Source organism: Oncorhynchus clarkii, chromosome 10, assembly GCF_045791955.1.
Source record: "Oncorhynchus clarkii lewisi isolate Uvic-CL-2024 chromosome 10, UVic_Ocla_1.0, whole genome shotgun sequence".
Classification (NCBI taxonomy): domain Eukaryota; kingdom Metazoa; phylum Chordata; class Actinopteri; order Salmoniformes; family Salmonidae; genus Oncorhynchus; species Oncorhynchus clarkii.
The window spans coordinates 62,316,496-62,374,737 of record NC_092156.1 but is presented as its reverse complement, the minus strand read 5'-3'; the positions used below and the strand labels follow the sequence as shown (position 1 = coordinate 62,374,737).

General features: G+C 42.5%; 5 protein-coding genes across 7 annotated transcripts; all 5 read left to right on the top strand.

Moving 5' to 3' along the window:
- The first annotated feature begins 3,025 nt into the window (after positions 1–3,025).
- On the top strand, positions 3,026–5,711 carry LOC139419705 (uncharacterized). Its single transcript, XM_071169691.1, has 3 exons — positions 3,026–3,504; positions 3,841–3,971; positions 4,192–5,711. Exons 1-3 carry the CDS (start codon positions 3,246–3,248, stop codon positions 5,332–5,334), a joined length of 1,533 nt encoding a protein of 510 aa, XP_071025792.1. The 5' UTR covers positions 3,026–3,245; the 3' UTR covers positions 5,335–5,711.
- A 4,259-nt stretch (positions 5,712–9,970) lies between these two features.
- On the top strand, positions 9,971–21,462 carry LOC139419704 (uncharacterized). Of its 3 annotated transcripts, XR_011635434.1 has the most exons (7): positions 10,032–10,458; positions 11,090–11,220; positions 13,022–13,192; positions 19,560–19,711; positions 20,099–20,208; positions 20,444–20,544; positions 21,368–21,462. XR_011635434.1 is itself a non-coding variant. In XM_071169690.1 (3 exons), exons 1-3 carry the CDS (start codon positions 10,170–10,172, stop codon positions 14,012–14,014), a joined length of 1,413 nt encoding a protein of 470 aa, XP_071025791.1. In that variant the 5' UTR covers positions 9,971–10,169; the 3' UTR covers positions 14,015–15,484. The 3 variants fall into 3 exon arrangements, 1 of the variants encoding a protein (XP_071025791.1); XR_011635433.1 differs by lacking the exon at positions 21,368–21,462 and having other exon boundaries at positions 20,444–20,669; XM_071169690.1 differs by lacking the exons at positions 19,560–19,711; positions 20,099–20,208; positions 20,444–20,544; positions 21,368–21,462 and having other exon boundaries at positions 9,971–10,458; positions 13,022–15,484.
- Positions 21,463–32,657: 11,195 nt separating this feature from the next.
- LOC139418956 (uncharacterized) lies at positions 32,658–41,171 on the top strand. The gene is made up of 6 exons (XM_071168751.1): positions 32,658–33,145; positions 33,536–33,660; positions 33,807–33,977; positions 38,479–38,643; positions 39,023–39,134; positions 39,344–41,171. The coding sequence occupies exons 1-6, from the start codon at positions 32,887–32,889 to the stop codon at positions 40,225–40,227; spliced, it is 1,716 nt and encodes a 571-aa protein (XP_071024852.1). The 5' UTR covers positions 32,658–32,886; the 3' UTR covers positions 40,228–41,171.
- Positions 41,172–47,968: 6,797 nt separating this feature from the next.
- LOC139418955 (uncharacterized) lies at positions 47,969–49,541 on the top strand. The gene is made up of 2 exons (XM_071168750.1): positions 47,969–48,076; positions 48,306–49,541. Exons 1-2 carry the CDS (start codon positions 47,974–47,976, stop codon positions 49,199–49,201), a joined length of 999 nt encoding a protein of 332 aa, XP_071024851.1. The 5' UTR covers positions 47,969–47,973; the 3' UTR covers positions 49,202–49,541.
- A 1,400-nt stretch (positions 49,542–50,941) lies between these two features.
- Positions 50,942–54,552, top strand: LOC139419703 (uncharacterized). The gene is made up of 3 exons (XM_071169689.1): positions 50,942–51,416; positions 52,787–52,917; positions 53,104–54,552. Exons 1-3 carry the CDS (start codon positions 51,140–51,142, stop codon positions 54,190–54,192), a joined length of 1,497 nt encoding a protein of 498 aa, XP_071025790.1. The 5' UTR covers positions 50,942–51,139; the 3' UTR covers positions 54,193–54,552.
- The last annotated feature ends 3,690 nt before the right edge of the window (positions 54,553–58,242 follow it).

Here is a 58,242-nt window from a genome sequence, read left to right as displayed (position 1 = left end):
ATTCGTATTCATTCCTTTAGACTTGTGTGTATAAGGTAGTTGTTGGAAAATTGTTAGACTACTTGTTAGATATTACTGTATGGTCGGAACTAGAAGCACAAGCATTTCGCTACATTCACATTAACATCTGCTAACCAGGTGTATGGGACAAATAACATTTGATTTGAGCATGTCATCCTGGGAACCTTGGGAGCCTTCAGAGAGAATATATAGATTGATTTTAATGTTTTTGTGAATGGATGCTTATTCTTTAACACTATTTGATGCTGTCTATCTGCCATATCTATGTGTTTGACCAAAACGACGCTCTGTTTTAGCCATGGAGTGTGCATGTATTATGGTCACTGTCCTTTCAGCACCACGAGCCTGTCACCTTTGATGTGTCACTATTGTTGTCGCTGTTGGTGATGGTGTGATAGTGGTGTTGGGCTACCGTAGGTTGTGTAAACAGTGGTTTTTGTTTTGCTGGTCGCATTATTTTCTGCTGTGTGTTACATTTCTGTCTGCTGGTTCTGTCTCTGTGTAAGCGCAGCCCGAAGCTTGGCCAGGGCTGTCTGATTCATTCATAATGTCACCAAAATGCATTGCTCTTCCTTCGCTATAACTTGAATGGTCCGACTACAGGGGATACAATGTAGGCTATTGGAAGATTTTTGGTCCCTCTGAAGACTTAGGTCCTACAGTAACAGTTTGCTAGAAATAGACCCTCCTGTTCCTATGATACGAACAAACAATCACCACAGTATCCATCATGAACAGAGCAGGTCACCCTGGGCTTCAGACTTCACACAGAGTGATGGGAGACCCCCCCTGGTGGGAGTCTTTCAACAAGTCTGTCTTCTCCTTCAGGGTCTCGTCTAATGCCTGGTGACTGGGTTCATAAAAAGCCTGGGCCTGGATCTAGCCTTCCTCAGTTACCTCAGGGTTATCCCACCAATACAGATGGGTCAGGATGGGTGTTCACCACGAGAGGTACCTAGCCTATAACACAGAACACAATCCCAACAACACCCAAACAATGGCAAGAGGGAGCTAAAAGACTAACCACCTTAGTCTGGTGGCTCCTGTTTCTACCTCCTCTGGTTAGGACGGACGCAGACAAGCCATACACCTGCGCCACGTGTGGGAAGCCCTTTTCCAAGGTGAACTGTGACAAAGCACCAGACCGTTCACATCAAGTAGAGGCCCTTCAAGTGTAAGCTGTGTTACAAGAGCTTCTCCTTTTTGAGTTACCTTATCAGACATAGGAGTGTCCACAACAGGGAGAAATTGTGACTTGAGATCTATGCAGGGGAACGATTCTTTAGCTGATTATTTTATCATCCTCTGAAGTGTCCTGGGGTAAGAGTTTTTTAAATGTATTTCTAAGTCGAGCAAGTTGAGCATCTAGGTATGCGGTATTCTCACATGACACAGACTTGTTTTTTGGTTCCTGGGTCTGGAAGACCTCTCAGCGGAAGAGTTGTATGGAGTATTGTCACGAACCGTTCCACCCGCTCAGGCCCCAGAGCCTAAGAAGGGAGATTTGGAGCTTTGAAGGACAGAATAATTGGGAGTATTGTAAATTTAATATTTTGAGTTGTGTGGATTAAGTTTGTCTACACCACGTATGAATTTACTATTTACATATATATTTTTTTAACCTCATCCAGTTGTTGGTGTCAATACACCTTTTTGGGATGTAATCCACCATTAAAACCACAGAAGAAGAAGTTAAGATGGATGATGAGGAGGAAACCTGACAACTGTGGCAAGTTTTGGGAGCATGGAGAGGCCAGATATAGATTGGTCTAAGGAACAGAAGGTGGGTATTGAACAAAGGCCATCAGTGTGTGTGCTGCAAGCAATTCAGCGGATGATGGTGCTGCATGAGCGTGGTAAACGTACAGACGTGGTTATGAACCGCAAGGGATAAGTAGAAGAAGGAAGTGCAATGGGAAGATGTGTGTTGAAGAAGAGTAGTGCCAAGTACAAACCGTATTCTGCTGTCTGATGGCTCAGGAAGTTTACCTGATGAGAGTGAGGATGAATTACCTGCGGTGGCAGGTGTGGTGAAGACCTCAGACTCCAAACCTCTCCCCGATGGTCATGTAAATGATGGTTCTGTCCCAGTGGGAGTGACATTTTTGTAGAAAGTGGATCCCTGCCTTTTGGCTGACCCAGGCTGGGTAAAAATAAGTTGGGAACTGTTAAATTGGTGATGTTAGTCGAAATGGACGTTTTCTGTGTTCTGTCTGTGTTTCTTTGTGTTACGTGCCTAGGGACAAGACATGTGACTTGCCTTTGAAAGGAGTGATTACTGGGGTGGTGCAACTAAAATTGAAGATTCCCTCTGGCGAGCGTTGTGAAACTGAGAAGAAACTGTCTGTCCTTTTCGAGTTTTGAAGCAGTCTTTTCCTGATAGTCATGATGGGATATGTCAGTTATCCCGTGAGAGCTTTTGTGCCGAACCTACTAAGGTGTTTCAGATGCCAAGCTTATGGTCATGTTGCAGCAGTGTTTAGGGGTGAGATTCCAAAATGTGAAAAGTGTGCAGGAGGGCAAGGGACAAAGGAATGTGTAGTGTAGGTTGAAAAGTGGGGGTGCCCATGTTGTTGGGGATCATAAGTGCCCGGTGCAAGAGACAGGTTGAGGTTGCCAGGGAGAGCAGAGGATGATGGGTCAAGGGCCTTGACCAATACAGAGTGATACGAATTTGTGCTTCAGTAAGGTTGGCTTCCTAGCATTCATTGCCATGTTTATCAACTGTACCGCAGAAATGGAACATAAATCACAGAATATATATGTTGTGGTGGAAGCTGCTAAGTACTTGGGTTTACCAGGTTTTACTGGAGAAGAGTTACAAGGTCTGTTGAACAAAAGAGTCCCATTCTCCCAAACCATTAAAGTAGGGGAATTGTGAGGTGACTTAGTGGTATATAGGTGTAGGGTTAGTTGGTGTTTTTTCCCCCGATTTTATTTTTGTATCACAAAATGTAACGTGATCGATCACACGGTAGGTGGCGGCATGCAAAAACACCATGATACCAAAGAAGTGGAAAACGGAAGTGAACAGTAATTTGGCATTTTTTCCAATTTCCACGTTAGCGTTTTTGTTGTTATTTAGACGTTTATTAACATCATGGAACTCAAAATATGACTATTTTAACTGCACAGCATCACATAATTATCGCAGGTGGTCTTTAATTCGCGCTGGAAACAGGACTTGGTTGATAGAGCTACGTAACGCTAGCTAGCTGCTAACAATGGCTAACTGTATGGTTTTTCACACTCAAATATCCTCCATTATGGAGGTGCTAGCGAATGCAGCCGTGGCAGAGATCTGTAAACTCGTAGACGACGACTATAAAGTGTTTCGTTTGGAAATGTCTCAAAGCCAGAAAGAAAACAGGGGGTTGCGGAGGAAACTACAACTAATGGACTGGAAGGTGGCACGGGAGCGCGTCCCCGCCAGTCGTCCCAGTAGTGTCAAGATCCTCGACCGATACAGAGGAATGGCAAGAGGTACATTTTCCAGAAGGTTGAGTCTGCACGACCTGTCGCCGTTCATTTAATAGCTCCGTTACCGTCTGCAGATGTGTTAACAAAAATTGGGTCTTGGTCCGTTTTTGGATAGCAAGCACTTGTGCAAACACTATCATATTCTAACCAGATTATTGATTTACTGAATTTCCTATTATTTACTCAATTAAAATAATGTGATGCATGGAACACAATACATTGATCAATAAGTGTTACCTTACATCCTTGCCAATTGTATAGTGCCAATGTTGTAAAATATACATTGAGCATTGACAGTACCTAACTTAACTACCACTTTTCCCCTAATCACTCTCTTAGTTGAAGGACATCTCACTGTAGGCCACAAGAGCTTTGTGAAGCCAGCGGGACACAATGCGTGGAGAGATGACCAACCCATAGCTATAGATGAGGGGACTGGAACCTCAACCCAACATGTTATTGTGATAGAGGTCAGTGTCATAGTGTAACATTCAAAATGAAAGTACATCAAATGTGGCTAATTTATTTCAGAAAGGCTCCCCTTAGCCATTCATTTGCTTACATGGTCATCCTTATTTATCTGCCATATGGGAACTCGTGTGACTTCCTGACAACATTGTTATTAACTTCCTTGATTGTTATCCAATTAAACTCATGTACCGATAATAACCTAATCTCTTCTTTTGTCAGGCTGCAGGTCCTGGAGGATCGTCTCTGGTCAAGCAGGAGAGGCCTGAAGGAGACGACCCACAACACAGCAGAGACATCCAGACTGGAGCAGCGGCTGGAGTGGCACCCCCTGTAGCTACGGACGACCTCGCCACCACCCCCCAGCCCAGGACCCGACGTAGCATTACGGAGGTCAGTGGAACACCGAAGGCTGTCCTCAAGTCAGAGACAGACACCGAGACTTTAACTTTATCACAAAGGCTCTTACACACAGGATCAAACCCAGAGAGACTGGGCTGTCCTCCTGCTCCCGGCTCAGAGTATTTTCTTTATGGTAGCCCGAGGACCGTTCATACCCATCAGGACTCAGTTGACACGTTAGAGACGGTCAATTATCCGTCTTGTTCTTACACTACAGAGATGGACCCTGGCAAAATTACCTTGGGTTTAGAGACACAGACTGATCTGTCTAGAGGGGACTGGAACCAGTACAGTAGTAGGCTATACTCTGAAGGGAGCCTAGATAAGAAAGAGGAGGTTATTGCCGTAGATGAGGTGACTGTGAAAGTGGAGGGCGATGTTCCTCTGATATGGAATGAGACTCACTTAGGAGAAGGACATTCACAAGGCAGAGATTTCTTAGATTACAGGGAAAGTTTAGAGACAAATCCAGATGTCACGACCCACTCCCCTTCACACGTACTCAGGGATCATGAACCAGTGTCCACGTCTATGGGGCCTTCCGATCAGGTATTGAACTCAAAGGTACAAAAGGCCAAGGCTCAGGGAGGGGGACCAACATCAGGTGGTAGTAAAGTGAAACGCTTCCTCTGCATGTTCTGTAACAAAGGCTTCAGCTGCCTCCAGAAGGTGGAGATCCACCAGAGGGTCCACACAGGGGAGAAACCCTTCAGCTGTACCCAGTGTCACATGCGATTTGCTGAGGCTGGCAACTTGAAGCGGCATCAGAGGGTCCACACAGGGGAGAAACCCTACAGCTGCCCCCAGTGTCACATGCGTTTCGCTCAGTCTGGAAACCTGAAGATGCACCTGAAGGTCCACACGGGAGAGAGGCCATTCGCCTGTACACACTGCAGGAAGAGGTTCTCAGAAAGGAGCTACCTCAGGATACACCAGCAGAAAAATCATTCCACTATAACATAGAAAGTAAACATTCCACTCAATCGCTTTTGACGTTTAGACAAACCCTGCATTAAAAACAAAGATTAATTTTCGTTGGTTGTTAGTAGAAAAGATCCACAGATGCATTTGGAATAATGAGTAACAGATTTCAGTGTTGAATATTCCTGAATAAAATTTTGCATCCAGACATTCTGTGATTTATAAGGCGTAAAAAGTCTGTTACATATTTTGTTTGTACTGTGTAGGCTATATGATGTTCACAAATGCTTATTTCATTACTTTCATTCCACTACTGAATTTTTGCCAAGACACTTTTAATGAGAAGTTAGTTTGTGTAGTTTTCATATGGTGTATTTAAAACTTGTTCATGTTTAATAAACACAAAATTGAACTTTTAATTTTAAGACTTTCATTGACTCTTTAATATACATCACATCTGATCTCATGCTTTATAACCAATATACACCTAATAAATATAACTACACATACCCACACTAACAAACACCTACTGTACATGTCAATATAGTTAGTCAGATTTGTGGGAAGTCTGATCTGTTGCTGGTCAAAGAGGAGACAATAGAAGATGGACAAGAGAGCATTGATCTACTGAGTGGACTAAAGATGGGGGAGAAAGTTAAGGGAGAAATACATATAGCCTACAGCAACTTACACTGAGGGGACCATGGTCATGGAGGACAACCAGACTACACCTCCTGAATGGTATTCAGACAGTAGTTCAGTGGGCTCACCTCAGTGAGACTGTGTGTGGTCCTGTGCTGCTCAGCTGGTTTCTCTGTGGGTTCAGGAGGAGGTGTAGTCTGGTTGTCCTCCATGACCATGGTCCCCTCAGTGTAAGTTGCTGTAGGCTATATGTATTTCTCCCTTAACTTGCTCCCCCATCTTTAGTCCACTCAGTAGATCAATGCTCTCTTGTCCATCTTCTATTGTCTCCTCTTTGACCAACAACAGATCAGACTTCCCATCCTCCATGGCTACTGACTGTAAGAGATACAGAGTGAGAGGATGTTGGATCACGAAATCTGATATGAGCATCTTCTGATTGGGCAATGAGGGATCGCTGTGAGTACTATACACCATTTAATTGTTTGATAATTCAAAGGCATTGTCCCACACTTAAGACAAAATTAATCCAAGACCTGGGCTCATATCCACACAGTCTCAAGTCCCCACCTGTTTACATGGTCTTATTTATTGTTATCTGAAAGGGAAAACTGATCCTAGATCAGCACTCCTACTTTGGAGAGACTTTGTGAACACGGGCCCTGACACGAGAGTATTGATCTACTGAGTGGACTAAAGATGGGAGAGCAAGTTAAGGGAGAAATACATATAGCCTACAGCAACTTATGTTTGCTTACAAAAACACAATGTATGGACTTGAGCAGTTCATTTACAAAAAAAACATGTAGTTTTCTCTGCAATACTTTCAAAGTCTAAAGTCTTCCTGCAGGGGGTGGCTGGAGGCTAACAGAGGAGACTGGGTGGCCATCTTGGATACCCAAACCCAGACCGGTGCAGCCAAGGGCCCATGGGACAACATCAATGAGCAGGCCTGGACCAGAGATAAAATAGTGGAGGTCAGTGGATGGGACAGCGTCTTCAACTCTGGCCTGGGGAAGAACACTGTTAACCAGAAACAGACAGTGGAACACAAAACAACAACCAAATTTAGTCTCCATGACAAGAGAATGGATGAGACCAGTGCGAGGTGTAGATTTGGTCTGCGGGGACGGGGAGGCCAGGTTCGTATGCAGCAAGAACGATCCACCAGAGGATGCACACGGAGGAGAAACCGTTCGGCTGCCACCTGTGCTGGGCTAGTTTCTCCCACTCGTCCAAGCTGAAGAGGCACCAGAGGATCCACACAGGGGAGAAATCCTACAACTGCCCCCAGTGTGAGAAGAGGTTCTCTCACAAGCACCAACTGAAGATGCACACGGGAGAGAGGCCGTTCGCCTGTACACACTGTGGGAAGAGGTTCTCAGAAAGGAGCTATCTCAGGATACATCAGCAGAAAATGCACATGGCCCATGTATAGAGTATAGTGACATGTAACATAGTGCTAGTTAGTTTGTTTGTAATTAATTATGTTGGTTTTGAATGTTTAGGGAACTGAGAAAAGAATGAGTATGATGAGGCAGAGTAGATGATATGGTGATGGTTGGTGTGATGGTATCTGTAAAAATGCTTCACTGATGAAGAGTGGACTAATTCCCTTTAGGTTGATGCTGGTGTTTTATAGTAAGATAAGATAGTGCCTTAATTCATGTTTACTTGACATAAAATAGTGAAGCCTTTTTAATGTTATGAACCTTTTCCAAAGTATTCTAAAATATTTTTTTAAATCAAAGCAAGGGTGGCAGATTTACAGAAAAGGTAGTGTGTTACCATAGTGAGAAAAGTTATCCTACTTGTCACTTATCGTTTTGTGCAGTAAACATTCTGTACTTCACTATGTGATGGTATGACCATTTTAATTAAATTAAATACAAAATTGACTCTGTGCTAACTGACTTGGTTATTTTTGTATCATTGCAGGGACTGAGTTTCCTTTATCTCAGTCTAACCAAAACATTATACTTATTTATTGAATCAACACACATGGATATTTTTAAATAATAAACTCCAATGGCTCCACATTGTTAGGTACCTGGATCACAGTGTTAGAGATGGGCTTGACTGGTTAACATTTTATAAAGTAATGTTTCTGTGTGTACAGCAAGGAGTCACCTCTATAAACCTGTATGCTTTTCTGTACAATATTTGTTTGAAGTCTGCAGTTCATGAAGACCTGCTGGTATCTAGTGTTACTGGTGGGAGAGACAGGACCTCTGAGTTGGCTGGTCACAAACCCTGGCCCCGGATCAGAACCATGGATCAGTAGCAATCGCTTTTCTTTCCCGAGTCATAACCAGGACCCAACCGCGTGGGACAGAGACACCACCACAACCTGTGGACTGAACAACCTCAATCCTGGTGGTCAGACAGAGTCACCAGCCCAGACCCTAATCTTCACAGTCTCAGTGCAGGGATGAACCGGTCCTGGGGCAGATAGAGAGCAGGTCACCCTGGTCTTCAGCCTTCACAGAGTGAGGTGGGAGACCCCCCTGTTGGGAGTCTAACAGGAAGTCTGTCTTCTCCCTCTCGATATCATCTAATGCCTGGTGACTGGATTCATAGAAAGCAGTGTCCTGGGTCTAGCATACAGATGGGCCAGGATGGGCATTCACCACAAGAGTTACCTAGCCTATAAAACAGCACACAATCCCAACAACACCCAAACAATGGCTTGAGGTCAAAAACGAATCACCTGAGGGTGGTGGCACGTGCTACTACCTCCTCCACTGTCATTGGGTCACAACATGGGAGGACGAGCATTAGGACGAATGGCGACAAGTCGTACTCTTGCCCTACGTGTGGGAACCGATTCGCTTGCGCAAACTATTTGACCAAGCTTTTTCTTCCTGAGTAGCCTTATCAGACATGGGAGTGTCCACAACGGGGAAATAGACAAGTTGTCGGTTTCTCTCTTTTATTAAAAGGTTTTTATTCAGGTCACTTTTCCGCCAATCAGGTTCGGTGGCGCTTCCGAAAGCGTTCTGACAGGTTGGTGCAGGCACTCATCTAGGCTTCAAGAAAGGCTGCTGGGGGTCCGGCAGCGCTTTTGGGGCAACTGGGGCTTCCACAGGGGGGCTAGGAGTTTCTTGGAGCCGCTCGCCAAGCTTTTGGCCACGAGCTGCTGCTCCCGGGCATGAAGAAGGCGGAGGTCGGCTGTTTGGGAGCCGACGCACCACAGGAAAGAGGCAGCTGCTTCTTTTCCTACCCTAACTTCACGAGACGCCCCGTTGTCTTTCTCATGGTTTCTCCGAAGAGGCCCTTTTCAGAGATGGGTGCATTGAGCAAAGGGGTCTTTTCTGTTTCCTGGATGGAAGTCATGGAGAGCCAGAGGTGGGTCTGCATCATGACCAATGCAGCCATCACTTGGCCAGCGCAGACTGCCAACACTTGAGTGATGTGGAGAGCAGAGATGTTGAAATGTGCCACCTCTGCAATGCCAGCCTCTATTGTGGATCATCATTCTCCCAAGTCATCCTATAATAATGTGACCACATATGCTCCAAGCAGGCCCAGTTATTCAAGCTTAATGGGCACTCTGCCTACTTTCTGGCTGCTAATCGTTGCTCACCTAGAACCCATAACACTTCAATAGCCCAAGGGCGAGGGATTCGACTAGGAGCCACCCAGTGAATAGGCCTGAAGAGAGAAATCCAGAGAGGAGTTTTACTAAGGTTGGATTTCTTGCTTTTATAGCCATGGTAATCAACTGCACTGATGGAGCAGAAATAATAGAAGATAGACGTGATAGTTGCAGCAGCAGAGAAATATTAGGGTGAGAGATTTTAGTGCAGAAGATCTACAGGGAGTTTTGAGAGGAGGAGTTCCATCTTCCCAGGACTGATGTAGGATCTCTTGGGGCCAAAGTAGTGGGATGGGTGGTGGTTTTCGGGGATAGTGTATAGGTACAGGGTTGGTCCATTACTATTGAACTTTTTTGTGACCAAAATGCGCAATCCGCATTCCCGACCTGTGAAAGGCAGCAATGGGCAACACATCGTCTTGTCTGCCGGAAATTCACACAAAGAAGTAGTAAACGGAAGTGAATCGTGCCCAGTAACAGTTTCGACGTTAACGTTTTGTTGTTATTTAGACGTTTATTAACACCCTGGAACTGAAAATATCACACACTTACCCCAGGGTAGTGTTTAATTCGCGTTGAAGACAGGACTTGGTTGATAGATGTTATCTAGGTAATGCTAACTATCTAGCCGCTAAGAATGGCTAACTGTAACGTAATGGTTTTTCACACTCAAATAGCCTCCGTTATGGAGGTGCTAGCGAATGCAGCCGTGGCAGAGATCTGTAAACTCATAGACGACGACTATGCAGTGTTTCGTTTGGAAATAACTCAAAGCCAGAAAGAAAACAGGGTATTGCGGAGGAAACTACAGCTACTGGAACTGAAGGTGGCACGGGAGCGCGCAGAGAGGACAATACGAGAGCGCGTCCTCGCCAGTCGTCCCAGTAATGTCAAGATCCTCGACCGATACAGAGGAATGGCAAGAGGTACATTTTGCAGAAGGCCCGTTCCCTTCTGCGCATGTGTTAAGCAGAGTTGGGTCTAGGTCAGTTTTTGGATTGTATATTTGTTTTTGTTTTTTTTTGAGGGTGGATCAGCTTAATATTGCGGATAGAATGTTGCTTCCATTGTAATTGTCTGCATCATTTCCAATCCCCCATATTTTTTGGGTAAATATATATCCATACACGCATGCATACATATACACATATATACATACACATACCTATATAGACATACATACTTTTTTAAAGAATATACCTTTATTATTAAACCCTTCCGCCGATCCCCCAATTGGAGTAAACTAATAAACACTTCTGCTTCTACCTTCAATCCATACATGGATTGTATTCAATAATTCCACTGATTACTTCACAATCTTGCACAAAGACACAATATAATATTTTTGACTTAGTGCATTTACGATCACTTACTCATTAAAAACAAAATGATGAATGGAACATAATCAGTCGATCTATGAATAGTTTTGTGACTTGTTACCTTACATGTGACTTGTTATGTGACGTGTTACCTTATATACTTGCCAATTGTAGACCGTGTCAAATACTTTACAATATAGTGTTGAGCATTGATATTTTCCCCCAACCACTCTCTCAGGTGAAGGACATCTCACTGGAGGCCACAGGAGCTTTGTGAAGCCAGCGAGAGACAATACATGGAGAGATGACCAACCAATCACTGTTGATGAGGGGAGTGGAACCTCAACCCAGCACGTTATGGTGATAGAGGTTAGTGTCATAGTGTAACATATAAATTACAGTACATCTAATGTGGCCCGTTTTATTTCAGGAAGTCTCCCCTCAGCTATTTATTTGCTTACTTGTACATCTTCATGTACAGTGGGGCAAAAAAGTATTTAGTCAGCCACCAATTGTGCAAGTTCTCCCACTTAAAAAGATGAGAGGCCTGTAATTTTCATCATAGGTACACTTCAACTATGACAGACGAAATGAGAGAAAAAAATCCAGAAAATCACATTGTAGTATTTTTTATGAATTTATTTGCAAATTATGGTGGAAAATAAACTTTTGTTATTGACCAAATACTCAATAACTTTGTTATATACCCTTTGTTAGCAATGACAGACAGAGGTCAAACGTTTTCTGTAAGTCTTCACAAGGTTTTCACACACTGTTGCTGGTATTTTGGCCCATTCCTCCATGCAGATCTCCTCTACAGCAGTGATGTTTTGGGGCTGTTGCTGGGCAACACGGACTTTCAACTCCCTCCAAAGATTTTCTATGGGGTTGAGATCTGGAGACTGGCTAGGCCACTCCAGGACCTTGAAATGCTTCTTACGAAGCAACTCCTTTGTTGCCCGGGCGGTGTGTTTGGGATCATTGTCATGCTGAAAGACCCAGCCACGTTTCATCTTCAATGCCCTTGCTGATGGAAGGAGGTTTTCACTCAAAATCTCACGATACATGGCCCCGTTCATTCTTTCCTTTACACGGATCAGTCGTCCTGGTCCCTTTGCAGAAAAACAGCCCCAAAGCATGATGTTTCCACCCCCATGCTTCACAGTAGGTATGGTGGTCTTTGGATGCAACTCAGCATTCTTTGTCCTCCAAACACGACGAGTTGAGTTTTTACCAAAAAGTTATATTTTGGTTTCATCTGACCATATGACATTCTCCCAATCTTCTTCTGGATCATCCAAATGCTCTCTAGCAAACTTCAGACGGGCCTGGACATGTACTGGCTTAAGCAGGGGGACACGTCTGGCATTGCAGGATTTGAGTCTCTGGCGGCGTAGTGTGTTACTGATGGTAGGCTTTGTTACTTTGGTCCCAGCTCTCTGCAGGTCATTCACTAGGTCCCCCCGTGTGGTTCTGGGATTTTTGCTCACCGTTCTTGTGATCATTTTGACCCCACGGGGTGAGATCTTGCATGGAGCCCCAGATCGAGGGAGATTATCAGTGGTCTTGTATGTCTTCCATGTCCTAATAATTGCTCCCACAGTTGATTTCTTCAAACCAAGCTGCTTACCTATTGCAGATTCAGTCTTCCCAGCCTGGTGCAGGTCTACAATTTTGTTTCTGGTGTCCTTTGACAGCTCTTTGGTCTTGGCCATAGTGGAGTTTGGAGTGTGACTGTTTGAGGTTGTGGACAGGTGTCTTTTATACTAATAACAAGTTCAAACAGGTGCCATTAATACAGGTAACGAGTGAAGGACAGAGGAGTCTCTTAAAGAAGAAGTTACAGGTCTGTGAGAGCCAGAAATCTTGCTCGTTTGTAGGTGACCAAATACTTATTTTCCACCATAATTTGCAAATAAATTCATTAAAAATCCTACAATGTGATTTTCTGGATTTTTTTTCTCATTTTGTCTGTCATAGTTGAAGTGTACCTATGATGAAAATTACAGGCCTCATCTTTTTAAGTGGGAGAACTTGCACAATTGGTGGCTGACTAAATACTTTTTTGCCCCACTGTATCTGCCATAGTGGAACTTGTTAGACTTCCCAACAACATTGTTGTCCAATTCAACTCTTGTGCCGGTAATAACCTCATCTCTTCTTGTGTCAGTCTACAGATGCAGAGGCTGCAGGTCTTGGGGTGAAGCAGGAGAGGTCTGAAGGAGAGGACCCACGGCACAGCAGAGACATCCAGACTGGAGCAGCTGGAGCGCACCCTGTAGCCACAGAAGACCCCACCACCACCCCAACACTGCCCAGGACCAGACACAGCATCATGGAGGTCAGTGGAACGCCGAACGCCATCCTCAAGACAGAGACTATAACGGGGCTGAGGCAACTGGGCTATCCTCCTGCTCCCCGCTCAGAGTATTTACTTTATAGTAACCCGAGCCCGAGGACGGTTCTGTCCCATCGGGATTTAGGTGACTCGTTACTGACTGGCAATGATCCGTCCTGTTCATACGCTACGGAGACAGAGATGATACCTGGTGTCATGCCTGTGGGTTTAGATGCACAGACTAATCCAATGAGAGGAGACTGGAACCAGTACAGTAGTAGGGTATACTCTGAAGGGTGCCTAGATAAGAAAGGGGAGGGTCTGGTCGTAGATGAGGTGAAAGTGGAGGGTGAAGTTCCTCTGACATGGAATGCAGAGTCTAATTTAGGAGAAGGACACTCGCAGGTCAACACCAGTGACTTCTGGGATTACAGGGAAAGTTTAGAGACAAATACAAACTTTGCAACCCACTCCCCTTTACACGCGCTTAGGGTTCGCGACTCAGTGTCCACGACTATGGCACCTTCTGATTCACACGTCCATGTCCTTTTTGATCAGGTATTGAACTCAAACGACAGTGCTAGATCCCAGTCTCGAAGAGGGAGAGCCACATCAGGCAATAGTAAAGAGAAACGGTTCCTCTGCATGTTCTGTAACAAAGGCTTCAGCAGCCCCCAGAAGGTTGAGATTCACCAGAGGGTCCACACAGGGGAGAAACCCTACAGCTGTACCCAGTGTCAAATGCGCTTCGCCCAGGCTTGCAACCTGAAGAGGCACCAGAGGGTCCACAAAAAGAGAGAAATTCTACAGCTGCCCCCAGTGTGAGAAGAGGTTCTCCCACCAGCATCATCTGAATATGCACCTGAATGTCCACATGGGAGAGAGGTTGTAACGCCTGTACATTGGGCTGTTACTGTGTTCTTATTAACGCCACACTGGCGGATTGCAGTCAAATTCCACATAACCGTTGAGTCACGGTATCTAGGCTACTCCAAAACTGTGCTCTGTAAATGAACGGTGCTGATGAGTGTTAGTAGGTTATCAAACTTGCTTATGGCTGTCAAGTTGCTAATGGCCTGGTACTCAGCGCTCTAGTGTCCCTTTAATCACTTTGACATAAAAGCTATCAAAAATCGCATCGAAGATTTTGCAGATTATTCAAATTAAACCATGGAGTTCACAATAGCAGCAAAATTCTGAAAACGCAGGTGTATTGACCATGACATTCAATTTCAAGTTCCACATTTTTATATTTAAATAGACTCTGCTTTTATCTGAAATGTTTCATTCATTTTATTATGCTAATTAAATTAGCATAATAAAGGGGTTAACTGGTTAGGACAGGGGTTAACTGGTTAGGACAGCTCATGAGGTCTCCTAAGTATCTGTTGAGTATGTGGGATTTTATTACTAAAGAGGCTTCATGCATAGCTTTTATTTTTACCCGTAAGAGTAGGAGTATATGTTTTTGATACTTAAAGGAGCGTCAAAATTCAGGATCAAATAGCTAAATTATTCATAGTATGACCATCTTAAAACAATTCCATATGTCAGCTTTGAACCCTCCCCCAACAACGGTATAGACTTACAGGGGTTAACTGTTACATTAACCAGCAGCATATTGTATTAGCATTCTAGCTAATGCATTTGGAGTTTCCTTTTTATCAGATGGTAAATTAGCCCAAATCCACATTTCATATATTTGATCAATAAGATGTCCCTACTGTTGGTGTGTCCAATTGTGAGTGCATCTGTCATTTCAACGGAAGATTGTGGTTACACTAATGAAGAATTAAATCAAATAAATTTGATTCAGAATGAATTAATGATGCGTGTCAAGAGCTGGTCATTTATCCAACACACCTATTATTGCGTTCGTATTTCATCACCACTGTCCAGTTCAAGCATATTAATTAAGGCTATACTATTGTTCAGATAATATAATAATTGCATGATTTATAATGACATAAGATAAAGAGAACTACATTTTAACATAGCATCCTCTTGAACTGACCTGTATTTTCCTGCATTCTAGACACGATGACTGAGTGGACCCATGTATTAAATGCCAGTTTGTTTAGTTATAAAGCAGGTGAAATCGATGTAAATGCATATTTTTGCATCCAGACATAAAACGACTGTGACATATTGTGTTTGTACTGTGTAGGCTATACGATGTTCAGAAATGCCTATTTCATTACTTCCATTCAACTACTTAATTTTGTTCCCCAAGACACTTTTAATGAGAATAGCAATTTAATAAAAATATAAATGCAACGTGCAACAATTTCAAAATTTTTACCGTGTTACAGTTAATATTGTCAATTTAAATAAATAAATGAGGCGATAAAATATGGATTTCACATGACTGGGAATACAGATATGCATCAGATAGGTTAGCTGCGTGGATCAGAACCCGCCAGTATCGGGTGTGACCACCATTTGCCTCACGCAGCGCGATACATCTCCTTCGCAGAGTTGATCAGGCTGTTGATTCTGGCCTGTGGACCCACTCCTCTTCAATGGCTGTGCGAAGTTGCTGGGTATTGGCGGGAATTGAAATACGCTGTCGTACACGTCGGTCCAGAGCATCCCAAACATACGTGCCCTATGGGTGACACATCTGGTGAGTATGCTGGCCATGGAAGAACTGTGACATTTTCAGCTTCCAGGAATCGTGTACAGATCCTTGCGACATGAAACATGAGGTGATGGCGGTGGATGAATGGCATGACAATGGGCCTCAGGATCTCGTCACGGTATCTTTGTGCATTCAAATTGCCATTGATAAAATGCAATTGTGTTTGTTGTCTGTAGCTTTGCCTGCCCATACCATAACCCCACCGCCACCATGGGGCACTCTGTTCATAACGTTGACATCAGCAAACCGCTCACCCACACTATGCCATACACGCTGTCTGCCATCTGCCCATTACAGTTGAAACCGGGATTCATCCATGAAGAGCACACCTCCAGTGTGCCAGTGGCCATCGAAGGTGAGCATTTGCCCACTGAAGTTGGTTACAACGTCGAACTGCAGTCAAGACCCTGGTGAGGATGACGAGCACACAGATGAGCTTCACTGAGACAGTTTGTGTAGAAATTCTTTGGTTGTGCAAACCCAAAGTTTCATTGGCTGGACGATGCCGCAGGTGAATAAACCAGATTTGGAGGTCCTGGGCACGTGGTCTGCGGTTGTGAGGACAGTTGGACGAACTGCCAAATTCTCTAAAGCAATGTTGGCTGCGGGTTATGGTAGAGAAAGGAACATTAATTTATCTGGCAACAGCTCTGGTGAGCATTCCTGCAGTCAGCATGCCAATTGTATGCTCCTACAAAACGTGCAGCCTCTGTGGCATTGTGTTGTGTGACAACTGCACATTTTAGTATCCTTTTGTCACCAGCACAAGGTGCACCTATGTAATGATCATGCCGTTTAATCAGCTTCTTGAAATGCCACACCTGTCAGGTGGATGGATTATCTTGTCAAAGGAGAAATGCTCACTAACAGGGATGTAAACAATAAACAACAACATATAGAACATTTCTGTGATGCTTAATTTCAGCTCATATTTTTGTACAGTGTAGTTCATCATGCAGATTTTTAGTTGAGACTTACACTGCATGACCAAAGTTATGTGGATACCTGCTCGTCAAACATCTCATTCCACAATCATGGGCATTAATATGGAGTTGGTCTTCCCTTTGCAGCTATAACAGCTTCCCCTATTCTGAGAAGGCTTTCCACTAGATGTTGGAACATTGCTGCGGGGACTTGCTTCCATTCAGCCACGAGCATTAGTGAGGTCGTGCACCGATTTTGGGCGATTAGGCCTGGCTTGCAGTCGGCATTCCAATTCATCCCACAGGTGTTCAATGGGGTTGAGGTCAGGGCTCTGAGCAGGCCAGTCAAGTTCTTCCACACCGATTTCAACAAACCATTTCTGTATGGGCCTCGCTTTGTGCACTGGGGCATTGTCATGCTGAAACAGGAAAGGGCCCTATCCAAACAATTGCCACAAAAGGTGGAAGCACAGAATCGTCTAGAATGTCATTGAATGCCGTAGCATTAATATTTCCCTTCACTGGACCTAAGGGGCCTAGGCCAAACCATGAAAAACAGCCCCCGACCATTATTCCTCCTCCACCAAACTTTACAGTTGGCACTATACATTGGGGCAGGTAGTGTTCTCCTGGCATCCACCAAACCCAGATTCGGACTGCCAGATGGTGAAGCGTTGGAATGCTCCAGATTCCAATGGTGGCAAGCTTTACACCACTCCAGCCGACACTTGGCATTGCCAATGGGGATCTTAGGCTTGTGTACGGCTACTGGGCCATGGAAACCAACCATTGAAGTTCCCCAAAAACACAGTGGCCTCCATCATTCTTTCATAGATAAAGTTTGGAACCACCAAGACTCTCCCTAGAGCTGGCCGCCCGGCCAAACTGAGCAATCAGGGAAGAAGGGCCTTGGTCAGGGAGGTGAAGCCGCTCCTCAGTAAAACAGGCACATGATAGCCCGCTTGGAGTTTGCCAAAAGCCACCTAAGGACTCTCAGACCATGAGAAACAAGATTCTCTGGTCTGATGAAACCAAGATTGAACTCTTTGGCCTGAATACCAAGCGTCACGTCTGGAGGAAACCTGGCACCATCCCAACGGTGAAGCATGGTGGTAGCACCATCATGCTGTGGGGATGTTTTTCAGCGGCAGGGACTGGGAGACTAGTCAGGATCGAGGGAAAGATGAACGGAGCAAAGTACAGATAGATCCTTGATGAAAACCTGTTCCAGAGTGCTCAGGGCCTCAGACTGGGGCGAAGGTTCACCTTCCAACAGGACAACTAAGCACACAGCCAAGATAACGCAGGAGTGGCTTCGGGACAAGTCTCTGAATGTCCTTGAGTGGCCCAGCCAGAGCCCGGACAAACATCTCTGGAGAGACCTAAAAATAGCTGTGCAGCGACACTCTCCATCCAACCTGACAGAGCTTGAGAGGATCTGCAAAGAAGAATGGGAGAAACTCCCCAAATACAGGTGTGCCAAGCTTGTAGCGTCATACCCAAGAAGACTCAAGGCTGTAATCGCTGCCAAAGGTGCTTCAACTAAGTACTGAGTAAAGACTCTGAATACTTACTGTATGTAAATGTGATATTTCCGTAAAAAAACATCTTTGTACTGCGTGTATGTATATATAAACTCAACAAAAAAAGAAATGTCCCCTTTTCAGGACCCTGTCTTTTAAAGATAATGCGTAAAAATCAAAATAACTTCACAGATCTTCATTGCAAAGGGTTTAAACACTGTTTCCCATGCTTGTTCAATGAACCATAAACAATTAATGAACATCCTGTTGGATCGGAGGGTGAGGGCTAAGGCCATTCCCACCAGAAATGTCCGGGAGCTTGCAAGTGCCTTGGTGGAAGAGTGGGGTAACATCTCACAGCAAGAACGGGCAAATCTGGTTCAGTCCATGAGGAGGAGATGCACTGCAGTACTGTCAAGATAATTATGTTCTCAATGTTCATTCATAACCCAATTCAATTATACTACTCAGTCTGCGACCTAGAATTTGTAAGGTACAGGTCGAATGAAACAGACGGAGGCCCAGCTAAAATAGTCAAAAAGGTTTATTCACGGGAACGTTCTAAAGTCAAGAATACAAAGACATCCATTTTATAGCTGACAACATACTTCCACACAAACAGTAGATATCCTACGCACATACATACAAACAGAAGGTATCCTACGCACATACTGTCTCACTACCCAGCCGACAGAGATTAGGGAGACCTTGACCTTGAGACGTACTCCCCGTTCTCTCCCAAATCTCTAGTCAGGTCGGCGCCGGATTTTGCTCAGATAGTCTGTGTTTAAAATACCATAAAGACATAAACACTAGCTATATTGTTTTACCCTAATTCTGACTAGAACCACACATTTATTGATTATAATTTTATACATTCTAATCAATTCCATACAATTATATGTTTCAGGGTGGAATATTCTAGTCATTCAATTAACAGATAAATCCAACTAACAAGTACTTAATGCAGCTGGTGGCCACACCAGATATTGACTGTTACTTTTGATTTTGTTGAATCTTATGTTCATACAAATATTTACCCATTTTAAGTGCTGAAAATAAACACAGTTGACAGTGAGAGGATGTTTCTTTTTTTTGCTGAGTTTATATAATTATTTTAAAAAATTACTGATAAATAAAATCAATCAATCATGTCCACCATGATGGCTTTAACAACGATTAAGTCAATCAGTAACTACAGTATAGGAATCAAATGTAGTGGGGATGGGTAAACACTGAGGGAGTGTATGTCTGTGTGATCTGTATCACCTGTCTCTTCCAAGAGGAGGAGGGTCCAGAGTTGCTGCTGGTGAAGCAGGAGGGTGTGAGTAACCCTGAGGGGACCATGGTCATGGAGGACAACCAGTCTACACCTCCCCCTGAACCCACAGAGGAACCAGCTGAGCAGCACAGGACCACACACAGTCTCACTGAGGTGAGCCCAATGTAAACTACTGTGGTATTAGGGACCGTATCCATAAAGCCTCTCTGAGAAGGAGTGCTGATCTTGGATTAGTTTTTCATTTTAGATCATAATGAATAAGACTATATAGACAGGTGAGGACCTGAACCTCGATCAGCACTTTTACTCTGAGACTCTTTGTGGATACGGGCCCAGGTCTTGATACAATTTGTCTTAAGTGTGGGACCATGCTTTTAAATGATCAAACCATTAAAGAGTGTCAAGTGTCAATCAGATCAACTAACATGTTTGCATAGTACTCATAGCAATCCCTCATTAGCCAATCAGAATGTGCTCCATAGCAGGGTGCTCATATCAGATTTCTTGATCTAACATCCTCTCACTCTGTATCTCTTACAGTCAGTAGACATGGAGGATGGAAAGCCTGATCTGCTGCTGGTCAAAGGAGACAATAGAAGATGGACCAGAGAGCATTGATCTGCTGAGTGGACTAAAGATGGGGGAACAAGGTAAGGGAGAAATACATATAGCCTACATACAGTAATAGATCTTCAGTGGGAGTAGTGATACTCTTGGCTGTTGTTTTGTCTTCATTCATAAAATGAAATCAATACAACTTGTGTTTACATACAAAAACACACATTATAATGTATGAACTTCACCAGGTAATTGACTGAAACAACTCCATATGTAGAGTTTTCTCTACCATGTTTGTAAAGTCTATTTTGTAACCTCTTCCTGCAGGTGGTTGGCTAGAGGCTAATAGAGGAGACTGGGCGACCATCTTGGATTCCCAGACTCAGACGGATGCAGCCAAGGGCCCAGGGGACAACATCACTGAGCAGGTCACAACCAGAGGCGACTTGGTGGAGGTCAGGGGATGGGAAAGTGTCCTCAACGCTGGGCTGGGGGGGCTCCAGAGTGGCGCAGGCTGTGTTGCAGCCGGCCGAGACAGGGAGACCCATTTGGCCCTGCGTAGTTCCGGTTAGGGGAGGGTGTGGCCGGCCATATTGTCCTTGTCCCGTCGCTCTCTAGCGACTCTTGTGGCGGGCCAGGCGCATGGACGATGACACAGTCGCCAGGTGTACGGTGTTTCCTCCGACAGTTTCCGGGTTAAGCAGGCATTGTGTCGAGAAGCAGTGCGGCTTGGTTGGGTTGTCTTTCGGAGGACGCACGGTTCTCAACCTTCGCCTCCCCCGAGTCTGTACGGGACTTGCAGCGATGAGACAAGACTGTTTAAAAAAAATGTAAAAAACTTTATTTTACTAGGCAAGTCAGTTAAGAACAAATTCTTATTTTCAATGACGGCCTAGGAGCAGTGGGTTAACTGCCTGTTCAGGGGCAGAACGACAGATTTGTACCATGTCAGCTCGGGGATTCAAACTTGCAACCTTTCGGTTACTAGTCCAACGCTCTAACAACTAGGCTACCCTGCCGCCCCTGTAACTACCAATTGGATACCATGAAATTGGGGAGAAAAAGGGGTAAAACTACAACAAAAAAATAGAAAATATTGTTAGGTACTTGAATCACAGTGTTAGGGATGAGCTTGACTGTGGTACACGTTATATAATATCATGTCATGTTTCTGTGTGTACAGCAAAGAGTTTGTTTTATTTTAATATATATAAACTTTTAAATGCTCTTCTGTTCAATTTGTTTTTACAGTCTGCAGTCCATGAGAACCTGCTGATATCCGGTGTTGCTGGTAGGAGAGACTGGATCTCTGAGGTGACTGGTCACCAAACCTTGCCCCAGATCAGAACACTGGAGCCATCATGGTTCCTTCTTGAGTCAGAACCAGGACCCAACCCCGAGGGACAGAGACTCCACCACCACACAGAAGACAACCAGTGGACAGGTGGACTGAACAACCTCAGTCCTGGTGGTCATCAGAGAGACAGAGGCTCCAGTCAGGGATCCAGTCCGCAGCCCAGACCCTTCTCTTCACAGTCTCAGTGCAGGGATGAAGCAGGGCCTGGGGCTGATAGAGATAGATCCTCCTGTTCCTATGATACAAACACCACACTATCCATGATGAACAGAGCAGGTCACCCTGGGCTTTAGCCTTCACAGAGAGCGGTGGGAGACGCCCCTGGTGGTAGTATATCAGCAAGTCTGTCTTCTCCTTCAGGGTCTCGTCTAAAGCCTGGTGACTGGGTTCATAGACAGCCTGGACCTGGGTCTAGCTTACCTGATCATGGTTACCCCACTAATACAGACAGGGTCAGGATGGGCATTCATCACAAGAGGTACCTAACCTATAACAATCCCAACAACACCCAAACAATGGCTAGAGATCAAGGATGGATCTCAAAGACTCACCACCTGAGGGTGGTGGGTCCTGCTTCTACCTCATCTGGTGTCATTGGGTCACAACATGAGTGTTAGGACGGACGCCGACAAGTCCTACTGCTTTCCCACGTGTGGGAAGTGCTTCACTAGGGCAAACTATTTGAAGGCGCATCAGACATTTCACACCAAGGAGAGGCCCTTCAAGTGCAAACTGTTACAAGAGCTTCTCTTTCCTGACTAACCTTACCAGACATAAGAGTGTCCACAACGGGAAGAATTCGTAGCAGTGTGGCTTGAGATGTACACAGGGAATTTCTGGGAACCATTCTTTAAAATGGTTATATTCTGGTTGTATATATTATAGTTATCGTGTGAAGTGTCTTGGGATAAGAGGGTAATTAACCACATACCCCTCATTAACCCTTTGGTAACTTGTCATTTGAAACAGGCTTGTGTAAATACCTGTTTTCAGAGAGACAGTAAACCTAGGCTAAAACAAGGACAGTTTAATATTTACCTTACTGAGGTGATGTAGATGGAATAAAGTCATTCTATTATTTTCTACTCTATTCTTACTATTAAAGGTCGACCGATTATGATTTTTCAACGCTGATACCGATTATTGGAGGACCAAAAAAGCCGATGCCGATTAATCGGACAATTAATTAATTTATTTTTTTTAATGTTTTTTTATTTGTAATAATGACAATTACAACAATACTGAATGAACACTTATTTTAACATAATATAATACATCAAAATCAATTTTGCCTCAAATAAAATTAAGCATGTTCAATTTGGTTTAAATAATGCAAAAACAAAGTGTTGGAGAAGAAAGTAAAAGTGCAATATGTGCCATGTAAGAAAGCTAACGTTTAAGTTCCTTGCTCAGAACATGAGAACATATGAAAGCTGGTGGTTCCTTTTAACACGAGTCTTCAATATTCCCAGGTAAGAAGTTTTAGGTTGTAGTTATTATAGGAATTATAGGACAATTTCTATCTATACGATTTGTATTTCATATACCTTTGACTATTGAATGTTTTTATAGGCACTTTAGTATTGCCAGTGTAACAGTATAGCTTCCGTCCCTCTCCTCGCCCCTACCTGGGCTCGAACCAGGAACACATCGACAACAGCCACCCTCGAAGCAGCGTTACCCATCGCTCCACAAAAGCCGTGGCCCTTGCAGAGGGGAACAACAACAAGGGGAACAACCACTTCAAGTCTCAGAGCGAGTGACGTTTGAAACGCTATTAGCGCGCACCCCGCTAACTAGCTAGCCATTTCACATTGGTTACACCAGCCTAATCTCGGGAGTTGATAGGCTTGAAGTCATAAACAGCTCAATGCTTGAAGCACAGCGACGAGCTGCTGGCAAAACGCTCTGTATTTTATCTAACTGGTGGCATCCATAAATCTAAATATTCCTGTTACATTGCACAACCTTCAATGTTATGTCATAATTAAGTAAAATTCTGGCAAATTAGGCGGCCCAAACTTTTGCATATACACTGACTCTGCGTGCAATGAACGCAAGAGAAGTGACACAATTTCACCTGGTTAATATTGCCTGCTAACCTGGATTTCTTTTAGCTAAATATGCAGGTTTAAAAATATATACTTCTGTGTATTGATTCTAAGAAAGGCATTGATGTTTATGGTTAGGTACACATTGGAGCAAGACAGTCATTTTTTGCAAATTCGTACCGCATCGGTTATATGCAACGCTGGACATGCTAGATAAACTAGTAATATCATCAACCATCTGTAGTTAACTAGTGATTATGATTGATTGATTGTTTTTTATAAGATAAGTTTAATGCTAGCTAGCAACTTACCTTGGCTTCTTACTGCATTTGCGTAACAGGCAGTCTCCTCGTGGAGTGCAATGTAATCAGGTGGTTAGAGCGTTGGACAAGTTAACTGTAAGGTTGCAAGATTGAATCCCCGAGCTGACAAGGTAAAAATCTGTCAATCTGCCCCTGAACAAGGCAGTTAACCCACCGTTCCTAGGCCGTCATTGAAAATAAGAATGTGTTCTTAACTATCTTGCCTAGTTAAAAAAATAAAAATCGGCCAAATCGGTGTCCAAAAATACAGATTTCCGATTATTATGAAAAATTTAAACCGGCCCTAATTATTCGGTCATTCCGATTAATCGTCGACCTCTACTTACTATCACACTGTTCTTTCTAAACAAGTCTGTTCTCAGTTTGAAAGATACTCATAGGAGATATGATGTGTAATCAGTGGTGGAAAAAGTACCCAACAATTCTACTTGAGTAAAAGTAAAGATACCTTAATAGAAAATGACTCAAGTAAACGTCACCCAGTAAAATTATACTTAAGTAAAAGTATACAAGTATTTTGTTTAAAATATATTAAGTATCAAAAGTACAAGTATAAATAATTTCAAATTCCTTATATTAAGCAAACCAGATGACAAGATTTTCTTGTTTTATATATTTACTGAAAGCCGCGGGCACAGTGTGTTTAGTGAGTCCGCCAGATTAGAGACAGTAGGGATGACCAGGTATGTTCTCTTGATAAGTGCAGAAATTTGACTATTTTCCTGTCATGCTAAGCATTCAAAATGTAACGAGTACTTTTGGATGTCAAGGAAAATGTATGGAGTAAAAAGTACAATATTTTCTTAAGGAATGTAGTGAAGTAAAATTAGTTAAATAAAAAGTACAGATACCCAGAAAAACTACTTGAGTAGTACTTTAAAGTATTTTTCCTTAAGTACTTTACACCACGCATCCCTAATTTAATTTAACATACCCTTTTGAGCTGTGACGGCAACCAAGATCCCTTCTCTTTCATCTTAAGGTTTAAAGTGTCTGTCCTATATCTAGGAGATATGATTTTTTTGTACACATATTTAACCCTTTTTTGCAGGCACAAAACTACTTCCATAAATGTTTTTAACCGGTACCGGGTTACCTTCAGACAAGTCCAGTGAAACTTGTGGGGGTCGTAGAACAAAACTTATCTCCCCTTTCTACAGTTGGGTCATATCAGTTTGTAGCCTAAACGGTTTGGACACTACAAACACAAGTTGGCGACGAGTTCCACGAGGCAAAACGGAGAACACCAGCGTGTTCGTCAGAGCCTCCTCTTTCCCTAGACTGGTCATATTAGTTTGTCGGACAATCAGTTTTCATGAAAATAAAGATTTTTGGAATGTCTGCTGGTCTGACAAACAACACTGTAGCTTTGCCACTTTCCACGGCAGATGGGAAGGCCGACATAGGCAGATTGACACACATCCAATGCAAAAAAACATCTCTACCTTAAACAGACTGATTTCGATAGGGATTTGTGTATTATGTTAATTACATTGGCACACAGGTGCGTCCATCGACTCTAGGCGGTGATTTGATCATTTGAAGGCATGGTCCCACACTTAAGACAAAGGATCCCAATGTCAGCAGCTACTCTTCCTGGGGGCCAAACACACCAAAGCACCCACATTACATGTAAAACAACAGATAAAACAGTGAACTATGTTTGTACTGAATGAGCTAAAGATAAAACAGTACATCATATAACATCCCTACACCACCACATATCCACAACACAAAATGTTCAAAACCACAATATCATAATGTGTGCTTATGCATGTGTCTGTACCTTTGTGTGTGTCTTCACTGTCCCTGTTGTTCCATAAGGGGTATTTTTACCTGCTTTTTAAATCTGATTCTACTGCTTGCATCAGTTACCATTCATGTCAATGCGGAGCTACATTTGAAGTCAGAAGTTTACATACACTTAGGTTGGAGTCATTAAAACTCGTTTTTCAACCACTCCACAAATTTCTTGTTAATAAACTATGGTTTTGGCAAGTCAGTTAGGACATCTACTTTGTGCATGACACAGGTAATTTTTCCAACAATTGTTTACAGACAGATTATTTCACTTATAATTCACTGTATCACTATTCCAGTGGGTCACTAAGTTGACTGTGCCTTTAAACAGCTTGGAAAATTCCAGGAAATGTCATGGCTTTAGAAGCTTCTGATAGGCTAATTGACATAATTTGAGTCAATTGGGAGTGTACCTGTGGATGTATTTCAAGGCCTACCTTCAAAGTCAGTGCCTCTTTGCTTGACATCATGGGAAAATCAAAGGAAATCAGCTAAGAACTCAGAAAAAAATTTGTAGACCTCCACAAGGCTGGTTCATCCTTGGGAGCAATTTCCAAACACCTGAAGGTACCACGTTCATCTCTACAAACAATAGTACGCAAGTATAAACATCATGGGACCACGCAGCCGTCATACTGCTCAGGAAGGAGACGCGTTCTGTCTCCTAGAGATGAACGTACTTTGGTGTGAAAAGTGCAAATCAATCCAAAGAACAACAGCAAAGGAATTTGTGAAGATGGAGGAAACAGGTACAAAAGTAAAACAACTCCTATATCGACATAACCTGAAAGGCCGCTCAGTAAGGAAGAAGCCACAATTCCATAAACTTCAAGATGGCGTAGCAGTCGGACGTGTGTTTTTGTCTTGTCCCATCCTGTCCCTTGTAAACATTGTTTTTCCTTGTTCGTTTTTTTTCTCGTATACAAATTTAATATTTTAATATCACTTTTTATCTACAGACTGAATATAGTCTCCTGCAACCCGCCTCACCCAATGTGGTACGGATCTGCTATTTTTATACTTAAGAACTCATCAAATCTAGCCAGCTAACTGGCTACTAGTTAGCCATGGCCCGCTAGCTGTCTAAAGTACGTCGGACTGTTAGTTTAAGAGGCCCATCGGACAAATTCTTTGGCCACTATACCCACCTGCTGATCCGTCTTCTGAAACGTCACCTGAATCTGAACCCCAACAGATGCTAGCCAGCTAACTAGCTACTACAGTGGGGAGAACAAGTATTTGATACACTGCCGATTTTGCAGGTTTTCCTACTTACAAAGCATGTAGAGGTCTGTAATTGTTATCATAGGTACACTTCAACTGTGAGAGACGGAATCTAAAACAAAATCTAAATCTAAAATCTAAAAATCCAGAAAATCACATTGTATGATTTTTAAGTAATTAATTTGCTGGCTAGGCCTCTCCAGACTGGCTAGGCCACTCCAGGACCTTGAGATGCTTCCTAATGCTTCTTACGGAGCCACTCCTTAGTTGCCCTGGCTGTGTGTTTCGGGTTGTTGTCATGCTGGAAGACCCAGCCACGACCCATCTTCAGTGCTCTTACTGAGGGAAGGAGGTTGTTGGCCAAGATGTCGCGAAACATGGCCCCATCCATCCTCCCCTCAATACGGTGCAGTCGTCCTGTCTCCTTTGCAGAAAAGCATCCCCAAAGAATGATGTTTCCACCGCCATGCTTCATGGTTGGGATGGTGTTCTTGGGGTTGTACTCATCCTTCTTCTTCCTCCAAACACGGTGAGTGGAGTTTAGACCAAAAAGCTCTATTTTTGTCTCATCAGACCACATGACCTTCTCCCATTCCTCCTCTGGATCATCCAGATGGTCATTGGCAAACTTCAGATGGGCCTGGACATGCGCTGGCTTGAGCAGGGGGACCTTGCGTGCGCTGCAGAACTTTAATCCATGGCGGCGTAGTGTGTTACTAATGGTTTTCTTTGAGACTGTGGTCCCAGCTCTCTTCAGGTCATTGACCAGGTCCTGCCGTGTAGTTCTGGGCTGATCCCTCACCTTCCTCATGACCATTGATGCCCCACGAGGTGAGATCTTGCATGGAGCCCCAGACCCTAGCAGACCCTAGCCCCAGACCCTAGCACACTCTGCCAACCCGGATGTCCTAGCCGTGTATGAATCCTGGCTCAAGAAGAACACCAAAAACCCTGAAATTTCCATCCCTAACTATAACATTTCCCGACAAGACAGAACTGCCAAAGGGGACGGTAGTTGCAATCTACTGCAGAGATAGACAGAACTCTGCAGGCTAACTATCCAGGTCTGTACCCAAAATCCGAGCTTCTACTTTCAAAAATCCACCTTTCCAGAAACAAGTCTCTCGCCGTTGCCGCTTGCTATAGACCACCCTTTGCCCCCAGCTGTGCCCTGGACACCATATGTGAACTGATTGCCCCCCATCTATCTTCAGAGCTAGTGCTGCTAGGTGACCTAAACTGGGACATGCTTAACACCCCGGCCATCCTACAATCTAAGCTTGATGCCCTCAATCTCTCACAAATTGTCAATGAACCCACCAGGTACAACCCCAAACTCGTAAACACAGGCACACTCATAGATATCATCCTAACCAACTTGCCCTCCAAATACACCTCTGCTGTTTTCAACCAAGATCTGTCACCACCGATAAATCCACCTTGAATTGAGAAATTCAAAAGGCATTTTTCTACAGCTGGCCATGCTTTCCACCTGGCTACCCCTACCCCGGTCAACAGCCCTGCACTCCCCACAGCAACTCGCCCAAGCCTCCCCTATTTATCCTTCACCCAAATCCAGATAGCTGATGTTCTTAAAGAACTTCAAAACCTGGACCCCTACAAATCAGCCGGGCTAGACAATCTTTAAAATTATCTGTTGAAATTGTTGCAACCCCTATTACTAGCCTGTTCAACCTCTCTTTCATAACGTCTGAGATTCCCATGGATTGGAAAGCTGCGTCGGTCATCCCTCTCTTCAAAGGGGGAGACACTCTAGACCCAAATTGCTACAGACCTATATCTATCCTACCCTGCGTTTCTAAGGTCTTTGAAAGCCAAGTCAACAAACAGTAGCAACTAAGGCTATATACAGGGGATACCGGTACCGGCACTATGCCAGGTCTCTGACCTCCTCCCTATTGGCTGTCTCATCGTTGTCGGTGATCAGGCCTACCACTGTTGTGTCGTCAGCAAACTTAATGAGGGTGTTGGAGTTGTGCTTGGCCACGCAGTCATGGGTGAACAGGGAGTACAGGGGGGGGGGGGGGGACTAAGCACGCACCCCTGAGGGGCCCCAGTGTTGAGGATTAGCATTGCAGATGTGTTGTTGCCTACCCTTGCCACCTAGGTGCTGCCCGTCAGGAAGTCCAGGATCCAGTTGCAGAGGGAGGTGTTTAGTCCCAAGGTGCTGAGCTTTGTGGGCGCTCTGGTGTTGAACGCTAACCTTTTGGTCAATGAACAACATTCTTACATTGGTGTTCCTTTTGTCCAGGTGGTAAAAGGCAGTATGGAGTGCGATTGCGTCATCTGTGGATCTGTTGAGGCGGTATGCGAATTGGAGTGGGTCTAGAGTTTCCTGGAGGATGGTGTTGATGTGAGCCATGACCAGCCTCTCAAAGCACTTATTGGCTAATGACGTGAGTGCAATGGGGCGGTAATCATTTAGGCAGGTTACCTTAGCTTTCTTGGGCACAGGGACTATGGTGGTCAGCTTGAAACATGTAGGTATTACAGACTCAGTCAGGGAGAGGTTGAAAATGTCAATGAATACACTTGCCAGGTCTGACCCCGCGGCTTTTTGAATGTTGACCCGTTTAAAAGGTCTTCCTCACATTGGCTATGGAGAGAGCGTGATCACACAGTCGTCTGGAACAGCTGGTGCTCTCATGCATGCTTTAGTGTTGCTTGCCTCGAAGCGAGCATAAAAGGCGTTGAGCTCGTCTGGTATGCTCGCGTCACTTGGCAGCTCGCGGCTGGGTTTCACTTTGTAATCCGTAATAGTTTGCAAGCCCTGTCACATCTGACCAGCGTCAGAGCCGGTGTAGTAGGATTCAATCTTAGTCCTTTATTGACGCATGGCCTGTTTGATGGTTCGTCTGAGGGCATAGCGGGATTTCTTATAAGCGTCCGGATTAGTGTCCCGCTCCTTGAAAGCGGCAGCTCTAGCCTTTAGGTCAGTGCAGATGTTGCCTGTAATCCATGGCTTCTGTTTGGGATATGTACATACGGTCACTGTGGGATGGCGTCGCCAGAGGAAAGGAAAAACCAGTCAACTGTATATTATCTGTGTCGTCGTTCAGACACAACTCTGTAAAACATAAGATATTACAGTTTAATGTCCAGTTGGTAGGATAGTCTTGAGCGGAGATCATCCAGTTTATTTTCCAGTGATTGCACGTTGGCCAATAGAATGGATGGTAGAGGCAGGTTACCCACTCGCCAACTAATTCTCACAAGGCACTCCGATCTCCGGCCCCTGTATTTCCGTATTTTATTCACATGAATGACGGGGATTTAGGATTGGTCTCAGAGAAGCAGTATATCCTTTGCGTCGGACACATTAAAGAAAAAAGTCCAGTTGGAGGTGAGTAATCATTGTTCTGATATCCAGAAGCTCTTTTCAGTCATAAGCGACGGTAGCAGCAATATTATGGACAAAATAAGTTACAAACAACGCAAAAAAACACAAAATAGCACAGTTGGTTAGGAGCCCATAAAACGGCAGCCATCCCCTCCGGCGCTATTCTATCAATATTGCCAGAGAATCTAATGTTCATTTCTCTACCATAAGCCGCCTCAACATTGTTTTAGAGAATTTGGCAGTAAGTCCAACCGGCCTCACAAGCGCAGACCCTGTGTAACCACACCAGCCCAGGACCTCCACATTTGGCTTCTTCTCCTGCGGGATCGTCTGAGACCAGCCACCCGGACAGCTGATGAAACTGAGGAGTAATTCTGTCTGTAATAAAGCCCTTTTATCTGGGAAAAACACATTCTGATTGGCTGGGCCTGGCTCCCCAGTGGTTGGGCCTGACTAGAAAGTGGGTGTGTCTATGCCCTCCCAGGCCCTCCCTTGGCTGCTCCCCTGCTCAGTCATGTAAAATCCATAGATTATGGCCTAATTAATGAATTTCATGGACTGATTTCCTTATGAACCGTAACTCTTTAAAACCGTTGAAATTGTTGAATGTTGTGTTTATTTTTGTTCACTATATTTTAAGGAAGGCTGTCAAAGCTTAGTTGATTTCCAATCTGTTTCAAGGGTTGATATAGGCTTTTCCCGATGACGCAAAACATGTAAAACAGAAATGTGAGGAAGACCTGGGAGACTATTGAGGATAATGAATGGATTCAGATATATTTGAATGCCCAGTCATGTTCATATCATTTCAGACATAAACTACTGCAGTTTAAGACCATCCATAGAACATCCTATATGCCAGTTAAACTGAATATCATGCACTGAGAAATGTAATTCCACTGCTGGAGATGTAAAACACAAAAGGGGACATATTTGCATATGTTATGCTCTTGTGAAGGCTGGCATTTCTACAGATTCTCCTTTCTACCTGTTTTTTTGTTGTTGTTTGGAAATATTGATACTGGAGACTTATCAGAAGAAACTGTGTAACCTAGCATTTATAGCGGCTAAGACATCCATTGCCCTTAATTGGAAGGTTGGTAATCCTCCCACAATGTCACAATAATGGCAGAAATGTCAAGTTATGTATCACTTGATTTATTACAAGTTTAAAGACATACTGTGCAACATTTGTAAATTATGGATGCCTTTTATGGAATACTGTACGACAAAAGCAGTCTGTATTGAAAACATGCCCAAATCAGGGAGGATGCCTATGCCTATTTAGGCTATCCCTAGATGCTGGGCTGCTCAGTTCTGGGGGTCTGCCTTACTGTTGGTTGTCACTCTGGCCTTGGCCTAACACACTTGTAACCAATAATGAATGTTTCACTAAGATCCTATGGGTTGTGGACCCCTAGAGGCAGGACGGGGAGATCCAGATATATTGTGTGCAAGTAAAAAGAGCTCTACAGTACTATTATGCCTATGATATGAATTACAGTGTCCTCCATAATTCTTTGGACAGTAAAGCATTTTTTATTAATATTGGCTCTATACTCAAATTGTGGACTTGAACTCAAACAAGGCTTGATGAAGTCAAAGTGCAGAATGTCAGCTTTAATTTGAGGGTATTTTCATCCATATTGGGTAAACCATTTAGAAATTACAGCCATTTTCTTTTACACAGTCCCCCCATTTTAGAGGAGCAAAAGTATTGGGACAAATGCACTTATGTGTATTAAAGTTAAGTATTTGGTCCCACATTCATAGCACGCAATGACTAAATCAAGCTTGTGACTATACACATTTGTTGGATGCATTTGCTGTTTGTTTTGGTTGTGTACAGAAATGTTTTTGTCAATATAAATTAATTGTACATAATATATTGTGTCATTTTGGAGTCACTTTTATTGTAAATAATAATATAATGTTTATAAACCCTTCTAAGTTAATGTGGATGCTACACTGATTACGGATAATCGTGAATGAATCGTGAATAATGATTAGTGAGAAAGTTAGACGCACAAATATCATACCCCAAGACATACTAACCTCTCACCATTACAATAACAGGAGAGGTGTATGAAATTTCTATAGCTTTCTCATTCATCATAATTCATTCAGAATTATCTGTAATGATGGTAGCATCCACATTCATGTATAAATTTAGAAAAATATGATATTCTTATTAGATTGTGTAGAAATACAGGAAATTAGCTTCAGATGCCCCCAAACATTTCTAAGACAGTTGACTATTTACCTTACTGAGGTGATGTAAATTTAATGAAGTAATTATATTGTATTGTATTTTATTCTACTCTGTTCTTGCTAACACACTTATTTCTAAACAGGTCTGCTCTCAGATCAAAAGATAACGATAGTACCGTTTTTCATTTAGCCACACCCTATGAGCGATGACTCCACCCAATAACATAATTTCTCTTCAGTGTAAACGGAAATGTAAAGTGACCAAGAACAATTATCACGTTAGCGTTTTTATTGTTGTTATTTAGACGTTTATTAAAACCCTGGAACTCAAACTATGACTCATTTAACTGCACAGCATCACATACTTAGGTAGTGTTTAATTCGCGTTGAGGACTTGGTTGATAGATGTTATCTAGGTAACGTTAGCTACCTAGCTGCTAACAATGGCTGACTGTATGGTTTTTCACACTGAAATAGCCTCCATTATGGAGGTTCTAGCGAATGCAGCCGTGGCTGACATCTGTAAACTCGTAGACGACGACTATGCAGTGTTTCGTTTGGAAATGTCTCAAAGCCAAAAAGAAAACCGGGCATTGCGGAGGAAACTACAGCTACTCGAACTGAAGGTGGCACGGGAGCGCGTCCTCGCCAGTCGTCCCAGTAGTGTCAAGATCCTCGACCGATACAGAGGAATGGCAAGAGGTACATTTAGCAGAAGGCCAAGGCTTAGCGGCCTGTCGCCCGTTTCCCCTCTGTACATGTGTTCAGATGTGTTACCCAGAATTGGGTCATGATCCGTTTTTGGATAATATGCAGTAATTCCCCTCATTTCTTAACTATATTGCACGAAGACACAATATCATATTATAACCAGATAATTGATTTACTGCATTCCTATTATTTACTCAATGAAAACAATAGGATGCATGGAACATAATCAGTCTATAAATAGTTTATCAATAAATTATGCAAATTGTTAACTTATATCCTTGTCAATTCTAGACATTTGTCAACTGTCAATAGTGTACAGTATAGCATTGACAGTAGCTAACCTAACCAGCTCTTCTACCCCAATCACTCTCTCGGGTGAAGGACAGCTCCCTGGAGGCCACAGGAGCTTTGTGAAGCCAGCAGGACACAATACATGGATAGATGACCAACCAGATACTGTTGATGAGGGGAGTGGAACCTCAACCCAGCACATTATCGTGATAGAGGTTAGTGTAATAGTGTTATATCAAATGTGACCAGTTTATTTCAGAAAGGCTCCCCTCAGCTATTAATTTGCTTACATCCTAATTGTTCTGCCATAGGAGATGTTGTGAGACTTCCCTACAACAATGTTATCCAATGCTTGTGTCAGTCTGCAGATGCAGAGGATGCAGGTCCTGGGGTCAAGCAGCACAGGTCTGAAGGAGAGGGCCCAATGCAAAGTGGAGACATCCAGACTGGAGTGGCTGGTGCGCCCTATGAAGTCATGGAGGACCCCACCACCTCTGCGCCCCAGCCCAGGACCCAACGCAGCATCACGGAGGTCAGTGGAAGGCCCGACGCCGTCCTCAAATCAGAGACAGACACCAAGCCTTTAACTGTAACACAAAGGCTCTTACACAGAGGATCTGACCACATATCAGACACAGAGAGACTGGGGCAGGGGCCACTGGGCTGTCCTCCTGCTTCAGGCTCAGAGTATTTACCGGTATTTCACCAGAGCCAGAGGATGGTTCATTCCCGTGGGGATGGCTATGGTCACATGTTAGACACTGGCGGTGATGATCCATCTTGTTCTTACACTACAGAGATGGACCCTGGCAACATGCCTTTGGGTTTAGAGACACAGACTGATCTGTCTGGAGGAGACTGGAACCAGTACAGTAGTAGTCTAGACTCTGAAGGCTGCCTAGATAAGAAAGGGGAGGTTATAGTCCTAGATGAGGTGACTGTGAAAATGGAGGGCGACGCTCCTCTGACATGGAATGCAAACAAGACTCACTTAAGAGAAGGACACTCTCAGGGCAACACCAGGGACTTTTTGGAGACAAAAATAAATGTTGCGACCCACTCCCCCTTGCACGCGTTCAGGGATCGCGACTCAGTGTCCACATCGATGGTACCTTCCAATTCACATGGCCGCATCCTTTTTGATCAGGTATTGAACTCAAACCACAGGGCTATAGCCCAGTCTCAGGGAGGGGGAGCCACATCAGGCAATAGTAAAGAGAAACGGTTCTTCTGCATGTTCTGTAACAAAGGCTTCAACTGCCCCCAGAAGGTGGAGATCCACCAGAGGGTCCACACAGGGGGGAAGTCCTTCAGCTGTACCCAGTGTCAAATGCGCTTCGCCCAGGCTCGTGGCCTGAAGAGGCACCAGAGGGTCCACACAGGGGTGAAACCCTACAGCTGCCCCCAGTGTGAGAAGAAGTTCTCCCGCCAGGACCATCTGAAGATGCACCTGAAGGTCCACACAGGAGAGAAGCCGTTCGCCTGTACACACTGCGGGAAGAGGTTCTCAGAGAGGAGATACCTCAATATACACCAGCAGAAAAATCATTCCACTGGATAGCTTAGATCAAACCCTGCATTAAAGACTATGATTAATTTTTATTGTTGTCAGTACAAACGATCTACAGATGCATTTGGAATAACGAGAGTTAAGCCCAGTTCAGATGCAACAGCCGACATGAGACAAGATAAAACTAGCTAGTTTCAGAATGTTATGTTGTACAACAGCTGACTAAAGAGGAGGCATTCAAATCAAGAAGACGAGATGTGCAGTTGAGACCGTTTCCACGGTAATGGTGCCTCGACAATGACATGATGCAACAAAGTTGCCACTTGTAGCAAGTGAGCGTCATGAAATACATGCACCAGAAACGCAAATTATGAGGGCACACAATTAAAATTAAGAAAAACGGCGGTGCTATTTACATCTTATTTCACTGTGGGAAAGGGCCCTCAATACATGTCATGTTGATATGATTTTCGGTTTGCTTCCATATGGCTGGTTTCACATTTTCCTCCGGGGATCATAAGGAAAAATAATCTAAAACAATTGCCATGTGTATTTACAATCCCCTTCTCCAAACGGATTACTCATTGACCTAGCTCTTACCAATAGCTCTTATCAATTTATAAATTACAGTGCATGGAAAATGATGTTATTTCTATCAGAAAAAATGAAGTAGATACTTTTTCCACTTGGAATATGGCAGGTAGGCTTGACCTTGTGCATGGTTTCCTCGCGCGTAAAGTTGGGGGAATTAAGTCAAGGTCAGAATACTGCGTATCTAGATACAGCTCCTTCACACCTTCTTTTATTCGAGCTTCACCTCAAACAAATAGTGGGTGAATGGCATGCTGTTCTAATGTTTAGGTTCAAGGTCAGAATACGCATAAAGAGAAAAGCACATTAAAAGTGAATTATGTTCCATTTACGCACTCTTAAATTGGGTCAGAATCGAGGCCATAATAACTTGTCAGATAGGCTAGCTATGTGTAGCAAAATAGCTAGCTAGCTCCTTAAGACCGTCTCATCTTATGTATCTGAACTGAGTTTAACAGATTTCAGTGTTGAATATTCCTGGGTGGAATATTGCATCCAGACATTGTGGGATATACAGTTGCTAGTGAAAGTCTACACATCCCTTGCACAGTCTTCCCATTTTGCTGTCTTCAAATTAAATCTAAAAAGGGATTACATGAGTTTCTTTCCTACCCATCTACACAACCTACTCCACATTTTCAAAGTGAAATAAAAATTATAGATCATTTTCCAAATGTATAAAAAATTGATAAACGACCATGTCTTGATTGCGTATGTCTTCACAACCCAGAGTTAATACTTGGTGGAAGCACTTTTGGCAGCCAGTACAGCTGTGAATCATTTTGAATAAGATTCTACCAACTTTGCACAACTCTTAGGAACCAAAATTGCACAACTCTTGGTCAAAATTGCTCAAGGTCAGTAAATTTGGTTGGGAATCATTGACGGTGAGCAATATTCAAACCTTGTCTCTGAATTTCAAGCAAATTAGTTCAGGACTGAGACTGGACTACTCAGGAATACTCAACATCTCTTGGAAAGCTATTCTGCTGTGTCTTTGGCATTAAATGTGTATAATTGTCCTGCTGAACAATAAAACACTATCCCAGAGTTAGGTTTTCAGAAGACTGATGGGGGATTTCCTCTAGCCTTTTACCTGGGCTTTGCTCCTTTCATATTTATTTTGATCCTGACAAAGTCTCCAGTCCCTGCCGGTGACAAGCATACCCATAACATAATGCTGCCACACTATGTTCTATAATCTTTCTTTCACTTTGAAAATGTGGAGTAGATTGTGTAGATCAGTAGGAAAAACGTTCAATTTAATACTGTATGTATACAATGCAAGAGGTGGGTAGACTTCACCAGGCACTTTATAAGGCATATATAAGCCTGAAAATACACTTACATATTGTGTTTGTACTGTGTAAGCTATATGATGTTCACAAGTGCCTATTTTCATCACTTCCATTCAACTACTTAATTCTTTTCTAAGACACTTTTAATAAGAAAATTAATGCAGTTGATCAAGTTCATGCAGATGTTTTGTATGTATGGTTTTCATATGGTGTATTTAAAGATGCAAAATGCAGAAATCACTCTTCCATTTCCTGGTTGCTAAAATTCTAATAGTTTGTGACAAAGCAAGTAGACATTGTGTAGAGAATCATTGTACCATCTAAACCGCTGTGAAATATGTTTTCCATGACCAAAAATGTTGTATTTTCAGCTTTTTAAAGCTGGTGTAAAAGATGCAAAGATGAAACTTAAAAAGGGGAAGCATAGAAAAAGTTCATATAGAACATATCTACTACTTCTTAGACTTATAGACAGACCTATAACTCACATTTCTATGTGCATTTTGTCAGGTTGCCCAAAAAGTTACATATTGCAGCTTTCAAACTTGTTTATGTTTAATAAAAACAGAATAAAAAGTCCCATTTTAAGACTTTCATTGAGACTTTCTTTAGTACACATCACATCCGATCTCACCCTATTCTGCATACACACAACAGCTCTTTATAACCATTATAGACTTACTAAATATACCTACAAAAACCCACACATGAACAAACACCTACTGTACACGTCAAAACACACTGAACAAAAATATAAACTCTACATGTAAAGTGTTGGTCCTATGTTTCATTTCTATATGCACAAATCTGTTTACACCCCTATTAGTGAGCATTTATATTTATCCAAGATAATCCATCCACCTGACAGGTGTGGCAAATCAAGAAGTTGATTAAACAGTGTAATCATTACACAGGTGCAACTTGTGCTGGGGGCAATAAAAGGCCACTTTAAAATGTGCAGTTTTGTCACAACATAATACCACAGATGTCTCAAATTTTTAGTGAGTGTGCAAATGGCATGCTGACTGCAGGAATGTCCACCAGAGCTTAGGCCAGAGAATCTAAAGTTAATTTCTCTACCATAAACTGCCTCCAACTTCGTTTTAGAGAATTTGGTAGTACATCTAATCAGCCTCACAGCTATAGACCACGTCAGCCTAGGAGTATTTCTGTCTGTAATAAAACCCTTTTGTGGTGAAAAACTCATTACGATTGGCTGGGCCTGGCTGCCAAGTGGGTGGGCCTATGCCCTCCAAGGCCCACCCATGGCTGCACCCCTGCCCAGTCATTTGAAATCAATAGATTGGGGCCTAGTTAATTTATTTCAGTTGATTGATTTCCTTATATGAACGGCAAAATCTTTGAAAATGTTGAGTGTTGTGTTTATATTTTTGTATAGTTTAGTTGGGTTTGGCTGATGACGACTTTTGACTTATCATAGGCGACTAATATTTACCAACAACATCATATTCATGTCCACCATGATGGGCTTAACAACAATTAAGTCATTCTGTAACTACAGTATTGGACTCAAACGTAGTGGGGATGGGTAAACACTCCATGTTGAAAGTGTGTTTATTATCTGTGTGTACATACCTGAGGGAGTGTATGTCTGTATCACCTGCCTCTTCCAGGAGGAGGAGGGTCCAGAGATGCTGCTGGTGAAGGAGGAGGGGTGTGAGGAGGGTCTGGGGAACCCTGAGGGGACCATGGTCATGGAGGAAAACCAGACTACACCTCGTCCTCAACCCACAGAGGAACCAGCTGAGCAGCACAGGACCACACACAGTCTCACTGAGGTGAGTCCACTGTAAACTACTACTAAGGCATGGTTCCACACAAAATGAATCAAGACCTGGGCCCGTATCTACAAAGCCTCTCAGAGTAGGAGTGTTGATCTAGGATCAGTTTTTCTTTTTAGATTATAATGAATGACAATGTAGACAAGTGGGGACCTTATCTTCGATCAGCACTTCTACTCCGATACTCTTTGTGGATACGGGCCCAGGTCTTGATTCATTTTGTGTGGAACCATGCCTTTGAATTATCAAATCATGAAATAGTATCAAGTGATCAAATCAACTATCATGTTTGCATAGTACTCATAGCAATCCCCATAGTAGGGTGCTCATATCAGATTTCTTGATCCAACATCCTCTCACTCTGTATCTCTTACAGTCAGTAGACATGGAGGATGGGAAGCCTGATCTGCTGCTGGTCAAAGAGGAGACAATAGAAGATGGACCAGAGAGCATTGATCTGCTGAGTGGACTAAAGATGGGGGAGCAAGGTAAGGGAGAAATACATATAGCACATTGAATAGTGATCCGCCTATTTTTTTTTCTTCATTCAATACATCAAATTAAATCAATACAACTTATGTTTGCATATAAAAACACACACAATGTATGAACTTTACCAGGTAATTGACAAAAAAAACGTAATATGTAGAGTTCTCTGTCATGTTTGTAAAGTCTATTTTCTAAACTCTTCCTGCAGGTGGTTGGCTGGAGGCTAACAGAGGAGACTGGGCGACCATCTTGGATTACCAGACCCAGACCGGTGCAGCCAAGGGCCTAAGGGACAACATCACTGAGCAGGCCAGGACCAGAGGCGACATAGTGGAGGTCAGTGGATGGGACAGCGTCTTGAACTCTGGGCTGGGGAACAACACTGTTAACCTGAAACAGGCCGTCGAACACAAAACAACAACCAAACTTAGTCTCCATGACAACAGACTGGCTGAGACCAGGGCGAGGCATTGCTTTGGTCTGCAGGGACGGGAAGGTGTCGGTATGGGGCGGGAGAGAACACACACAGACTCAGCTAGCGATGCTCCGTCCTGCTCCTATAGTTGTGATTCAGAGAGACTGATGACTCCTCAGGTTAACCCCCTAACAGGTGCTGCCTTCAGCCTGCCTCCTATAGGATCTATCAACTGGAACATGGACCCTGTGACAACACAGACACTCCCTGGCCTTCATCCTCCTCACACTCTCCTTATGTTAAACCAAACATCAGACAATGCCAGTTCCTCAACACTAAATGGCTACACAAGCCCATTGACAAATGACAGTAGTAGAGACAGAATCAGTAAAGGTGGCAGCGCCATAGAGAAGCGCTTCACGTGTTCCTTCTGTGGGAAAGCCTTCAGTTTCCCCCAACAGGTGGAGATCCACCAGAGGATGCACACGGGGGAGAAACCATATGGCTGCCACCTGTGCCGGGCCACTTTCTCCCAATCGTCCAGTCTGAATAGGCACCAAAGAGTCCACACAGGGGAGAAACCCTTCAGCTGTAACCAGTGTAACATGCGCTTTGCCCATGCTGGCAACCTGAAGAGACACCAGAGGGTCCACACAGAGGAGAAACAATACAGCTGACCCCAGTGTGAGAAGAGATTCTCCTGCTAGCAGCAGCTGAAGATGCACCTGAAGATCCACACGGGAGAGAGGTGGTTCGCACTGCAGGAGGAGGTTTTTAGAAAGGAGTTACCTCAGGATACACCTGCAGAAAAACCATTCCACTCTATAACATAGAAAGTAACTATTCCTCTTAATCGAGACTGCGATGCATTAAAAACAAACATCAATTGTCATTATTGTCAGCAGAAAATATATTTTTGATTTGACCTTTATTTTAACAGGGAGTAAACATTGAGACCAGGGTCTCTTTCACAAGGGAGCCCTGCATATACAATGAATAGGACAAAATAAAATCAGATACAATGTAAAAGAAAGAAATACAGCACAACACAAATGTTCAAGAAAAACAGTTACATTCCTCTGTAAGAATTACCGAACGGACCAGAACATCCAATTGTAATGTATTTTGTAGTTGGTTCCATCAATGAGGTGCATTTAAAACTAAAAGTGGAGATCCGAGGAACCTCAAGAGTTAACCAACCCTGTAAACGGGTTTGGGATCTCATGTTTTTATACTTCAACAACGAAGTTAGGTAAGTTGGAATCTTGTGTAGTAAAGCTTTGTAACAAAAAGAGACTTTAATGAGGACCAGCCAACCTTTTGATACAGGATGCAGTGGTGAGTATTACACAGATGCATTTGGAATTACTAGAGTAACAGATGTGTTGAATATTCCTGGGTAGTCTATGTTGTGTCCAGACATTTTGTGATATATAAGGCATATACAATGCCTTCAGAAAGTATCCACACCTCTTGACTTTTTCCACATTTTATTGTGTTCGAGCCTGAATTTACATGTTTTATTTGTTTGTCACTGGCCTACACACGATGCCCCATAATGTCAAAGTGAAAATGTTTTTAGAAATGTTGACAAATGAATAAAAAAAATGAAAAGCTGAAACATTTTTAGTCAATAAGTATTTCACCCGTAAATACATTCAGGAGTAAAAATGAGCTTAACAAGTCACATAATAAGTTGCAATGACTCACTCTGTGTGCAATAACAGTGTTTTACAATTATCTGCAAGGGTCCTTCAGGCGAGAAATGAATTTCAAACACAGATTAGATTCAACCACAAAGACCAAGGAAGTTTTCCAATGCCTCGCAAAGAAGGGCATCTATTGGTAGATGGGTAAAAAGAAAAAAGCAGACATTGTATATCCCTTTGAGCATGGTGAAGTTATTAATTATACTTTGGATGGTGTATCAACATACTAAAGTAATACTGCAAGAAATGTGGCAACGCAATACATTTTTTGTCCTAAATACAAAGTGTTATGTTTGGGGCAAATCCAATACAAGACATTACTGAGTACAACTCTCCACATTTTCAAGCATAAAGGTGGTTATGGGTATGCTTGTAATCGTTAATTATTGCAGTGTTTTTCAGGATAAAAATGAAACGGAATGGAGCTAAACAAAATCCTAGAGGAAAACCTGGTTCAGTCTGCTTTCGACCAGACACTGGGAGGAATTCACCTTTGCAGGACAGTAACCTAAAACACAAGGCCAAATATACACTGGAGTTATCTACTTGAGAATCTATGGCAAGACCTGAAAATTGTTATCTAGAGTCTCATCTGAATTCCATGTCAGAAGAGCATCGCCCTCCACTTTCACAGTCACCTCATCTATGACCAGACCCTCCCTTTCCTTATCTAGGCACCCTTCAGAGTATACACTGCTACTGTACCGGTTCCAGTCCCTTCTCATTGGATTAGATTACAGTGCTTTCAGAAAGTATTCATACCCCTTGACTTATTCCACATGTTGTTGTGTTACAGCTGAATTAAAAATGGATTAAAAACATTTTATCACCCATCTACACACAAAACCCCATAATGACAAAGTGAAAACAGGTTTATTGAAATTTTATTGAAAATTAAGTACAGAAATGTATAATTTATGTAAGTATTCACACCCGAGTCAATACTTTGTAGAAACACTGTTGGCGGCGATTACAGCTGTGAATCTTTCTGGGTACGTCTCCAAGAGCTTTCTAAACCTGCATATTATTTTCAAACTTCATCAAGTTCTATCAAATTGCTTGTTCATCATTTGTAGGTCTTGCCATAGATTCTCAAGTCGATTTAAGTCAAAACTGTAACGCGGTCACTCAAGAAAACTCACTGTCTTCTTGGTAAGCAACTCCAGTGTAGATTTGGCCTTGTGTTTAAAAAAAAAAAGATTTTACCAGATATTATTCATCCTGATCAGACAGGTTTTTTACATGGACAATATATTGGAGATAATATACGACAATTACTTGAACATTATGAAACATTGAAGATACCAGGTATGATCTTCATAGCAGATTTTGAAAAGACGTTTTATAAAGTACGACTACAATTTATATATAAATGCCTGGATTACTTTAATTTTGGTGAATCTCTTATACAATGGGTTAAAGTTAAGTACAGCAACCCCAGATGTAAAATAGTAAATAATGGGTACTTCTCAGAAAATATTGAGCTTTTTAAGTAAAACAGGCTGTCCGTTGTCTCCATATCTATTTATTATGGCCATTGAAATGCTAGCTATTAAAATTAGACCCAACAAGAACAGGGGGTTAGAAATCCAGGGGATAAAAACAAAAGTGTCAATGTATGCCGATGATTCTAGTTTTGTCTTAAGTACACAATCTGGATCCCTGCACAGTCTCATTGAAGGTCTTGATCACTTTTCTAGCCTCTCTGGATTAAAACCTAATTACGACAAGTGCACATATTATGTATTGGATCGTAAAAAAAACATAGTGTTTACACTACCATGTAGTTTACCAATAAAATGGGCGGATGGTGAAGTAGACATACTTGGTTTTCACATCTAAAAAATATAGTTGAATTTACCACAATTAATTTCAATAGAAAGTTAGCAAAAATAGATACGATTCTGCAACCATGGAGAGGTAAATACTCTATGGAAAAATCACATTGATTAACTCTTTGGTCCTATCACAGTTTACTTACTTACTAATGGCACTGCCTACTCCAGATGACTCATTTTTTTAATCACATGAGCAAAAAATATTTAATTTGATTTGGAAGGCTAAGCCAGACCAAATAAAATGTGGCTATTTATATAATGAATATGAGTTTGGGGGGCTAAAATTATTAAATATTAAAGCTTTAAACCTCTCACTAAAAGCTTCACTCATACATAAATTATACTTAAACCCAAAATGGTTCTGCAGTAGATTATTAAGAAAGGCTCATCCTTTGTTCAAAAATGGCCTTTTTGCCTTTACACAGATTGCAACTTCTCATTTCTGACTAATTGAAAATGAAATTTTGTTTAACGTATCGCCCTTTCTTAAACAAGCCATACAAAGCTGGTTACAATTTCAGTTTTATCCTCCAGAAAATATAGAATATTACAACAAATGTTATGGTTATACCCAAATATACAGATTAATAAAAGGGTAGGGTATTAAAAGGGTATTATATTTATTAATTATATTATGAATAGAAACTGAGGGGGGGCCTAGTGAATGACCTGCAGAGAGCTGGGACCAAAGTAACAAAGCCTACCATCAGTAACACACTACGCCGCCAGAGACTCAAATCCTACAGTGCCAGACGTGTCCCCCTGCTTAAGCCAGTACATGTCCAGGCCCGTCTGAAGTTTGCTAGAGAGCATTTGGATGATCCAGAAGAAGATTGGGAGAATGTCATATGGTCAGATGAAACCAAAATATAACTTTTTGGTAAAAACTCAACTCGTCGTGTTTGGAGGACAAAGAATACTGAGTTGCATCCAAAGAACACCATACCTACTGTGAAGCATGGGGGTGGAAACATCATGCTTTGGGGCTGTATTTCTGCAAAGGGACCAGGACGACTGATCCGTGTAAAGGAAAGAATGAATGAGGCCATGTATCGTGAGATTTTGAGTGAAAACCTCCTTCCATCAGCAAGGGCATTGAAGATGAAACGTGGCAGGGTCATGATGACATGACAATCAGCATGACAATGATCCCAAACACACCAACCGGGCAACGAAGGAGTGGCTTCGTAAGAAACATTTCAAGGTCCTGGAGTGGCCTAGCCAGTCTCCAGATTTCAACCCCATAGGAAATCTTTGGAGGGAGTTGAAAGTCCGTGTTGCCCAGCAACAGCCCCAAAACATCACTGCTCTAGAGGAGATCTGCATGGAGGAATGGGCCAAAATACCAGCAACAGTGTGTGAAAACCTTGTGAAGACTTAAAGAAAACGTTTGACCTCTGTCATTGCCAACAATGGGTATATAACAAAGTATTGAGATAACTTTTGTTATTGACCAAATACTTATTGCCACCATAATTTGCAAATAAATTCAGTAAAAATCCTACAATGTGATTTTCTGTATTTTTTACTCATTTTGTCTGTCATAGTTGAAGTGTACATATGATGAAAATTACAGGCCTCTCTCATCTTTTTAAGTGGGAGAACTTGCACAATTGGTGGCTGACTAAATACTTTTTTGCCCCACTGTATATGGGGCATGCAACAATCTCAGCTCTGTAGATTTTGTTGCGAAGAGACAGAATCAAAAGATAATTTATTCTGGTATTGCCCCTATGTAGCTTGTTTCTGGTCACAGGTTCAGGAATGGTTAAAAAATCACAACATGCACTTAAAATTAACCTTACAAATAGCAGTGTTGGGCAATTTGGAAAGCCATAGTCAGTCAATAAATAATATAAAAGTACTTGAAGGAAAGGTTTTCATCTTTAGCTTACAATCTGTGGATAATATACGATTGGAAAGGTTCAAACATTTTGTAAAACAACACAATTGAAAAATATATGGCACATGGAAACCAAACGAGGGTGGTCTATGGTGATAGGTGGGATGGGCTGAGAGCGGCTGAGGGTTGGGATTAAAGAGCTTATGTTTGCTAATGTATTATTGGGGGGGAGGGGGGGGGGGTGGAGGGGTTAATAAAAAAAGATATAAATAAAAAAGATAGATTTATAAAGACTTAAAAAGAATCCAGCCAACTTGACACAACTGTGGGAAGCCTTGTAGTCAACATGGGCCAGCATCCCTGTGGAACGCTTTCGTGACATTCCATACCCTGACAAATTGAGGCTGTTCTGAGGGCAAAATGGAGGGTTGCAACTCAATATTAGGAAGGTGTTCCTAATGTTTTCTATACTTAGTGTGTTTGTGCATCTATAAATATGTCTATATACATTATTGACAGCATATGAATAGAAAAAGTCTGTACAGCAGTAGTTATATAGGATGAGCCTTGACTAGAATACAGTATATACATATGAAGTGGGTAAAACAGTATGTAAACATTATTAAAGTGACGTGTGTTCAGTGGCTATGTACATAGGGCAGCAGTCGAAGGTGAAGGGTAGAGTACGAGGTGGTGGCCGGCTATTAACAGTGACTAAGGTTCAGGGCAGGATACTGGGTGGAAGCCAGCTAATGGTGACTATTTAATAGTCTGATGGCCTGGAGATGGAAGCTGTTTTTCATTCTCTCTGTTCCAGCTTTGATGCACCAGTACTGTCTCCACCGTCTGGATGGTAGAAGGGTGAACAGGCCTGTCTCCTCACCTTCATCTACACTGTTTGAAGTGTATTTAACAAGTGACATCAATAACGGATCAAATACTAAACAAAAATATAAATGCAACATGCAACAATTTCAACGATTTTACTGAGTTACAGTTCATATTAAGGAAATCAGTCAATTGAAATTAATTAATGAATTAGGTCATAATCTATGGATTTCACATGACTAGGAATACAGATATGCATCTGCATCAGACACCGTAAAAAAAGGTAGAGGAGTGGATCAGAAACCCAGCCAATATCTGGTGACTACCATTTGCCTCATGCAGCGAGACACATCTCCTTCGCATAGAGTTGATCAGGCTGTTGATTGTGGCCTGTGGAATGTCCCACTCCTCTTCAATGGCTGTGCAAAGTTGCTTGATATCGGCGGGAACTGGAACACGCGGTCGTACTCGTCAATCCAGAGCATCCCAAAAATGCTCAATGGTGTCTGGTGAGTATGCAGGTCATGGAAGAACTGGGAAATTTTCAGCTTCCAGGAATTGTGTACAGATCTTTGTGACATTGGGCTGTGCATTATCATGCTGAAACATGAGGTGATGGTGGCGGATGAGTGGCACAACAATGGGACTCAGGATGTCGTTACAGTATCTTTGTGCGTTCAAAATGCAATTGTGTTCGTTATCTATAGCTTATGCCTCCCCATACCATAACTCCACCACCACTGGGCGTTCTGTTCACAACGTTGACGTCAGCAAATCGCTCGCCCGCAAGACGCCATACTGTCTGCCACCTACCCGGTGCAGTTGAAACCGGAATTCATCTGTGAAGAGCACACTTCCCCAGCGGGCCAGTGGCCATCTAAGGTGAACATTTGCCCACTGAAGTCGGTTACAACGACGAACTGCAGGCATGTCAAGACCCTGGTGAGGGCAACGAGACAGTTTCTGACAGTTTGTGGTTTCTGACAGTTTGTGTAGAAATTCTTCGGTTGTGCAAACCCCCAGTTTCATCAGCTGTCTGGGTGGCTCAGACGATCCCGCAGGTGAAGAAGCAGGATTTTGTGTGTATGGAACATTTCTGAGAACTTTTATAACGGCTCATGAAACAATTTTTAATTAAAAAAAACATCTGTTGTCATTTTATTAGAAAAAGTGAAAAAGTATGTGCCTCCTTTAGGATTTTCTCTATTTCCACATATTTTTGATACTGAATGTCATCAGATCTTCAACCAAAACCTAATATCAGATAAAGGGAACCTGAGTTTACAAATAATCCCCCAAAATATATATTTTATTTAATTAACAAAGTTATGCAACACCCAATTCCACTGTGTGAAAAAGTAATTGCCCCCTTATACTCAATAACTGGGTGTGCCACCTTTAGCTGCAATGACTGCAACCAAATGGTTCCTGTAGTTGTTGATCAGTCTCTCATGTCGCTGTGGAGGGATTTTCGCCCACTTTTGCATGCAGAACGGCTTTAACTCAGCGACATTTGTTGGTTTTCAAACATTAAATGCTTGTTTCAAGTCTGGCCACAACATCCCAATTGGGATTAGGTCTGGTCTTTGACTAGGCCTTTAGAAAACTTCACATTTGTTGCTTTTTAACCATTTTCATGTAGACTTGATTGTTTGTTTTGGATTATTGTCTTGCTGCATGACCAAGCTGTGCTTCAGCTTCAGCTCAAAGATGGATGGCCTGACATTCTCCTGTAGAATTATCTGATACAGAGCAGAACTCATGGTTCCTTTCTATTAAGGCAAGTCGTCCAGGTCCTGAGGCAGCAAAGCATCCCCAAACCATCACACTGTTTTCCGGACTCTGACATTACGCGTTCTGATTCTTCTTAAATATTGTTATTCTGTGAATTGTTTTGTATTGTTAGGTACTCTTGAAGCTAAAAACATAAGCATTTCGCTGCACCTGCGATACCATCTGCAAAATATGTGTACGTGACCAATAAAATTTGATTCAAAGGTCTTGATTGATTTTGTCTTAAGTGTGGGAACATGCCTTTGAATGATCAAACCATTAAAGAGTGTCTAGTAATCAAATCAACTAACATTTGCATAGTACTCATGGCAACCCTTCATTGCCCAATCAGAAGATGCTCAATAGCAGGTGCTCATATCAGCTTTCTTGATCCAACATCCTCTCACTCTGTATCTCTTACAGTCAGTAGACATGGAGGATGGGAAGCCTGATCTGTTGTTGGTCAAAGAGGTGACAGTAGAAGACAGACCAGAGAGCATTAATCTGCTGAGTGGACTAAAGATGGGGGAGAAAAGTAAGGGAGAAATGCATATAGCCTACATACAGTAATATATTTTCAATGGGAATAATGATGCACCTGTCTATACTTTTCTCTTCATTCATAAAATTAAACAACTTATTTTTACATACAAAAAACACAAACATTATAATGTATTAACTTCACCAGGTAATTGACAAAATACTTCAATGTAGAGTTTTCTCTGCCATGTTTGTAAAGTATATTTTCTAACCTCTTCCTGCAGGTGGATGGCTGAAGGCTAACACAGGAGACTGGGGAGCCATCTCGGATTCCCAGACCCAGACTGGTGCAGGCAAGGACCCAGGGGACAACATCACTGAGAAAGCCAGAACCAGAGGCGACATAGTGGAGGTCAGTGGATGGGACAGCGTCCTCAACTCTGGGCTGGTGAACAACATTGTTGACCACTACCAGAAACAGACAGTCGAACACAAAACAACATCCGAACTCATTCTCCATGACAACAGACTGGCTGAGACAAAGGCGAGACTTAGATTTGGTCTGCGGGGATGGGGAGGTGTCCGTATGCAGCTGGAGAGAACAGATACAGACTCTGCTAGCGATGCTCCATCCTGCTCCTATAGTTGTGATTCAAAAAGACTGATTGCGCCTCAGGTTAACCCCTTAACAGGTGCTGCCTTCAGCCTGCCTTCTATAGGATCTATCAATTGGAACATGGACCTTGCCACAACACAGACACTCCCTGGCTTTCATCCTCCACACACTCTCCCTATGTTAAACCAGACCTCAGACAATGCCAGTGCCTCAACACTAAATGGCTACACAAGCCTATTGACAAATGACAGTAGTAGTAACGCTATCAGCAGATCTGGTGGCAAAGAGAAGCGCTTCCCATGTTCATTCTGTGGGAAAGCCTTCAGTTTCCCCAAACAGGTGGAAATCCACCAGAGGATGCACACAGGGGAGAAATCTTTCGGGTGCCACCTGTGTCGGGCGAGTTTCTCCCACTCCTCCAAGCTGAAAAGGCACCAGAGGGTCCACACAGGGGAGAAACCATACAGCTGCCCCCAGTGTGAGAAGAGGTTCTCCCACCAGCACCACTTGAAGAGGCACCTGAAGGTCCACATGGGAGAGAGGCAGTTTGCCTGTATGCACTGAAAATATAGAACTAGTTAGATTGTAATGAATTCTGTTGGATTTAGATGTATAGGAAAGTGGATGATGTGAACTGAGGATGATGAGGCAGAGTAGATGATTATGGTGATGGTGTCTGTAAAAATGCTTTGTCCCTTTAGGTTGATACTGCTTTATAGTGAGATAATGACAGTGCCTTAATTAATGTATACTTGACGTGAAGCTGTGTGTAATGTAATGTTGAACCTTTTCCAAAGTATTCAAATTAATGTTATCATTTATCGTTTTGTGCAATAAAAGTAATGTAGTTCACAGTTGACTATATGACCATTTTGTTTAAATTAAATACAAAACTGACTCTGTACTAACTGACTAGTCTTTTGTTTATGTCATTACAGGGACTGAGTTTTATTTATTACTGTCGAACCAAAACATTTACTTAATTCTTGAATCAAAACTTTAAAAATAGGCCTCCTGAGTGGCGCAGTGCTAGCTGTGAGATCCTGGTTCGAGTCCAGGCTCTGTCGCATGCGGCCGTGACCGGGAGACCCATGGGGCGGCGCACAACTGGCCCAGGGTCGTCCGGGTTAGGGGAGGGTTTGGCCGGCAGGGATGTTCTTGTCCCATCGCGCACTAGCGACTCCTGTGGCGGGCCGGGCACAATGCACACTGACAGATCGCCAGGTGTACGGTGTTTTCCCCGACACATTGGTGCGGCTGACTTCCGGGTTAAGCGGGCATTGTATCAAGAAGCAGTGCGGCTTGGCTGGGTTGTGTTTCGGAGGACGCACAGCTCTCGACCTACGCCTCTCCTGAGTCCGTACGGGAGTTGCAGCGATGGGACAAGACTGTAACTACCATTTGGATACCACAAAATTAGGGAGAAAAAGGGGTACATTTAAGAAAAAAAATGAAACTTTAAAATAAACTCCAATGGCTCCATAATGTTAGGAACTTGAATCACAGTGGTAGATTGGCTTGACTGTGGTTAAAATGTTATAACATCATGTTTCTGTGTGTACAGCAAAGAATTTCTGATATAAACCTTCATATTCTCTTCTGTGCAATTTGTGTTTACAGTCTGCAGTACGAGACGTATGTGGCAGGATCTACAGACAATCACGGATTACAAAGGGAAAACCAGCCTCGTCGCGGTCACCGACATCTTGCTCCCAGACAAGCTAAACACCTTCTGGTGGGGATCATATTTCCGAATTTCCTGAGTGACCTGTTAGGGTGAAAGAGGTTGAGGTGTCAAGGATCAGGGCTGTACAGCAAATCTCCTATATGGAGGCAGTGAAGAAAGTTGAAGGGGCAAGTTCTGAAGAAGATATTGCAGTGGATGCACCTCAACCAGTTGCAAATGTTATACATCAATCTGGATACAAATATTGTGAATAAGGTGTATTTTGTAGCATTTATAGCTACAGTTATTAACTGCACAAGTGTCCAAGAAGCTGGACATCATTATATCTGTAGCCAAGAAGATTTTGGTCCTCCAAGACTTAACGGCAGAAGCACTGCAAGGACTACTGTTGCCAGGAAATGTCCCGCCCTCACAGGATCATTCTGAGCTTGTGTAGCGACCTGATTAGAACAGAAAAGCAGGCTGATTTAGTTTAACATTTCGTTTTTGATAGTTTGTATGGAATTTTTTTACATGTATAATTTTTTTACACCGCATTTTTGGAGAGGTGACTTTATTATCCACGTGTACAGTAGGTGGCGGAATGCACATATAATTGTTGCAAACGCCATTATACCAAAGAAGAAGAAACAAGTGAAGTGACCAACAACCATTTCCACGTTATCGGTTTTTATTTAGACATTTATTCACACAATGGAACTCAAAATATGACAAATTTAACAGCACACTATCACATATGTACCCCAGGTAGTCTTTCATTCGCGTTATAGTCAGGACATTATCTAGTTAACGCTAGCTGCTAACGTTAGCAAACAATGGCTAACTGTATGGTTTTTCACACTCAAATAGCCTCCATTATGGAGGTTCTAGCGAATGCAGCCGTGGCAGAGATCTGTAAACTCGTAGACGATGACTATGCAGTGTTTCGTTTGGAAATAACTCGAAGCCAGAAAGAAAACATGGCATTGCGGAGGAAACTTATGGAATCGAAGGTGGCACGGGAGCGCGCAGAGAGGACAACGCGAGAACGCGTCCTCGCCAGTCGTCCCTGTAGTGTCAAGACCCTCGTCCGATGCAGAGGAATGGCAAGAGGTACATTTAGCAGAAGGCCGAGGATAATTTACTGCATTTCGTATTACTTACTAAATGAAAACATGACAAATGGGGGTGTAGTGAGATACCCAATGGGCTGGACGTTTTTCTTCTCATCATTCATCTTGAAAGAACGTACTGTATATTAAAATCGTGGAAATCATTGAAACCGCCATCATTAACCAAATGGAAAAAATCGAATGATTATTATTGAAATAGCATAGGCGACCGAGGAAAAACTATTTAAGGCCATGTGGCAAGCACTAGTGATGGAGGTGTGAGAATGCGGATCTGGGCAGAGGAGATGTAGTCTGTTTGTGTGCGTCTGTAAGTTGTTGTTCATGTGTATGTTTGTATTTGGTGTTTAAAAAACTGGAAAATATATATAAACAGTATCAAGAAGTTGTCCATTGAGGTCTGGAGGACTGCACTGAATTTAAAATGTTTCCTTGCTGTCAAAATTAACAACAAAAATTGCCCTCCATCCATCGTTTTTGGATGCTACCTGACTATCTTTCATTTAATTTATTATTAGTAAGTTGGACACAATCATGAAACTATGAATGTGGGACCATTAACATTTCTACACAGGTTTTAGTAATTTTAAAGTATATTGAGTTTGTAAAAAAATAAAAAATACTCAAACCAGCCGCGGGCTGATTGGCCGGTTTACATCCTTGATAATTCTAGTCAGTGTCAAAACTGCCACTAGTGTACAATATAGCAATGACAGTACCTAACTTAACCTCTTGAGTGTAAGGGGGCAGTATTTTGATGTTTGGATGAAAAAACGTACCCAAATTAGACTGCCTATTTCTCAGGCCCAGACTCTAGAATATGCATATAATCAGATTGGGATAGAAAACACTCTAAAGTTTCCAAAACTGTCAAAATATTGTCTGTGAGTATAACAGAACTGATATTGCAGGCGAAAACCTGAGGAAAATCAAACAAGGAAGTGACCTCTATTTTGAAAGCTCCATGTTCCATAGCCTGCCTTCACTCCATTTAAAGGGATATCAACCAGATTCTTTTTCCTATGGCTTCCCCATGGTGTGAACAGTCTTTAGACATAGTTTCAGGCTATTATTTTGAAAAATGAGCGAGAAAGATCACATCGCGTCATTGTATGGCTGGGTGCCAGCAGCGTTTTGTATGCGCAACAGCTTGGAGCAGCCATTTTCTCTCTCTCTCTCCTATTGAAGAAGCTACATTCCCGGTTGATATATTATCGATTACATATTGTAAAAACAACCTGAGGATTGATTATAAAAAACGTTGGAAATATTTCTACGAACATTACGGATACTATTTGGAATTTTTGTCTGCGATGTCGTGAATCACCTCTTTTGCCCAAATCACTCTCTCAGGTGAAGGGCATCTCACTGGAGGCTACAAGAGCTTTGTGAAGCCAGCGGGACACAATACATGGAGAGATGACCAACCAATCACTGTTGATGAGTGGAGTGGAACCTCAACCCAGCAAGTTATTGTGATAGAGGTTAGTGCAATAGTATTACATCACATCAAATGTTGCCAGTTTATTTCAGATTGGCTCCCCTCAGCTATTCACTATCGTACATGTACAGGTTCATGTACATTTGAAGTCGGAAGTAAGACTTCCCTACATCATTGTTATCCAGTTCAACTCATGTACTGATAATCACCTCCTCTCTTCTTGTGTTAGTCTGCAGATGCAGAGGCTGCAGGTCCTGGGGTGAAGCTGGAGAGGTCTGAAGGAGAGGAAGACCCAAAACACAGCAGAGACATCCAGACTGGATTGGCTGGAGTGCCCCCTGTAGCTACGGAGGACCCCACCATCACCCCAGCGCAGCCTAGGACCCAATGCAGCATAACGGAGGTCAATGGAATGCCAAACGCCATCCTCAAGTCAGAGACAGACACAAAAACTTTAACAGTGCTGGAGCGACTGGGCTGTCCTCCTGCTCCCCGTTCAAAGTATTTACTTCACGGTAACCTGAGCCCGAGGACGGTTCTGTCCCATCAGGACTCGGGTGACGCATTACAGACTGGCAATGATCCATCCTGTTCATATGTTACAGAGACAGAGATGATACCTGGTGACATGCCTGTGGGCTTAGATACACAGACTAATCCAATGAGAGGGGACTGGAACCGGTACAGTAGTAGTGTATACTCTGAAGGGCGCCTAGATAAGAAAGGAGAGGGTCTGGTCATAGATGAGATGACTGTGAAAGTGGAGGGCGATGCTCCTCTGACATGGAATGCAGACAAGACTCACTTAGGAGGCCAGCCGCAGGTTAACACTAGTGACTTCTTAGACTACAGGGAAAGCTTACAGGCAAATCCAAATGTTGCAACCCACTACCCTTTACACTCGCTCAGGGATCGCGACCCAGTGTCCACGTCGATGGCACCTTCCGATTCACACGGACACGTCCTTTTCGATCAGGTATTGAACTCAAACGACATGGCTAGAGCCCAGACTCAGGGAGGGGGAGCCACATCAGGCAGTAGTAAAGAGAAACGGTTCCTCTGCATGTTTTGTAACAAAGGCTTCAGCTACCCCCAGAAGGTGGAGATCCACCAGAGGATCCACACAGGGGAAAAACCCTTCAGCTGTAACCAGTGTCACATGCGCTTTGCTCAGGCCGGCACCCTTAAGAGACACCAGAGGGTCCACACAGGGGAGAAACCTTACAGCTGTACCCAGTGTCAAATGCGCTTCGCCCAGGCTTGCAACCTGAAGATGCACCTGAAGGTCCATATGGGAGAAAGGTCTTCTGACGTTTAGATCAAACGCTGCATTAAAGACAAAGGTGCATTGTCATTGTTGTCTGCAGAAAAGATCCACAGATGCATTTGGAATAACGAGTAACAGATTTCAGTGTTGAATATTCCTGGGTAGAATATTGCATGCAGACATTGTGTGAAATAATAAAGCATATTTAAGTCTAAAATGTCTGTTACATATTGTGTTTGTACTGTGTAGGATATATGATGTTCACAAATGCCCATTTCATTACTTCCACATTTTTGAATGAGAAAAATAATGCAGTTTATCAAGTTCATCCAGATTTTTAGTTGAGGTGTGTGGTTTTCATATGGTGTATTTAACACTTGTTTTTGTTTAATAAACACAAAATAGGACTTTTCATTCTAAGACTTTCATTGACTCTCTATAGTATACATCACTGATCTCACTCTATTCTGCATACATACCCAACAGTGTTTTATAACCAATATACACTTACTAAATATACCTACACATACCCACACACTAACAAACACTTACTGTACATGTCAAAATAGTTTAATCAGGTTTGTCTGATGACTTTTGACTTATCATCGATGACATATTTACCCACAACATCATATTTATGTCCACCAGGATGGGTTTAATGATGATAGGTGTAGCCCTTTCCACTCACAGGCCCTGTCATCCCATCTACTGATTGAAAATGGCAAATGTTTTCATTGAGAAGCGCCTAAATTAGAACGCAGTGGCTGTACATGACATCAGGGTTCAGGTTCTCCGCTTCCCATCACTGTATGGGTTTTGACTAACAGCCGTTATAAATTTGAGCACCGTGCGCGACAAGATACCCCCACCCCTCCCGCTAATTGGGCTACTTTTGCACATTTGTCTGAGTGAGGCAAATATAAATTGAGGACTCGAAGTGTTCAGAAAGATGAGACGTTGAGGATTATAATAAATACCACTGATGTCATCATACAAGCAAACTACACCTGTGAGTCCAAATGTGCACTTCTCATTTCCATATCTGAAAACTCATGTAATTTACAGTATCAGCGTTTATGATCGCTATGTTTGATCCACAGATGACATGCGTTATACCCTGGGTTGTCCTGAACACAATGAGCCCGTGTTTGTCGTATTGTGAAGAAACTTAGCCGCGTAACACTCACTTGAATGCACTCATGACTCCATTCTATGTGCACCAAAATTACAATCCGTTTGTCTGAAGTGCCTTTTGAAAGCCTAACACTGTATGATCATATGGTATCACTTAGCTAGCCATGTTGGCAATAGAATACACTTTCAAATTATGCCCACCTCACCCAGATTGCGATGTATAATGATTGCGTAAACAACACCAGCAATTGTGTGATGGAGGGGATGCGGGGCTGTGTTACAAACAACAACAAAATTACAAGTGTTGTAGATAGCCTGTAGAACATCTACAGATGGAAAATCTGGACTATCCATATAAAGTGACCAATTTTTTTTTTTAGCATACAATATGGTATTTGAATTATTTATTTCATACAGCCATTTTTGCTCATTTTTTTATCAAGGGTGGCAGTAATTTTGGACCCCACTGTAATCTTATTCACACTTAAGACAAAATTAATCAAGACCTGGGCCCGTATCCACAAAGAGTCACAGGTTCCCACCTGTCTACATAGTCTTATTCAATATAATTTAAAAGGCTAAACTGACCCTAGATCAGCACTCCTACTCTGAGAGGCTTTGTGGATACGGGCCCTGACCTAATACCATTCAGACAGTAGTTCACAGTGGGCTCACCTCAGTGAAACTGTATGTGGTCCTGTGCTGCTCAGCTGGTTCCACAGTAAGTTCAGGAGGTGGTGTAGTCTGGTTATCCTCCATGACCATGGTCCCCTCAGGGTTCCCCAGACCCTCCTCACACCCCTCCTCTTTCCCCAGCAGCACCTCCTCTTCCTGGAAGAGACAGGTCATACAGATTATACAGACACTCCTTCAGATACGTACACACACACACACAATAAACACACTTTCAACATGGAGTATTAACCCATCCCCACTACGTCTGAGTCCTATACTGTAGTTACAGAATGACTTCATTGGTGTTAAACCCATCATGGTGTACATAAATATGATGTTGGGGTTAAAATAAGTCAGCTATTAAAAGTCAAAAGTCATCTTCAGACAAACCCGACAGTGTTTGTTAGTGTGTAGGTATATTTAGCAAGTGTATAGCTAACTGCCCAAATAAAGGAAACACTTGAGCAAAAGTTTCCCTTCATATTGGCTACCAATGCTAAAATAATAGATCAAAGTGACATTGAAAGAGGGCTCTCAAAGGAGCATAGGGGGTTTAAAGGGTGTGTGGGTCTCAGTCACCAGATCTCAAACCAATTCTGGAGCGGTACCCGAGAAGGCGTTATACACCACCATCAACAAAACACCAAATTTCTTGTGGAAGAATGGTGTTGCATCCCTCCAATAGACTTCCAGACACATGTTGAATATATGCCAAGGTGCATTGAAGCTGTTCTAGTGGGTCGTGGTGTCTCAATGCTCTATTAAGACAGTTTATGTTGGTGTTTCCTTTATTTTGGCACTTACCTGTATAAATCCAAATCAAATCAAATTTTATTGGTCGCATACACATATTTAGCAGATGTTATTGCGGGTGTAGCAAAATGCTTGTGTCCCTAGCTCCAGCAGTGCAGTAATATCTAACACTTCACAACAATACACACAGATCTAAAAGTAAAAGATAGGAAATAAGAAATATATAAATATTAGGATGAGCAGAGTCTGGAGTATAAATGTGATGGGATGTGTAGACATTATGGGCAGTATGTGGATAGAATAGTATATACAGTACCAGTCAAAAGTTTGGACACACCTACTCTTTATTTGTATTATTTTCTATATTGTAGAATAATAGTGAAGACATCACAACTATGAAATAACACATATGGAATCATGTAGTAACTAAAAAAAGTGTTAAACAAATCAAAATATATTTTATATTTGAGATTCTTCAAAGTAGCCACCCTTTGCCTTGCTGACAGCTTTGCACAATGTAGAAAATAGTATTTTGACTGGTACTGTATACAGCAATAGTTGTATAGGATGGCATTGACTAAAATACAGTAAATACATATGAAATTGGTAAGACACTATGTGAACATTAAAGTGACCAGTGTTCCATTATTAAAGTGACCAGTGATTCCATGTCTATGTACATAGGGCAGCAGCCTCTAGGTGCAGGGTTGAGTAACTGGATGGTAGCAGGCTGACTGTGACTTAAGTTCAGGACAGCATACTGGGTGGAGGCCAGCTAGTGATGGCTATTTAACAGCCTGATGGCCTTGAGATAGAAGCTGTTTTTCAGTCTCTTGGTCCCAGCTCTGATGCACCTGTACTGACCTCGCCTTCTCGATGATAGCAGGGTGAACAGGCCGTGGCTCGGGTGGTTGATGTCCTTGATGATTGTTTTGGCCTTCCTGTGACATCGACAATTCTCTATATTGGTTGTAAAGCCTGTTGTTTGTGTGCAGAATAGGGTGATATCAGATGTGATGTATACTAAAGAGAGTCTCAATTAAAGTCTTAGAATGGAAAGTCCCATTATGTGTTTATTAAACATAAAAAAAAGTTAAATACACCATATGAAATCCACACTAAAAATCTGCATGAACTTGATAAACTGCAATCATTTTCTGTATATACACAGTTCCATCAGGAAGTATTCACACCCCTTGACTTTTTCCACATTTTGTTGTGTTAAAGTGGGGTAAAATTATTTAATTGTGAAAAATATATATATAATCAACAATCTACACACAATACTCTGTAATGTCAAGTAGAAGAAAAATTCTAACATTTGTAAAAACATATGAAAAATAAAACACGGAAGTATTCAGAACCCTTGACTTTTTCCACATTTTGTTAGCCTTATTTTTTTCTAAAATAGATTAAATATATATTTTTTCTCAGCAATCTACACACATTTCCGCAAATTAATTAAAAAAACAAAACAATACCAAGCATAACGTCAGGAGGAAACCTGGCACCATGGTGGTGGAAGCATCATGCTTTAGA

Bases quoted from the DNA above. Each gene is read 5' to 3' on its own strand.
- LOC139418955 (XM_071168750.1), top strand. From the start codon at position 47,974: ATGGAGGATGGGAAGCCTGATCTGTTGTTGGTCAAAGAGGTGACAGTA. The intron at 48,077-48,305 runs GTAAGGGAGAAA...CTCTTCCTGCAG, and splicing joins ACTAAAGATGGGGGAGAAAA to GTGGATGGCTGAAGGCTAAC.
- LOC139419703 (XM_071169689.1), top strand. From the start codon at position 51,140: ATGGCTAACTGTATGGTTTTTCACACTCAAATAGCCTCCATTATGGAG. The intron at 51,417-52,786 runs GTACATTTAGCA...TCACTCTCTCAG, and splicing joins ATGCAGAGGAATGGCAAGAG to GTGAAGGGCATCTCACTGGA. The intron at 52,918-53,103 runs GTTAGTGCAATA...TTCTTGTGTTAG, and splicing joins AGCAAGTTATTGTGATAGAG to TCTGCAGATGCAGAGGCTGC.
- LOC139419704 (XM_071169690.1), top strand. From the start codon at position 10,170: ATGGCTAACTGTAACGTAATGGTTTTTCACACTCAAATAGCCTCCGTT. The intron at 10,459-11,089 runs GTACATTTTGCA...CCACTCTCTCAG, and splicing joins ATACAGAGGAATGGCAAGAG to GTGAAGGACATCTCACTGGA. The intron at 11,221-13,021 runs GTTAGTGTCATA...TTCTTGTGTCAG, and splicing joins AGCACGTTATGGTGATAGAG to TCTACAGATGCAGAGGCTGC.
- LOC139419705 (XM_071169691.1), top strand. From the start codon at position 3,246: ATGGCTAACTGTATGGTTTTTCACACTCAAATATCCTCCATTATGGAG. The intron at 3,505-3,840 runs GTACATTTTCCA...TCACTCTCTTAG, and splicing joins ATACAGAGGAATGGCAAGAG to TTGAAGGACATCTCACTGTA. The intron at 3,972-4,191 runs GTCAGTGTCATA...TTCTTTTGTCAG, and splicing joins AACATGTTATTGTGATAGAG to GCTGCAGGTCCTGGAGGATC.
- LOC139418956 (XM_071168751.1), top strand. From the start codon at position 32,887: ATGGCTGACTGTATGGTTTTTCACACTGAAATAGCCTCCATTATGGAG. The intron at 33,146-33,535 runs GTACATTTAGCA...TCTCGGGTGAAG, and splicing joins ATACAGAGGAATGGCAAGAG to GACAGCTCCCTGGAGGCCAC. The intron at 33,978-38,478 runs GTCAGTGGAAGG...TGCCTCTTCCAG, and splicing joins CCCAACGCAGCATCACGGAG to GAGGAGGAGGGTCCAGAGAT.